The sequence below is a fragment of the Coregonus lavaretus genome (assembly GCF_964263955.1).
Source record: "Coregonus lavaretus genome assembly, chromosome: 7".
NCBI lineage: Eukaryota > Metazoa > Chordata > Actinopteri > Salmoniformes > Salmonidae > Coregonus > Coregonus lavaretus.
Genome location: NC_139994.1, coordinates 34,791,030 through 34,846,997, shown reverse-complemented (window position 1 = coordinate 34,846,997; position 55,968 = coordinate 34,791,030). Strand labels below are relative to the sequence as shown.

Sequence of the window (55,968 nt, the reverse complement as noted above, 5' to 3'; positions counted from 1 at the left end):
TGGCTTAAGAACAACAAAGTCAAGGTAATGGAGTGGCCATCACAAAGCCCTGACCTCAATTCTATAGAACATTTGTTGGCAGAACTGAAAAAGCGTGTGTGAGCAAGGAGGCCTACAAACCTGACTCAGTTACACCAGCTCTGTCAGGAGGAATGGGCCAAAATTCACCCAACTTATTGTGGGAAGCTTGTGGAAGGCTACCCGAAATGTTTGACCCAAGTTAAACAATTTAAAGGCAATGCTACCAAATACTAATTGAGTGTATGTAAACTTCTGACCCATTGGGAATGTGATGAAAGAAATAAAAGCAGAAATAAATCATTCTCTCTACTATTATTCTGACATTTCACATTCTTAAAATAAAGTGGTGATCCTAACTGACCTAAGACAGGGAATTTATACTAGGATTAAATGTTAGTAATGGTGAAAAACTGAGTTTAAATGTATTTGCTAATGTGTATGTTAACTTCCGACTTCAGCTGTATATGGATCATTTATAAAGCCAGGCACATTTAACAGTTAAGCTATTGATTATTGACCTAATTAAGTCGGGGTTTCCTCTCCTCACTTTTCTTAGACAATAAGGCAAGGGCTGTTTTCTCATCTCTTCATTCTGCTGCTGCCTCCGCCACATTGTTCTCAACAACAATACGCGGATTAAATGTGCTATTATGCACATAGCAACATGGTCTAGGAAAAGGCACCAATTCAACAGAGCACTGATGTGTTTCAGAACTGCAGACAGTGACCACTATCCAACGCGGGAGAAAGTGCATTTGTTATAAAATGATATTATTTTTATTCTTGCACCATTGTTCTTATGTAATATAACCATATGCAATTTCAGTAACACGTCTTAGAGTGATGGACTGTGCCATCCCCACGGCCTCCACAATGGATTAGTCCACTCAGACTGGCGCGAATCAGACAGGTGTTTTGTACACCATGATATTTGTACATTAATTTTTTGCTACTGCTCCGCTAAAGAAATATTGGTCGACCAACAGCCTATCGACCAAACAATCGACCAGTCGAATAAATGGGGTCAACCCTACTAGCTATATAATCTTCCAGAACGATGAGTAGGTGTGTCCAAACTTTTGACTGTTACTGTACATACAGTATATCTATATTGCATAGTTATAACCCTTAACTAATACTGTTTACATGTGTGCATATCTTTGTCTTATAGAACCACAACAATAAGATTCCAAGTTATTCGGATTACCACAATCATATAAACATCCTCAAATACAAACAGCTGTGTCTGCATGTGTGCGTGTGGTGGTGACCAAGTGTTTAGTATGGGCCTCAACATCAATGTTCTAACCGGACAGCACTATAGTGCGCAGAACCAAACCAATCAGTTATAAGTATATAGCGGGTGAGGGCATTCACAGCCAACCGCTCAGACGGGTGAGGGCATACTAGCCAGCTGTTTTACGTGGTCTTTCTAGCTGGATTTAGTGACTAACAGTATTTTACATGGTCTGTCATTTCTTTAGCGACCAATAGTTTTTACAGTCATTGTGATAACTATAAACTTTTATACTAACATCACCAATCTGAGGTAAAATGGATGTGTAATTCCACTACATTTTATGGGGTGAAAATGCAGGCTTGTAGTAACACAAACTGTCCACAGTCCACATTCGGGAAATTAGCGGAATATACAATAATTTACTATGCCAAAATAATTCAACATGTCAACTTAAGATGATAGTATACAGTATGTTGCCCACTCACAAACTATTGCAACAATGACATCTATTTCTCACTAATTTAACCATTTGGAGAGTAAAATAATGCTCTCAAACACAATTTAACTGGTCGCTGTAGACTACTAGAGCCTCCATAGTCTGTGCAGCAGCCTGAACGTTTGACGTCCCTACCTTTTTAGGTTTCTTTTCATGTCTAGTCCATTGTACTGGCCTGTGTGAGGTGTAGTAGTTTGATGCATCTTCTTGCTTTGCTTATTTTTTGTCACCTGAAAATTCAGTCTCAGCCAACAATTGTTGATATCCTTCATTCCTTACCTGACCCTTACAGACACAGATACCGGACCCAAAGACATTCAAGCAGCACTTTGACAGCAAGCATCCCAAGTCCCCAATACCTCCAGAGCTGGTTGCTGTTGAGGCTTAAAAGACCACACACACACACAATGGACCTACAGCTGGGATAAGATGCTCTCATCATTCAGACTCACAGTATACATGTTAGCAGCAAATTCTTGCCCTATGCTTCAACTGTATTTCATATGGCTCAATATGTGGAAATGTTGTCACTCATCGCCTTTCATGTTGTGATTCACAGACACACGATGACCACGATTTGAGCGCTGCAACTGGGACTGAATGGCGTCAAGGGACAAAACACTGAGACCCCTGGACATGGGTGGGGGAATATTTGTGTTACAATGACCTAAAAGGGGGGGGGGGCAGAAGCACACCAGCACCCCATCTTATATGTCCAACCACCCCTCAACTTCAGACTCTATTGAAGCACCCATCTTACTTCTATGAGCCCACTCTACCTACATCCCTTTTCCCTATGCCGCTTCCTTCATTCATTCCTGATTCAATACCATCTAGACTGTTACACGTCTAAAAGTTTCATGGTGTTACTTTTATCTCATCTGTGTACCGCTGTCCTACTTTTGCCCCCAACTATTTTCTATACCTCCTCCCATACACTCTTGTGCAAATCATTTCTGCTTTCTTTGACAATGGTGTCATAGTGGAAAGGATTTGTTAGTTGCCCAAGACTGAGCCTTGTTCTGCCTGTAAAAGGCCCTGGTCGAAACAATGCCAAAATCACTTTTGATAGTCTCCGGGTCCATGTTGTAACAATTGTTTTTTGCATTTGACCATTTACAATAAATGTAGCAATATATATGAAAGCATTCCTCTGCCTGTTTGATCCATTCTGAAGGAAAGCAGTGACTACGTTTTGTGTGTGTGAGAGAATATGTATGCCTTCTAATGCTAGCAGAAAATCGTTACTTCCGAATGCAAGTTAAACGCCATTCCGTCTATACTGATACCAGACAAATGTATTTCCAATATACTGCAATGCTATGTAGCTGAAGAGGGGTGACACTGTCTAGGATAGGAGTGTCGATCAGTTTCTGGAGGTCTGTGTTCACTGGCATTTACTCTCACATCTGCATCAAATCAACCTCTACAAGAAATATTCTAGTTTATTTTATTACAAATATAGCAGTACACAATCCTCCAGAAATCTGTTGACAATGACACATTCCTGTGTATTGGATCCTCTGTATATAGAAAAACGGCAAAAAAAAGATAATTTGGTATTTTCCATTGCTACTAACGTACAGTGGGGAAAAAAAGTATTTAGTCAGCCACCAATTGTGCATGTTCTCCCACTTAAAAAGATGAGAGAGGCCTGTAATTTTCATCATAGGTACACGTCAACTATGACAGACAAAATGAGGAAAAAAAATCCAGAAAATCACATTGTAGGATTTTTTCAGAATTTATTTGCAAATTATGGTGGAAAATAAGTATTTGGTCAATAACAAACGTTTCTCAATACTTTGTTATATACCCTTTGTTGGCAATGACACAGGTCAAACGTTTTCACACACTGTTGCTGGTATTTTGGCCCATTCCTCCATGCAGATCTCCTCTAGAGCAGTGACGTTTTGGGGCTGTCGCTGGGCAACACGGACTTTCAACTCCCTCCAAAGATTTTCTATGGGGTTGAGATCTGGAGACTGGCTAGGCCACTCCAGGACCTTGAAATGCTTCTTACGAAGCCACTCCTTCGTTGCCAGGGCGGTGTGTTTGGGATCATTGTCATTGTCATGCTGAAAGACCCAGCCACGTTTCATCTTCAATGCCCTTGCTGATGGAAGGAGGTTTTCACTCAAAATCTCACAATACCTTGCCCCATTCATTCTTTCCTTTACACGGATCAGTCGTCCTGGTCCCTTTGCAGAAAAACAGCCCCAAAGCATGATGTTTCCACCCCCATGCTTCACAGTAGGTATGGTGTTCTTTGGATGCAACTCAGCATTCTTTGTCCTCCAAACACGACGAGTTGAGTTTTTACCCAAAAGTTCTATTTTGGTTTCATCTGACCATATGACATTCTCCCAATCCTCTTCTGGATCATCCAAATGCACTCTAGCAAACTTCAGAGGGGCCTGGACATGTACTGGCTTAAGCAGGGGGACACGTCTGGCACTGCAGGATTTGAGTCCCTGGCGGCGTAGTGTGTTACTGATGGTAGGCTTTGTTACTTTGGTCCCAGCTCTCTGCAGGTCATTCACTAGGTCCCCCCGTGTGGTTCTGGGATTTTTGCTCACCGTTCTTGTGATCATTTTGACCCCACTGGGTGAGATCTTGCGTGGAGCCCCAGATCGAGGGAGATTATCAGTGGTCTTGTATGTCTTCCATTTCCTAATAATTGCTCCCACAGTTGATTTCTTCAAACCAAGCTGCTTACCTATTGCAGATTCAGTCTTCCCAGCCTGGTGCAGGTCTACAATTTTGTTTCTGGTGTCCTTTGACAGCTCTTTGGTCTTGGCCATAGTGGAGTTTGGAGTGTGACTGTTTGAGGTTGTGGACAGGTGTCTTTTATACTGATAACAAGTTCAAAAAGGTGCCATTAATACAGGTAACGAGTGGAGGACAGAGGAGCCTCTTAAAGAAGAAGTTACAGGTCTGTGAGAGCCAGAAATCTTGCTTGTTTGTAGGTGACCAAATACACTACATAAGCAAAAGTATGTGGACACCTGCTCGTCGAACATCTTATTCCAAAATCATGGGCATTAATATGGAGTTGGTCCCCCCTTTGCTGCTATAACAGCCTTCAATCTTCTGGGAAGGCTTTCCACTAGATGTTGGAACATTGCTGTGGGGTCTTGCTTCCATTCAGCCACAAGAGCATTAGTGAGGTTGGGCACCGATGTTGGGCGATTAGGCCTGGCTCGCAGTCGGCGTTCCAATTCTTTCCAAAGGTGTTCGATTGGGTGGAGGTCAGAGCTCTGCGCAGGCCAGTCAATTTCTTCCACACCGATCTCGACAAACCATTTGTGTGTATGTACCTCGCTTTGTGCACAGGGGCATTGTCATGCGGACACAGGAAAGGGCTTTCCCCAAACTGTTGCCACAAAGTTGGAAGCACAGAATCGTCTAGAATGTCATTGTATGCTGTAGTGTTAAGATTTCCCTTCACTGGCCTAGCCCGAACCATGGAAAACAGCCCCAGACCATTATTCCTCCTCCACCAAACTTTACAGTTGGCACTATGCATTGGTGCAGGTAGCGTTCTCCTGGTATCTGCCAAACCTAGATTAGTCCGTCGGACTGCCAGATGGTGAAGCGTGATTCATCACTCCAGAGAACGCGTTTCCACTGCTCCAGAGTCCAATGGCGGCGAGCTTTACACCACTCCAGCAGTCTCTTGGCATTGCGCATGGTGATCTTAGGCTTGTGTGCGGCTGCCCGGCCATGGAAATCCATTTCATGAAGCTCCCAACAATTAGTTATTGTGCTGACGTTGCTTCCAGAGGCAGTTTGGAACTCGGTAGTGAATGTTGCAACTGAGGACAGACGATTTTTACACGCTACGACCTTCAGCGGTCCCGTTCTGTGAGCTTTTGTGGCCTTCCACGCCGCGGCTGAGCCGTTTCCACTTCACATTAACAGCACTTACAGTTGACCGGGGCAGCTCTAACAGGGCAGAAATTTGATGAACTGACTTGTTGGAAAGGTGGCATCCTATGACGGTGCCACGTTGAAAGTCACGGAGCTCTTCAGTACTGGCCATTCTACTGCCAATGTTTGTCTATGGAGATTGCATGGCTGTGTGCTCAATTTTATACACCTGTCAGCAACGGGTGTGGCTGAATCCACTAATTTGAGGGGGTGTCCACATACTTTTGCCTATGTCGTGTATTTTTGTTCAGTGAACTATGACTACTCTATGGAAAGGAGAGACTCACGAACACGAGGGTGTTCTCCGTTTTGCTCTACGACCCCCACAATTGTCACGGGACTCGTCTGAAGGTAACCGGTACCCCCCCAAAAATGGTTTATGATTTATTGGAGGATGAACTACACAACCTCAACACCACATCAGCCTGGGACCTGGCCCAGAATAGGACGGCGTGGAGATCCATGTCGAGGTGCTATGCTCCAAGGAGCGAGTGAGTGACTAACTTTGTACTGGGACTTTTTCTAATCTTTCGAGTTTGGATTTTAATTGAGTATATTTTTACATCCTGACCTTGGTTTTTCCTTTTTATGGTTTGTGTGTGTACCTGCTGAACTCCATAATTAAATTAGCTCTTACGCACCGGCAGCCACCTATCTAAACCTGGGAGCAGACCCTCATACTACTTTTCTACATCCCTGCTTAGACGGCTGAAGTTCAACTTCAACTTTATATTAAGGAAATCCAGAGCACAATTTAACTATTCCTTTAAACATTATCAAAAAGGCAAGGCAAAATAAACATTTCTATTCACAATAATGTAGTGCTTTTTATTAAAAAACAAACAAAACAAATTGAATATAAAACCAACAAATTTTCATAACTTTATAATCATAATTACAAACTTTTAACGAGAGTGGAAGAAGTTGACAAACTGTACACATCACAAAATGTCTGCCAGTCTGTCCATTTACAATGCTTGCATCTTATTTTGTGATTGTCTAAAAATAACTAAACAAATCACACAAAACACAAATACAAGTACAAGTACAAGCATCATATTTATGACCGCTATCACAAAAACGGAACAATTTCTCATTTGAAAAAAAATGTTACATATTGGAGCTGACATCTTTCAAAATATCATAATATTAAGTTGGTTTGTTTTTTTAGTGTTCAACACTTTGCAGCAAAAACAAGGAGCATATTTTCTCCTCATAAGTAATATTACAGCGACAGATGTAATTTCAGAGTCACTGTTATGTCCCAATGCCTTCTATGAAGTTTGTTTGACATTCTTCTCGCACATGCAGTACATAGATGAATTTACACTGAACAAAAATATAAACGCAACATGTAAAGTGTTGGTCCCATGTTTCATGAGCTGAACTAAAAGATCCCAGAGATGTTCCATACACCTAAAAAGCTTAGTTCTCTCAAATTGTGCACAAATTTGTTTACATCCCTGTTAGTGAGCATTTCTCCTTGACCAAGATAATCCATCCACTTGACAGTTGTGGCATATCAAGAAGCTGATTAAATAGCATGATCATTACACAGGTGCACCTTGTGCTGGGGACAATAAAAGGCCACTAAAAATGAGCCGTTTTGTCACAACACAATGCCACAGATGTGTCAAGTTTTGAGGGAGTGTGCAATTGCCATAGTGACTGCAGGAATGTCCACCAGAGCTGTTGCCAGATAATTTAATGTTCATTTCTCTACCATAAGCCGCCTCAAACGTCATTTTAGAGAATTTAGCAGTACATCCAACCGGCCTTACAACCGCAGACCACATGTATGGCGTCATGTGGGCGAGCGGTTTGCTGATGTCAATGAACACAATTGCATTTTATCGATGGTAATTTGAACAGACAGAGATACCGTGACAAGATCCTGAGGCCCATTTTTTTAAAGGTATATTTTCCCAACAGATGCTTATCGGTGAAATACATAGATTGGGGCCTAATGAATTTATTTCAATTGACTGATTTCCTTATATGAACTGTAACTCAGTAAAATCTTTGAAATTGTTGCATGTTGCATTTATATTTTTGTTCAGTATAATTTCTAGGCAACTAAAATTCAGTTTAAGTTCATGTCATTCATTTAGGACAGTTGTGGTACGTTTTACTGGACAAAAACACCTCTTCCTTCTCCCTCAAGCTTAAGTGTCTCGATTATAGTAATACAAAAATGGCAGAAATAATAATTATAATACATATGGGGCTGAGTCCTGTACAATACAATAATAGACAAAATCCGTTATCAAGATATTGCTTTTGGAGACACTTCTCACATAATCCCAGTCTGTATATACATAACTTGGCACTGTACAACTTTCTGTCCTCTTTCTGTCCCGTTTTCTTACTCTCTCCATCTCTATGCCAGTCCATCTTAAATGGGACATCTCGATCAAAGTCTCATTTTAAACAGAAGCATTTGGAAAAAATAAATCTCATCAAATCTCACAAATGATTTAAAATATTCTCCATGGCAACCAGAAACACATTTGAAAACATGTACAGCTAGAGTCCCCTCCCTCCCAACAGACACCCCTTTTCACAGAATATATGAAAATATGACCATCACAATACATTTTACGTTACCTATGGTTTCCATAATTTCCCATAAAATGTTAATTGCCATCAAGCCCTTAATTTTTTTTCATTTTTTTTTTTTTCAAGAATTCTGGCAGATTATAGACACACAAATGTGCATACACTCACGCAAGGCAGTCATAGACCACGGCGTTCTAAGGCGTTACAGTAAGAGTCAGTGTTCCGCCGCCTGACTTAGTTAAGCTGGTGAATCAGGTACTTCAGAAGAGGGGGGCGAAGCGGACTGCCTCACAAACCCAACAAGACACTTGACTGACCAAAAGCGCACAGCTATTCTTTACAAACACAATCCCCTGTCGTTCCTTCTCTGTTCCTAAATGAATTACTACAGTATGACAGAAAAAAAAGATATATTTATTATTAACTTGCTTTGCAGACTGCATCATCCAATACCGTGTGAGAGTGTTAGTGTGTCTCGTTGATACATTAGAGAGCCAACGATATCCATGGTACCAAAGTGCAGTTGACCAACCTCGTTCCCTGCAGCTTCTCTCCTAGTTCATCGTCAGCAGTGTATGCTTACAAGTTGCTCATACAGTCCACTGCATAGCCTCCTATGTCACTCCTATGCCTCTTTTTTATCATAGTCCTGGTACATTTAGGTCTCTTGTGGCCAACGTTTAGTTTGTCATCACCACTTAGTCCCACTAGGGGACGCCAGTCTCCAGCCTCCTCATTCCCATTTGATGTCGTTAAAAAAAGAAGTATATTTGAGTCTATGGCTGTATGCCACAGCCATGTTCAGTACCACATGTTGTTCCTTTCTTTTGCTCACTAAAAATAATTGACTCAAGTTTGCACTGATGAGCCGTGTGTATGGATAATGTGACACCTGTGTAATAGTCTCTACGTCCCGAGTAACCAGGGCTGTCTGATTCATATTTGTTCAATGCGCATTTTTAAGTGCATGGGGTACATTTTCCTATGTAAAAAAAAAAAGCATTTGCATCGTACTTCAATAAGTCTGGGTCCACCCTCCTGAGAAGAAGTCCTTGTGTCCCCTACAAAACCGTTACCAATGATTACGACTGCTGAGTGCACTGCATCAAACCGTTTATTCATTGGGTTGTCTCATCACTTGAGATGACAGGTTGGGGAAGAGGGAACACCACCTGAAGGGGGGCCCGGGAAGGGGACCAACCCTTGCCCTTTGTGGTCACTTTCTCTTTGCAAATGTCATCTTCCCTTACTCAGCTTTCCATTTCCCCCCACCTCTCCCAAGTGAATGTAAGGGGAATGTGCTTGCCAGGTAAGTGGCAACATCATTTTCTACCCACAAAGTCTCCAAATCCAAGCGTCCGTCTACGTAATCTCCGCCCTGACCCCTCCTCTAGAAGATAAGTGACATCTATGGCTGTTGGAAGAAGAGAGAGAGGTTACTAAACACCAATGACACATTAAGTTAACTGTCCGATATTTCCCCTTCATCAAGTCAACAGTTTCCCTCTTCATCAAACCACCCAGTGTCTCTATACCCGTTTCCTCATTGCCTGCTCACCGTTCTTATTGGGTGTTCTGTGTAGCAGATCCAGCAGAATCTTGTTTAGCCGATCCCTTTGCGCCTCCCTCCTGCCCAGTCCGGAGTGATGGAGGGGTGAGGAAGACATGGAGGAGGATGGGAGGAGCTCCAGCATGTCAACTCCTCTCTCTGCTGCACCTTCCTCTAGCTCCCTATGCTCCTCTACCGCTTGCCCCCCTTCCTCTTCCTCCTCTTCTCCCTCCACGGGCCCATTTGGTCGCGGGGGTTGGGCAGCGGTAGGGAGTGTGGTTTCTTCATGGGGAGCATCCATGTCCCCCTCCACCCCTCTTCCGTTTTCACTCTCCAAACGGAAGTCGTCACCCTGGTCGCATGGGGAGGCATCGTCCTCACAGGCTCCTCCAACTCCTTTGGGCCGTTCGCTCTTCCAGGCCGAACGGCCCCCGTTCCTCTTGTAGTTGTCGGGAACGTAGTGCGGCTAAGGCGAGGTTGGGAAGGAACAGACTTTCAGTTGACTTACTCACAAGTTATTAATACATTACTTAGATTTTGGGATTATTAACAATTCGTTTTATGAACAAGCAATAAGAATTGGAGCAGAATTAACTGTATCAAGCTGGACCCCCCCATCTTCTCTCTTAGGATAATTAACGGTTTGCAAAAACAGCACATGGTAAAAGAATGGTAGGCACATATCAGTCATCAATAGTGCCCGATCCATCTTCTTTGATAAATCCACTCAGATCCACTTCTCTGATTCCACTCAATTCAATCCCATAACTGAACCGTATATTAATACTACCTCAAACTAGCCTCACTAAAACTCCATACAAACACTTCAATACAACCCCTACCCATCCTCTTGGACCCTCTTACCGAGAAGTCTCTCTTGGGGGCCAGCCTCTTGGGGAAGTGGTTGAAGGCGTAGGGCTTAGTGCACACAGGGAAGCGGTTTCGGTGGATCTTGTAGAAGAGGTGCGCTGACTTGTCCAGGCGGTAGTCACAGATGTACACGTCCTGCTCCTTCACTCCCTTCGGCCGTCCTGAAAGAAAATAAAACGCACCACAGGTCAGTTTAGGTAATTATATGTGTTAGCTCAGTGTGTGTTAGCTCAGTGTGTGTTAGCTCAGTGTGTTTATGCATCTCCCTTACAATGTGTGTGTGCGTGAGTGTCTCACCCTTGCAGTAAGTGTAGAGGTCGAGGACGCAGCAGGTCCCAACCACGGCCTCGAGAGGGATGATCTCGTAGAGTGGCACGCGGAACAGCTCGTTGTGGTAGAAGCGGCGCGAGGGCGAGTGGTGTGTCTCGTGGGGCCTGAAGTAATGGTGGCCAAAGGCAAACCTCTCACCCCTACAGGGCACACACACACAATGAGACGAGAGAGTCAGAGGCAAAAATACAGCAATGAAATCGCTGATGTTGCTCGATGTGGCGTTCCATTTCCCCCCATCCCTTACTTTTCACTCTTCCAGAGTTTCTCGATGCGGAAGATGTCCAGCTTGTCCCTGTTGACATGGGACAGGAGGCGGTAGGACTGCCTGACTGGCTGGCCCTCTGGGGTGCGTCTGCTGTCCCTCATCAGGTACACACAGTCACCTGGACAGACAGGTTACATAACATTATCATTATTTTTTTATTTATAAAGCACATTTAAACACACCCCAAGGTGCTATACAACTATTATTCAATGTGGCAACCTGTGCAACTGGCACACAAACATACTAAAACATTGACGTGGCCTTATACAGTACATGGGGTTGCGTATGAAATCATGGGGTTGCGTACGAAGTCATCCTATTCCCTATATAGTGCCCTACTTTTGACCAGAGCCCTATACTTCTGAGCAGGGCCCTAGTCAAAAGTAGTGCACTATATAGGGAATAGGGTGCCATTTCGCATACAACCATGGTTATAGTCCCCCTCCATACCTTGGTGCAGCAGCAGTTCGTCTCGCAGCAGACAGATGTAGTAGATAGAGCCAGACTGGGCGTAGCTGGGCTGGGGCAGCATTGGCACCTCCTGGAGCACCAATGGGATAGGATACGACATCAGATCAAACAGGAAGATATAACAGAGGAAGCACTCCTTGGACATAACCAGGGCTGTGGCGGTCATGACATTTTGTCAGCCGGAGATTGTCAAGCAAATAACTGCCAGTCTCACGTTAATCGACCGTTTTTAAAATTATTGTTTTGATAATATGTTTATTATTTTCCAATAAAAAATTAAGAAGAAAAGACAAATAAAACATTGACATTCATTGTACTGTTGAATGGGATGGCAATTTAGAGGACAAAACAAAACTTAACTCTCACATACAAAAATGTAATATACAAAAATCCTATTAGGCGGCGGGCCTCCTGTAGCTCAGTTGGTAGAGCATGGCGCTTGCAATGCCAGGGTTGTGGGTTCGATTCCCACGGGGGGGCCAGTATGAAAAATGTATGCACTCACTAACTGTAAGTCGCTCTGGATAAGAGCATCTGCTAAATGACTAAAATGTCAAATGTACATATTATAAAAAGAAAGCATACAGTCATTACAAGCAGTGTAGTTAAGCCAAAAATAAATATTGAGTGTAGTACAGCACAGAGTAGCAGCAGAGCATCAACCCAGTTATGAAGCGGGACTAGACCATTTATCCAGTATTGGCTGCCATATTTTGTATAACTTCTTGTATTGGACTTCTATTGGAGGTATTGTATCGAATCCTTTCCATATGCATTACATTCCCTAAATCCCGTAACCACATTTCAAAGGTACAGTGAGGGAAAAAAGTATTTGATCCCCTGCTGATTTTGTACGTTTGCTCACTGACAAAGAAATGATCAGTCTATAATTTTAATGGTAGGTTTATTTGAACAGTGAGAGACAGAATAACAACAACAAAATCCAAAACAACGCATGTAAAAAAAATTATAAATTGATTTGCATTTTAATGAGGGAAATAAGTATTTGACCCCCTCTCAATCAGAAAGATTTCTGGCTCCCAGGTGTCTTTTATACAGGTAACGAGCTGAGATTAGGAGCACACTCTTAAAGGGAGTGCTCCTAATCTCAGCGTGTTACCTGTATAAAAGACACCTGTCCACAGAATAAATCAATCAATCAGATTACAAACTCTCCACATGGCCAAGACCAAAGAGCTCTCCAAGGATGTCAGGGACAAGATTGTAGACCTACACAAGGCTGGAATGGGCTACAAGACCATCGCCAAGCAGCTTGGTGAGAAGGTGACAACAGTTGGTGCGATTATTCGCAAATGGAAGAAACACAAAATAACTGTCAATCTCCCTCGGCCTGGGGCTCCATGCAAGATCTCACCTCGTGGAGTTGCAATGATCATGAGAACGGTGAGGAATCAGCCCAGAACTACACAGGAGGATCTTGTCAATGATCTCAAGGCAGCTGGGACCATAGTCACCAAGAAAACAATTGGTAACACACTACGCCAGGGTTCTTCAATTCTGGTCCTGGAGGGCCGAAACACCTCTGTTTTTCATCCTCTCCTTCTAATCAGGGGCTAATTCAGACCTGTGACACCAGGTGAGTGCAATTAAGGTAGAAATAAAAAAGGTAGAAATAAAAAACAGAAGTGTTTCGGCCCTCCAGGACCGGAATTGAAGAACCCTGCACTACGCCGTGAAGGACTGAAATCCTGCAGCGCCCGCAAGGTCCCCCTGCTCAAGAAAGCACATATACAGGGCCGTCTGAAGTTTGCCAATGAACATCTGAATGATTCAGAGGAGAACTGGGTGAAAGTGTTGTGGTCAGATGAGACCAAAATGGAGCTCTTTGGCATCAACTCAACTCGCCGTGTTTGGAGGAGGAGGAATGCTGCCTATGACCCCAAGAACACCATCCCCACCGTCAAACATGGAGGTGGAAACATTATGCTTTGGGGGTGTTTTTCTGCTAAGGGGACAGGACAACTTCACCACATCAAAGGGACGATGGACGGGGCCATGTACCGTCAAATCGTGGGTGAGAACCTCCTTCCCTCAGCCAGGGCATTGAAAATGGGTCGTGGATGGGTATTCCAGCATGACAATGACCCAAAACACACAGCCAAGGCAACAAAGGAGTGGCTCAAGAAGAAGCACATTAAGGTCCTGGAGTGGCCTAGCCAGTCTCCAGACCTTAATCCCATAGAAAATCTGTGGAGGGGGCTGAAGGTTTGAGTTGCCAAATGTCAGCCTCGAAACCTTAATGACTTGGAGAAGATCTGCAAAGAGGAGTGGAACAAAATCCCTCCTGAGATGTGTGCAAACCTGGTGGCCAACTACAAGAAACGTCTGACCTCTGTGATTGCCAACAAGGGTTTTGCCACCAAGTACTAAGTCATGTTTTGCAGAGGGGTCAAATACTTATTTCTCTAATTAAAATGCAAATCAATTTATAACATTTTTGACATGCATCTTTCTGGATTTTTTTGTTGTTATTCTGTCTCTCACTGTTCAAATAAACCCACCATTAAAATTATAGACTGATCATGTCTTTGTCAGTGGGCAAACGTACAAAATCAGCAGGGGATCAAATACTTTTTCCCCCTCACTGTAGGTACAGTCTTCAATTTCCAAAATTGCAATGAGCTAATAAGAGTACAAAGAGAGACAGCCTTCCCTTCCTGGTTATTCCCATCAACTGTACCAAACAGAGCGATCAATTGGTCTGGGGCTATAACTATCAAACGCTTTAGATAAGTAATCAAAAATGAGAGCCCAGTAAACATGTAACTTAGGACATGTCCCCTCATCCTGTTTCCACCTCTCACACAGTGGTGAGGTGTCTGGGAATATTTTATGCAGTTTCACTTTTGAGTAATGTAACGTGTGTATCACCTTAAACTGAACAAGGTTGTGTCTGGCATTCACTGAACTGTGGTTTTTATTCCTGAGAGATTCTACACAGTCCTCATCTGAGATTTCTGAACCAAGTTCCTGCTCCCAAGCCCTTTTAATAGTGTCTGTGGATTCCTCTATGTGGGCCTGTAGCACATCATAAAGTCTAGAGACTGACCCTTTTGAATGAGGTTTGACAAGGAAAGGCTATCTAATGTAGGATTATTTGGCTTAGTGCCCAAAATATGTGTCCTTAAGAAATTCCTGATTCGGAGGTATCTGAAAAAAATGTGTTGCTGGCATGTTAAACTTACCCTGTAATTGTTTAAATGAAGCTAAATGACATCAATGTATAAATTACCGATTGTTGTGAGCCCCTTCTCCCTCCACTGTGAAAACACCATAACGTCCAATGCAGGGTGGAAAGCATGATTCAGACAAATTGGGCTGTCAATGTATATAGTGGGTATGTTAAGAAAATACCTAATCTGTTTCCAGATCCTAAGAGTGTGACAAATGACTGGGTTAGAGTCATAAGTGGCTTTTTTCACATATGCTGGGCTATTAACAAGTGCAGGAGTGAGGAACGTTGACAGGAGGCCTGCTCCATCAAAAGACATGAAGGCATATTATTCTGTGGGATCCCAGGTAAACTTTCCCTCCAGAAAGACATGATGTTCAGATTAGCAGCCCAATAATACAGTTTAAAGTGAGGAAGGCCAAAACCCCCCTCTATCTTGTACTTGCATAAATGCTTCTTTGAAATTCTGGCTGCCTTGTTATCCCATAAGAATGGAATTACTATTGAATCCAGTTTCTTAAAATAGCTTTGTGCTATGAAATTGGGTAGACATTGGAAGAGGTAAAGAAACCTGGGTAGGACAACCATTTTAATAGCGTTTATACGACCAGCCACGGAGATAGGCAGAGTTTTCCAAAAATCTATATTTTGTTTAAGTTGATACATTTTCATGTCTCAATTAGTTTTCAATAGCTGATCAGGTTTTTGTCACTACAATGCCAAGGCTTGTGAACTTGTCCATCACTGTTCTAAAATGGGGTAGATTGCAGAAATTGCATATCCACAGGCCATGATATTGGCATCAATTCGCTTTTTTGCCAGTTTATCTTGTAGCCAGAGAAGGAGCCAAATGTAAACGCAAAAAAAGAAACGTCCCTTTTTCAGGACCCTGTCTTTCAAAGATACGGTAATTAGTAAAAATCCAAATAACTTCACAGATCTTCATTGTAAAGGGTTTAAACACTGTTTCCCATGCTTGTTCAGTGAACCATAAACAATTAATGAACATTCACCTGTTGAACGGTCGTTAAGACACTAACAGCTTACAGACGGTAGGCAATTAAGGTCACAGTTATGAAAACTTAGGACACTAAAGAGGCCTTTCTACTGACTCTGAAAAACACCAAAAGAAAGATGCCCAGGGTCCTGCCCATCTGCGTGAACGTGCCTTAGGCATGCTGCAAGAAGGCATGAGGACTGCAGATGTGGCCAGGGCAATAAATTGCAATGTCTGTACTGTGAAAAGCCTAAGACAGCGCTACAGGGAGACAGGACGGACAGCTGATCATCATCGCAGTGGCAGACCACGTGTAACAACAACTGCACAGGATCGGTACATCTGAACATCACACCTGCGGGACAGGTACAGGATGGCAACAACAACTGCCAGAGTTCCACCAGGAACGCACAATCCCTCCATCAGTGCTCAGACTGTCCGCAATAGGCTGAGAGAGGCTGGACTGAGGGCTTGTAGGCCTGTTGTAAGGCAGGTCCTCACCAGACATCACCGGCAACAACGTTGCCTATGGGCACAAACCCACCGTCGCTGGACCAGACAGGGCTTGGAAAACTGTGCTCTTCACTGACGAGTCGCGGTTTTGTCTCACCAGGGGTGATGGTCGGATTCGCGTTTATCGTTGAAGGAATGAGCGTTACACCGAGGCCTGTACTCTGGAGCGGGATCGATTTGGAGGTGGAGGGTCCGTCATGGTCTGGAGCGGTGTGTCACAGCATCACTGGAGTGAGCTTGTTGTCATTGCAGGCAATCTCAACGCTGTGCGTTACAGGGAAGACATCCTCCTCCCTCATGTGGTACCCTTCCTGCAGGCTCATCCTGACATGAACCTCCAGCATGACAATGCCCCCAGCCATTCTGCTCGTTCTGTGCGTGATTTCCTGCAAGACAGGAATGTCAGTGTTCTGCCATGGCCAATCAAGAGCCCGGATCTCAATCCCATTGAGCACGTCTGGGACCTGTTGGATCGGAGGGCGAGGGCTAGGGCCATTCCCCCCAGAAATGTCCAGGAACTTGCAGGTGCCTTGGTGGAAGAGTACGGTAACTTCTCACAGCAAGAACTGGCAAATCTGGTGCAGTCCATGAGGAGGAGATGCACTGCAGTACTTAATGCAGCTGGTGGCCACACCAGATACTGACTGTTACTTCTGATTTTGACCCCCCCTTTGTTCAGGGACACATTATACAATTTCTGTTAGTCACATGTCTGTGGAACTTCTTCAGTTTATGTCTCAGTTGTTGAATCTTGTTATGTTCATACAAATATTTACACATGTTAAGTTTGCTGAAAATAAACGCAGTTGACAGTGAGAGGACGTTTCTTTTTTTGCTGAGTTTATTTATCAAGTTAAGGGGGGAATAGACGTTTTAGGCTTGGACAAAAACAAAAGAACATCTTCTGCATAGAGGGAAATGTTGTGCTGCGTGTCTTTTATTTTAAATGGGAGCTATATCGGCATGTACACGAATGAGAGTAGCAAGGGGTTCCATGGCTATAGCGAAGAGAGCAGGCGAAATAGGGCACCCCTGTCAGCAGCCTTTGAACAGGCGGAATGACTGCGACATCTACTGATTGGTTACCACGGATGCCATTAGGTGTGCATAAATAATTATTATCCAATTAATAAATTCCTTTCCAAATCCGAAATATTCCAGAACCGACATCATATAATTCTACTCAATCTGATCAAAGCCTTCTCTGCGTCAAGAGCAATTACCACTGCCTCAACTTTATGATCATGATACATTACGTTGAAAAGGCATCTCAAATTGTAGTATATATGTCGGCCTGGGATAAAACTTGTCTGGTCAGGGTGTATGTCAACACCTTATTTTCTATGGGGAGCAACGACACGGGCGATAAGATGACATTTCCATGGAATCTCTATCTTTTTTCAAGATCAGTGCTCTAGTAGCCTCAAACAGTGTTTGCGGGAGTTTGCCATTTTCTTTGGAATATTTAAACATTCGCAACATAAGTGGAGCTAGACTGGCACAGTACTTATTATAGAATTATATTACATATCCATCGGGCCCAGGGGCCTTGCTGTTTGGAAATTGTGCTATCGCTGTGTTAATCTCTCCTAAAGTTATCCCGGCATCGAGTGCAGCAGCTGCCCCCCTGTCTAGTTTAGGAAGTTCACATTCAGTGAGAAAGCGTTCCATAGTTTGTGGATCAGTAGCATGGCATTTCGATTGATATAGCTCTGAGTAAAACTGCGCAAAGCATTTATTAATATCCTGCGGATCAGTTACTATTTTACCATTCTTGTCTTTTATTTTAGATGCCTGTACATGCCTTAGCTGTCTTGCTAATAATTTATGCGGATTGTCACCCAGTGCAAAATAACTGTTGCGTTCTAGCCAGTAAAGAGCCCACCCATTTGGAAAGGATGGTATTGTATTCATATTTCAACTTTGTTTGTTTGATCTTCTCAAGGACTGCATTCGAGGAATTAGTTCTAAAAACGTTCTCCTAACTTTCAATTTCTTTCAGCCTAGTATTGGCGCGTTTCTTCCTCTCCGATGTATATGAAATAATGTAACCTCTAATCACAGCCTTGAGAGATTCCCAAAGGGTAGAGTCGTCAACATCCCTCGTGTCGGCAGGAAATTCAAACACATTCCTAGCCTGTATTTGGCCACTTAGCCGGTTGACACAGCAGTTCTGTATCCTCAGCCAGGCAGCTTGCTTGACAAGAACAGGTCAGCCTCATTTGGGTTGTCAAACGTACGTGTTGATCCCTCGACTGTCACATTAAACCGGGCTGGGAAGAGGAATCCATATCGGATGTTGGCCGCACTGCATTTCTTGCGCAACTCTTCATACTCTTTCGGTTGGTTCCTCACCTCCAAAGTAAGATCTGGGTAGAAAGACACCCTGGCTCCATTGTAGTTAAGGGGGAACTTTTGACTAGCCAGCTTGAGGATGAGATCCCTGGTCTGGGGATAGTGCAGCCGTGTGATGAATGGCCTTGGGGGCGCGCCCTTGGCCGGGTTAGTTGCCTGTGATCTGTGTGAGCGGTTGATCAGGATGGGCGTTTTGAAGTGTTCACTCCCCAGCAATGCCGGTATCAGCTCCGAAACAAATTCAGTGGGTTTCCCTTTCTCAGGGTCCTCCTGGATCCCAAATATTCGGATGTTCGGGCGTCTTGAATGTGACTCAAGCATTTCCAGTCGGGCTTTCAGGGTTTTGTTGTCATTTTTGAGCATTGTGCATTGTTTCTCTATGTCCTGTAGCCTGGCCTCGTGATCAACTGTCGTCTGCTCGACCTCATGCACCCTGCCCTTGGTTGCCTTCACAGTTTCAGTCAAAGTCCCAATACTCATTGAGATATCAGCCAACCTTGTGTCCACCTTCTTGCTTAGTGAGTTTATAGCGGCCAGTAGGTCACTTGGAGTAGGTTCTGTGGGGAGCTCTTGGGAGCTAGCATCTTCAGCTAACTCCTCGTGGGTCGGCGATGTTGAAATCGGTTCGTTGTCTGTCTCATCCAAATTATCTTGTTTAGCTCCCCCTTTTTTGGTGCCTTTTCCCTTTGTCATATTCCCAGACAATGTTTGAAGTTATAGGTGGTGAGAGATTAAGATAAATATGAATTTGTTTCAAAATTGAGCAGAGCTCTAACAAAACACGCCTATTCCATAGCACACTCTCTAGCGTCCGGTAATTGACCGTTAATTAACATAAACACATTTCGCATCTCCTGGCTTCCACACATAGCATACACAAATAGCCTACAAGCCCCTGATGCAGACCTTTGGAACATCTACATTAAGAAGTCTAATAAACCAATTTAATATAACCTACACCATCACAATAAATCCATGTTTTATTTTAGACAGGTCTAAAGAAACATGATGAAGAAAATGTATATTTCAGAAGAACAGAATAGCATACTCTGAGTTGTCCTTACTTTAAGAGTTATTTATGCAACTTTAGTTGTGATACAAACGTTGGGCTATATGTTTTGATTTTTAATATAGTGGAAGGCTCCATGATGCGACTAATGAAAAATTGCATGAAAGACATGAGCTCTGATTTGTTTCTTGTGCAGGCTGCACACACTTCATCAGCCTCTCATTCACAATTTGACAAGCACTTGATAATGTTCTCACCAGGCCTCGAATTTCCCGGTGGCATCCCTCTTGTGTGGCCGTAATGCCCACTAAAAAAAATCCATGCCTTTTGCGATCAAAGTGGCTGTTGTGCCCTTGGGCTGAATATAATAATTATAATTCCCTTCTCCCGGCTGCCGTGCTCCAAAGCACCACTCACTCACATGGCTCTCTCAGTTATCTCAATTCTTATTAGCTAATGCCCCTCATGTGATTGCGTCCTTCTCACAGGCATCTCAGTTCCGAAGTAGGCTACAAGTGAAGACAGACACATCGGGGACACAACTGCACGTGTAACTCATATCGAATTCCAAGGCGCATATTGAAGATGTTAGAAGAACTGTCCACATTTAGCCTACTTTTCGTCAGCCAACAAGATGAGTAGGCCTAACGAACAGCAAAAGCACTAGCCTATGTCAATCTACTATCCCCCATAGTACAAAAGTTGACCTATTCTATTGGTCAACTTGTCCTTCTGTGCGAGAAATGAATATTCCAAACATACTCTGGGACAGTTGTGGGATGCGATAGATCCCAAATTAATACAACCACTCGCATCAAAAAAACGTTTAAAAAGCAATTAGGCTGATGCAACAGATCAGAACATTTAGCTTAAAACGTTGATAAACTATTAGGCTATTTCGCAGTAGGCTATAAGCGCGAATGTTTCAAAATGCAATCAATTAGTGGAAAAACACTTCTCAAAAATGACCGCAAATGCGATTATGCATGTAATGCTTTATTATAAAAAGGTGCATTTAACTTGAAACTCATGGACCGCCTATGTATGCCAGTTAGGCTCTACACCAGTTGTAAATCAGATTAATGTGCTTAATTTTAAGAAGTTATTTGGCCACTTTAGTTGTGATACAAACCTTATCAAAACATACGGGCCTATGGGCTAGGCTACATGAGGTGTGCGACTATGATTTGAAAAAGTAGCAAAAAAAGGCATGTGCTGTTTCTTGCCTTACTACACACTGGGCATCATTCAAAAGTGATAGGCTAATATTGCCACCCATCAGACTATTCTTAATTTAATACTGTCTTTACATTTAATAAATAATATACAGTACCAGTCAAAAGTTTGAACACACCTACTCATTCCAGGGTTTTTCTTTATTTTTACTATTTTCTACACTGAAGAATAACAGTGAAAACATCAAAACTATGAAATAACACTTATGGAATCATGTAGTAACCAAAAAAGTGTTAAATCAAAATATATTTGAGATTTTTCAAATAGCCACCCCTTGCCTCGATGACAGCTTTGCACACTCTTAGCATTCTCTCAACCAGCTTCATGAGGTAGTCACCTGGAATGCATTTCAATTAACAGGTGTGCCTTCTTAAAAGTAAATTTGTGGAATTTCTTTCCTTCTTAATGCGTTTGAGCCAATCAGTTGTGTTGTGACAAGGTAAGGTTGGTATACAGAAGATAGTACTATTTGGTAAAAGACCAAGTCCATATTATGGCAAGAACAGCTCAAATAAGAAGAGAGAAATGACAGCCCATCAGTCCATCATTACTTTAAGACATGAAGGTCAGTCAATATTCAAGTGCAGTCGCAAAAACCATCAAGCGCTATGATGAAACTGGCTCTCATGAGGACCGCCACAGAAAAGGAAGACCCAGAGTTATGTCTGCTGCAGAGGATAAGTTCATTAGTTACCAGCCTCAGAAATTGCAGCCCAAATAAATACTTCAGAGTTCAAGTAACAGACATCTCAACATCAACTGTTCAGAGGAGACTGCGTGAATCAGGCCTTCATGGTCGAATTGCTGCAAAGAAACCACTACTAAAGGACACCAATAAGAAACACGAGCAATGGACATGAGACCGGTGGAAATCTGTCCTTTGGTCTGATGAGTCCAACCGCCGTGTCTTTGTGAGACGCAGAGTAGGTGAACGGATGAACTCCGCATGTGGTTCCCACCGTGAAGCATGGAGGTGGTGGTGTGATGGTGCTTTGCTGGTGACACTGTCAGTGATTCATTTAGAATTCAAGGCACACTTTACCAGCATGGCTACCACAGCATTCTGCAGCGATACCCAACCCCATCTGGTTTGCGCTTAGTGGGACTATCATTTGTTTTTCAATTACCCAAAACACACCTCCAGGCTGTGTAAGGGCTATTTTACCAAGAAGGAGAGTTATGGAGTGCTGCATCAGAATACCTGGCCTCCACAATCACCCAACCTCAACCCAATTGAGACGGTTTGGGATGAGTTGGACCGCAGTGATGGAAAAGCAGCCAACAAGTGCTCAGCATATGTGGGAACTCCTTCAAGACTGTTGGAAAAGCATTTCAGGTGACTACCTCATGAAGCTGGTTGAGAGGATGCAAAGCTGTCATCAAGGCAAAGGGTGGCTACTTCGAAAAATCTCAAATATAAAACATTTTTTATTTGTTTAACACTTTTTTGGTTACTACATGATTCCATATGTGTTATTTCATAGTTTTGATGTCTTCACTATTATTCTACAATGTAGAAAATAGTAAAAAATAAAGAAAAGCCCTTGAATGAGTAGGTGTGTCCAAACTTTTGACTGGTACTGTATGTGTGAAATTAGTTTTGATTTATAATGGACCATTGTCATGTACCTGTAAAAATACGTAATCTATGCACTTAAATAGCTTTTTGAGGTTCATTTTCATGGCAGCCAGGCAGGCTATACTCCTGTTGTAAAGCGAAGCAATTTGCTTAATATTAGGAAAGTTGAGAAATAAATATAGTAGGCCTAGCCTATAGAAAGCTGATGGGATCCTCTTGTTTTTTCTCACGCAATTGCATAGCCAATAAAAATGTTTATTTATGATTACATTTGCATTGATGTCAGAGTGATTAGAGGGACAATAGAAGCAAGACAAACATAGGCACAGACATGCATACACACAATACATACGCACTATACACAAACGTACACATGGATTTTGTGTTGTAGATATGTAGTACTAGATTAGGGGCCTGAGGGCACACACTTAATGGGTTGTGAAATATGTTGTGAATGTATTGTAATGTTTTTTTTTTGTATTATACAGTACATTCGGGAAGTATTCAGACCCCTTGACTTTTACATTTTTTTTTTTTGTTGAGACTTTTACCACATTTTGTTATGTTACAGCCTTATTCTAAAATTGATTAAATAGTTTTTTAACCCCTCATCAATCTACACACAATAGCCCATAATGACAAAGCAAAAACAGTTACAAATACAATAGAGTGCGGAGTACCAGTCAGTTAGCACGTTTGGTAGGCTACTAATGACCATCAGCAGCATCAGAGCTTGGAGAAGACTTGCGACCGCCGGTGTGGCGGTAATACGATCACCATAACAGCCCTAGACATAACCACCTGTAATAAGTGGAGTGCCTGGAACAACAATGACTATGTCCCAAATGGCATCCTATTCCCTGATAAATTTACAAGCGGCAATCTGTGATTGGTACATACAGTACATTTTTGGACTTGTAAATTACTGATTATATATCCATTGATTCTTCAAGAATATAACTTAGAAATGCCTTATGAGCTGAATTCAACTGCCGTTCCCCATCAGAACCCAAAATATAAGCTTGCCCTACTTCTAAGCTATATGGAATTGTTTTAAGAAGGTCATACCAAGGATCATTAAGCTATTTGATTTTGAATTTTAAAACCCCTTGAAGTATTTACATGTATTTCACCCCTATTTGTTGGCACTAAACAGTGTCCATTTATACTTCCATTAATTCTTTCAACTGGTACCGGGGGACCGGCAAAAATGTCTAAAAACATGTCATTATAGGGTATTGTGTGTAGATGGGTGAGAAATAAAATAATTAAATCAATTTTGAATTCAGGCTGTAACAACCAAAATGTGGAATTAAGGGGTATGAATACTTTGAGGGCATTTGATATCATGGATGGTCAGTCCTTGAATCCATAGCTCTGTCTATACATTTGAGAGTGGTTCTCCAGCCCCATCCCTCAGCTGTTTTCCAAATCAGTGGTGGGGTGTCACTTTGTTATTATTTCAACTGCATATTGCCCCTTTATTAACACTTTCTGTGTGTTGTGACTGTTAAATGCCCTTTAAATAAACTGATTTGATTATCTTAGGTTTGGGATGTGCATAACACCTTTGACTGAACACATCTCAAGGGGTGTTTCTCAATATGCCTACTACCTTGCTCAAAGCATGCAAATTGAACCATGGGACGCAAGCTTTAACGGAAAGCATGCAGAGAAATATGACGCAACTGCAAAAAATGATGCAACATTTCTTTCAATCAATAGCGCCCATTATTTGAGCTCAAGCGAGAGAAAATAAACTCAGACTTTGGAATGAAATGTTGCCCATTTACATCTCATATGTTGCCTGACTACAATATTTTATATTGATACATTAATACATTTATCCATGTTTACCTGCCTATAATACCTATCTACAGTCTGCGCGTAGATCACAAGCCCATAGTAAGTCAATAAGGCGAACTGGCTAGCTAGCTAGCCACAAATAACTCGGAGCATGAGAGTGTGGAGCATGAGTGTGCGGAGCATGAGAGTGTGGAGCACGGTAGTATGAGCATATTGAGAAACACCCATGGTCTGATAACCCACCTGTGACCATTCAGTGGGTTTCTAGACAGTGGGGTGGGTTGAGGTTGGGTTAAGGAGGACAAAACTCACCCTGTCCACAGGTCGGGGGTCACACTGCTCACACAGGTAGTGTTCCACCTCTGCCTCAAGCCGCATGCAGTCAAAATGCTGCCACACCTGAGACAGACAGACATCACCGTTTACACTGACTCTCACACCAGGATCACAGCCAAAACGAACACTAACAATTTATATTAGAGTACCACACTTCGGACAATCTCGGACACACAATCGCCTCCTGCTTTCAAAACATTGCTTCCACAGACAGGAACAAACACTCACCATTCACTCGGAATCATCAAGCAGGTACCACTACATTCAACTAGTCTGGAATCCAAACGGAATATCGCGTTGTTTTACTATAGTTCCACTTCACGGATTCAGTGAGGAACTGATATTCAGTTTTATCCATATTCAGTTTGGATTCTAGGCCAACATTCAATAACACAACTCTGAGCCTGCATTGTTGGGCTGTGTATCAAATGGCACCCTATTCCCTATAAAGTGCATTACTTTTGACCAGGACCAATAGGGCTCTAAGAGACAAAACTGGGCCATAGGACTTTGGTAAAAAGTAGTGCACTATGTATGGAATAGGTAGCCATTTCGGACTCATCCCCAGTCTTTTCTCCAGACGCTCTCTCACCATGCACTTCTCACACTGGATCATCAGGCCCTCGTCTTTGTACATGCCGCAGATGCAGCGGATGATGTCATCGTCCTTGTCGTGGGAGCCCGGCCAGCCCCCTCCGTGGTGGAGATGGTGATGATGGGCGTGGTCTCGCTCCAGCGAATCCGAGCTGTCCGCTTCGCTGGCTGTCTCCCCAACGATCTCGTCGATCTGGACAGCGGCCTCGTGGCGAGCGCCATAGTAGGCCTTCCTCAGCCGGCACACGTCCCTCCCCACCGACGACTTCCGCCCGTAGTATTTCTGCCAGAATGGAAGGTGCACAGGGCAACAACGTTGAGAATTTGGGAAATACAGTTTGTGTTGTAAAGTGGAGTCAAAGACCAGCTCCCATGAAAATAATAACAAAGCAACCTAAAACAGGATTTACCAGGCTTCCAGTATCCCACTGGGAATCCTAAGCCCTTGCACAAGGATACATTTTCCCCGGGGTTCATTGCAGACACTTTGGACAGCGGGGTCAAATTACTTTCAAGGTCCACTTCAAACTTCCGCTTCATAGACGGGTTAGCTGACAACGTCATGAAAACAATGCACGCGCGTCGATGGGGCAGAAGTCTGTGTGTTGTTATGATTCTAGACGGTCAGATAGCTAGCAACAATGACAAGAAGCTGCCATGTGGGGAATTGTAGGTGGCTCGTTTCATCTCGTATCTTGTTCTTGATGCCATGTCTTGTTTTGAGGTGTTTTGACTCGTCGCGTCTATGCTAATATGGCAAATATTAGCTAGCTAAGCAACAACTTTAACGATGTATTTGAGCGGCAACAAGCACTCATTGTGCAAATGTATGTTTTCATTAAAGATTTGGAGAGGAAATATAGTTGACATGTTGCCAACAATCCTTTGACTTTAAGCCAAACCCGCCTGTTTTGCTCTACGGTTGCGAACACATCAGTTTTGCTGCTAAACAACCCACCTGTCTAGCATTGAGTGGCACTCACTCACAGCCTGCACACAATACAAATGTAAATCAAAAGATACCTCTGTGCTGTGTGTGTAAATGATCCGTGGTCGTGTATATCCCATAGGGAGGAGGATTGTGGGAGACCCACCTCTGCATTGCGGAACACTTTGAGCATGTCCGTGTCGAAGGCCTCCACGGTCTTGTAGTGCCCAGTGGTGATCTGCTTCTCAATGGTGCTCAGGTCCAGCGGGTCCGACACCTTCTCATAGTACTGCGTGTTCCTGGGGTCACACATACACACCACAATGAGTCATGGGTGAGAGCCAAAACTGGGCCACTCGTCTCATGAATCCAAACATGATTGTAATGGTCGCAGGAAGCGATAAGAACATTGAGGGCGTTCTGACCTGGATAAGACACAAAGCGTTGCACAATACACTTACATACAGTAAACATGGGTGAAAGCGCTAGCATGCATAATGAAAACAAACACGCAAACACTTACCGCTTTCTTGAAGGTAGGTTGACCAGTGGCGCAGCAAGGGTCTGACCAGCTGAGTCTACGGACAGAGAGAGACCTTTTATTATCTTCAGCAGAGTACTTCCTTTTACTGTTATAGTGCATAAATATACTCAGGGAAAAATTAGTGTTTGCAGATTTGAATCAGATGTACATCAGTAGATGTTTGTAGAGGCAAAAGCCGCACAGGTAAGCCAGTTGTAGTGGTCAGTACAAGCATGTGGACTGAGTCCTGTTGAGATTGGGTTGCATTACACAGAAGTGTTGACTTTGTCATGTCTTTCCCATTTGCTTGAATTAAAAGCAGGTGACCAGCAGTCTCTCTGAATACACCAGGGATGGCAATGAACGTTTGTCTAGACTAGGGAGTTTATGTTAAGGAGTTCAGTGTGTGTGAGTGATCGAGTGTGTGTGTGTGTACGAGTGAGTGAGTGTGTGTGTGCAAGTGCATGTGTGTGTTTGTGTGTGTTGCATGTGTGTGTCACTGACCCTTGTAGCTGGTGATCATATCACAGATCTCTTTGAAGATGTGCGCCAGGCGGGCGGTGCGGGTGACCTCCGTGTTCTCCTCGGCTGCCGCCAACCTCCGCGTGCGCACCGACCGGGACGTCTGCAGCGCCGAGAACTGTGTCAGGAACACGTCTGCGACAACAACGTGACACACACACACAGCGATTGAGTCAACAAGCCATCACAAACACTCCCTGTGACACCACATACAAAACATACCCTTTATATGTAAGCAATAAGGCACAAGAGGCAGTGCTGTATCATGAATAGTCACAGGTAAATGGCGTTGTTCGGCCCAACGTGATAGCAGAGGGCCAGTCAACCCATTTACCTTTGACTGTATTCATGATACAGCACTGTCTCGTATGCCTTATTGCTTAAATATATAGGGTATGTTTTGCTTTTAGAAAACTGTTTAGAAAACTTACCAACTATTAAAATGACAACGAATTACATATTTTCATTAAAACCTTATTTTGATAAGTAAATACATGCAATTGAATTATTCCACCAGAAGATGTAGTGCGGACAAAAATCTGGTTGTTAGTTATTTTGGCCATGTTGCTACAGACGCCACCCCAGTCATTAATACTTTTTGCATAGTTGTATTGTCTAGGCACCGTTCACTGTCTATGGGACAGAGATCGAAATTCCAAAGTAAAACATTGTTTCCGAGGTCGGACAGCTTATATTAACACCCACTGTACCAAACTAAATGCTAGGCTGGAAGCAAGGGGAAATAATGTGCGAGTTGAGATAAATACAAGAGATGATTCGGACAGCAAAATAATATTCTTATGGCGGCGCAGTGATAATTTTCAGATGGAACTGTTAGCAGGCATAGTGTGCCTGTGACGGCTAATACAGCACGGCTTGGAACGCTGCTTGGCCAATCAGCATCCAGGATCTAAACAACCTGTTTTATAATCAAGACTAAACTGGGGAGAGTTTCCCCAAAAGCTTTGTAGCACTAACATCATCATAAGTCTATTGTAGGCAAAGGAGGAAAGATCATCTTAGTGTTCCAAAGCTTTTGGGAAAACTTACCCCTGGTACATTCCACCATATAGAAATAGAATGATTATTCTATTCATTCTAGTTATGTGTTCCTGCACACGTGGGTATGGTCCTCTGACTCCTCTCACACACACACACTGACCTGACTTGATGTTTCCATCGTCGCGGATGACTCCTCCCCAGCGTGTGTAGATGGACAGGCCGCCGCTGGCCTCCCTTTCGCCCTCCCTCTTCAGCAGCTCCTGCTTCTCCCTCATCTTTTCCCAGTTCCTCAGCAGGAACACCCGGTGTTTCAGCACAAAGTTCCTGAGCCACGGAGAGAGCGAGAGAGTGGTGAGTGTGTGTTGTGTTTGCGTGTGTATGTGTGCGTGGAGGGGGGATGGGGAGAGTGGTTGAGTGTGTTTGGCACGTGTGCGCAGTGTGTACCTCTCTCTGTTGGACATGGGTTTCATGAGAAGGTGGGGGTAAAACTTGCTGCTGTCACTTGACTCCTCCTCCTTGGGAAAAGAGAAGAGGGGGAGAGTTAGAGTTAAGAGTACTGATCATATGCCTCTGTTCAGTTCACCCCACATTGTGTCATCTTTTTTTTATTTTTTATAGAACCTTCCACCCCACAAAAAGCTCCTTTGAGACAAAGAACCACACTGTTCTACATACACACTGCCCCTTAAAATAAACGTACCCGTGTAGGAGACCGCTCTCTAGGTTACAGAGCTAAGAAATAGCACAAATTTGACTAATTTAGCATCAGAATACAATGTCTTTGCGCATTAGGCTCCATATGCTGTGTAAAAACGGCAGACGACGGTAAATATCAAAAGACCCATTTACGGCGGCAGTAACAAGACACCTGATATAACCTTTTTTTCTCTGACATTTCCTCCAGTCTCACTCCCCCTTTCCCTTACACGCACTCGTTTTTTCAGCTGGTGCTTGGACTTGCGTTTCTCCTTGAGTCGACCCAGCCGCCGTGCCCCGCCTGTCTTCCCAGGCATCCCGTTGATTCGCTGACTCTTCCCTCCAATGATGCCACGGCAGCCCTCTGAGCCACACTTACACACTTGCTGTAGAGAGAGAGGGGGGGGGGGGAGAAGGAAAGAGAGAGAGAGAGAGAGCGATAAGTAAGCAACAGTAGGAGGGAGAAGGTAAGGAGAGAGAAGGTCAAGGTAAGAGGTGACACAGGTAAAGGAATGTGAAGTATGTGCCAAAAACAAGAAAAGGGAACAGTGGGGAGAATTCAGATCTAAGATCGAAACCCAAACCCAGTGGAGGGCTCTTGGATGGTAAAATAACCAATAGAGAGTTGGGGGTAGCCTGGTCCCAGACCTGATTGTGCTGGCTTGCCGTGGCAAACACAGATCTGGAACAAGGCTAAGTTGGGGCTGTAACTGGGAGGGGTTGGGAGAAGATGATTGATGTGCCGCCACACCCACCTGCTCTTCGGTGTTGAAGGAGTGGAAGTTGTAGTCGTAGGTGAGCTCCGTGCCGCTGCTCATGTCCTTGAGGGCGAAGAGGCCGATCCTGTACACCCCATTCACCGACCTACAGGAGCAACAGACAGGAGGAAAGAAGAGTGAGCGGGAGAGAGAGCGAGAGATCAGATTTGCCCAGGCAGGCTTTGAACTTGAGCATAGGGCACAGCCTGAGTATGGAGCTCCGGTCAAAAGTAGTGCACTATATAGGGAATAGGGTGCCAATTCGGCAGCACACTTCCTTCATCTCCCTGCACAGTACAACCGTGTAGGCTGCACTTTCCCTTTGCTGTCTAATTTTTCTTTCTGTGAGGACAAAAAGCAGTTTGGGCACATTGTCTCTGGGCACTAGTACAGCTGTGTCCAAGGCCCCAGCTATAATCGCTCTTCTGTGACAAGATGGATGATTGGCCAGGCTTCACACTGGAAATTCTCTATCCCTGTAGAATCTCTTATTCGAGGCCCACTTCACACCACCCCACAGCAGAGAGACAGTTAGATCGGTGTGTCCTAGTTTACTGACTGGACGTTCACGAAGGGCAAGGAGGAAAACAGGTGACCGTCTTTTCTCAACGGTTGTTAACAGTTTTACAGTCCGCGTTCAGGCCCTTTTGGGGTTAAACAGTGGGTTTTTAACAATACTTTCAACAATAAAGAAGCTATTTTATCAACTTTAACTGTCCTCCAAGAGTTGCTGAAATTCCTCTTCACTTAAACGGTGGGTTGAACATGTTGAGGTCCAATTTGCGCTTTCATTCAACACAACCAGACAAACAAACGCTAGTAGTTATGATTCTTAGGGAAGGAGCCTATGATTCAGAAGCTTGCTTAACTAGGTCTACAACTGCATGCTTGATCCTGACTGTGAGGTGTGCAATCCTGGAATTGTCTGGAGGTTGGTCAATTGGTTTCTCTCAGTGAAAGGGTTTTAAACCATTTAGCGTGGTAAACTCGGGCATAATCCTGACGAAGTGATCTTATCAGGTTATCGTGACAGAAGCAGACCATTAAGTGGAGGGGGTGAGGGGATTTAGGTGCAGATTTACCAAGCGTCTGCACCAGTATTAAGTTACCCACTGCTAAGCGACAAGTGTCTGTTTCTGTTTCACTTCCTGCTTCTGTTTTACTTCCTTTCAATTCCATCTCGTAACCTTGGTTTTACCTTGTGTTCTACCTTTCAAGTATTATTAAATCGTACCAATGTGTGTTAACAGAATGATTGTCTTCTGTACTAGAGCATTAGTTCCTGGACATTAGCCTAAGAGGCAGTTTCCTGGAAACAGATTAAGTCTCGTCTGGGACTAAGAAGCATTTTTAATGGAGAATATCCATTGAACATGCTTTTCATTAAGTAAGTACCAAGTGCGCAAGTAAGTCGGTAGGCTTAGACTGTGTCCGGTAAACAGTCCCTAGGTGAACCCCAAGCACTACTAGAGTTGTCCTGTGTGGCTCAGTTGGTAGAGCATGGCACTTTCAACGCCAAGGATCGTGGGTTCTATTCTCGCTCGGGCCACCCATACCAAAATCGATGCACGCTAAATGGCATATTATTATTGTCCTACTAACTCACCACTTCTGCATCTCACAGTTGGGTTCACAGCTGTGGTTGATGAAGCGGGCCTCGTTGCCCATCCGGTAGCTGTCGATCACCATGCCGCTGTCCAGGTTCAGACAGTATTGGCCGCTGTGGGCGAAGTACTGCTCCATCATGCGACTTCTACAGGACACACAGTGGGTAGGGAAGAGGGACATTAAAATATATAAGGATATGAGAATACAATGCAGAGCTTAGGAACACAGACGGACACTACAGAACCATTCAAAAGCACACAAAAATAGAAACATGAAAGAATATAATACATTTGGCCGCGAATCCTTCCTAACTTCCACTTAAGTCAAATTTTCACTTACTCATAAATTGATGTCAATGGGAGACTAAGGGCTCTATTTTCGGCTGGCGCTAAGGAGGAGCAAGTGTCAAACGCACGTTAGTTTGCAATTTCGCACTGGCATTTTCCACCCCTTACGCCAGGTTCAGCAATTTACCTGTCTAACATCAACTCTCTTGCACTGAGGTGGGAGGTGTGCTAATATTTGAGGTCCTTAAAAACAAGTGCAAAAGTGACAATTTCATGCAGCGCTAAAGGGAAGTTAAGACTCACCAAAAGCAGGTCTTATTGGTAACGCAGTTGTTAATGGCATTACTTTTGAGAGTGGAGGCGCAGCCTATCCAGCCGTGACGCACAGTGGCCATGAAACGAGACGTGCCGGTGAATCTCATAATAAGAAACATAAAACGTTTATTTAAATAGATTAAAAACCAAGCGTAGCCTACCCTCCACTTAATCAAGGCTGGTTTAGCAGCTTCGCATAGGTGAGTCTTTTTAACCTGGCCATGCATTAGCCAAGTAGACTATGAATAAAGGGGTTTAAAGTGCCTTGAAATATGAGGTTTTTGCCCTCATGCTATTTCATGATTCACAACTCACACACCTGCATAGTTCATTTCACTTCTTGAAGTAGGCTATCCATCCCCATTTTCAAAGAGTGCCCCTCGTCCGATTACCTAAGACGCCAGTCTAGCGGTCTATACACTGAGTGTACAAAACATTAGGAACACCTTCCCAATACTGACTTGCCCTCAGAACAGCCTCAATTTGTCAGGGCATGGACTCTACAAGGTGTTGAAAACATTCCACAGGGATGCTGGCCCAATGCTTCCCACAGTTGTGTCAAGTTGGCTGGATGTTCTTTGGGTGGTGGACCATTCATGATACACACGGGAAACTGTTGAGTGTGAAAAACCCAGCAGCGTTGCAGTTCTTGACAAACTCAACCGGTGTGCCTGACACCTACTACTAGGGGTGGCCAAGTAGTCGGACAAAACGAGTATTGTAACATATGGGCAATGTTCTGGATACGATTATGATCAGAATAATTTGTGTAATTATCCGCTATCAGAACAAATTCAAATTTCACACATCTTTCTCATGTCAGTCATTCATGTGCGAGGTTCTACGTGGTCTAAATAACTCAACTGCCTGTCTGTAAAGAGAAGGGCGGGCTGTACGTTGATCCTGCTGCTCTGATTGGATAGCGTGAAGATGTATTTCTTTATCCACTCGCTTCATAATTTCACCCGATCAGTTTCTCGCATGTTCTCAGTCAGATCTACTATGATAAATCACATGGCGAGGACGTTTGCTTTCAAGCTATGAATGCGCATAATATCTAACAAGCGGGGCAAGGGTACGGAAAAATATGAAACACTGATGAGCATTCTGACAGTGACAGCAAACTTGGCTGCCCACTGCCACATTGAGGACACACCACGCGCTGTTCCAAATCTGCAGATTTTTTTGCCGTGAGAATGTGCAGGGAGGTATTTTGCCAACATCTATTTAGGCATATTAAAAGACTTTCGTTTTTTCTGATCACTAGTATCATCCGATCTGACTATCAATTATCAATTTACAGATACGATTACGAAAAATTAAGAGTATCGCCATGTCAGCACACCCCTACCTACTACCATACCTTGTTCAAGGGCACAAATATTTTGTCGTGCCCATTCACCCCCTGAATGGCACACATAGACAATCCATGTCTCAATTGTCTCAAGGCTTAAAAATCCTTCTTTAACCAGTCTCTCCCCTTCAACTACACTGATTAAAGTGGATTTAACAAGTGACATCAATAAGATATCACCGCTTTCACCTGGTCAGTTTGTGTCATGGAAAGAGTTTTGTTTTGTACATTCAGTGTACACACACACACACACCACGCATAGCCTCCCCTCAATGAAGGCTGTTTTTATTTTTCCTGCAATGCATTCACCAAATAGCAGCCTATCAATAAAGGGTTTAGCAAGTGAGACTGCTTTGAAATAAATATGAAATCACCAAAGCTTATTGAAACAAGTTTGGGAGCAGCAAAACTATGAGCCAACAACCCCTTTTTATCATAATTTTAGCTAGCTCCCATGATTATTTTGGAAGTGCGTAAGTGCCTACATAGTCTACCTTAATATGCCCACGGGGAGCAATTATGGTACCTGTAACTGTATTTAGACATAGCCTATTTAAAACAAGACATTTTGATTAGAATTATTCTCTATTTTTAAGCCTTATCAATAGTGAATTGAATCTTGCTTATTGACAACGTTTGGCATGTCCAAGGCTCAGACATAATGCAATTTACACAGGTTGGCATTTATTGTAATGAATCTTGCCCTGGAGGCAGCTCTGCAGAGTGGTCACTAGCTGGCACAGCCACAAAGTCATAAAATCTGTTTTTAAACCTAACCTTAAAACACACTGCTAACCCTAATCCTAACCTTAAATTAAGACCAAAAAGCTCATTTTTGTTTTCATGAATTTTTACGATATAGCCAGTTTTGACTTTGCCGCTGGCCCATCTAGCGGAAATTGCTCAGTTCTGCCTCCAGGGCAAGATTCATAACAGTAAATGTCAACCTGTACAATTTACAGTAGGCCTAGCCCCTGCAGTGCCTTCATAAAGTATTCATACCCCTTGACTTATTCCACATTTTGTATTACAGACGGAATTCTAAATTGAGATTTCTTTTTCTCTCACCGATCTACACACAATACCCCATAATGACAAAGTAAAAACGTGCTTAGATTTTTTTGCAAATATATTGAAAATAAAAACACAGAAAACCATTTACATAAAGTACTCACACTCGAGTAAATACTTTGTAGAACCACCCTTGGCAGTGATTACAGCTGTGAGTCTTCCTGGGTAAGTCTCTAAGAGCTTTCCATACCTGGATTATGCAACATTTGCCCATTCTTTTCCATTCAGTCCTTAACGATTACAAGCATACCCATAACATGATGCAACCACCACCATGCTTGAAAATATGGAGAACGGTACTCAGTAATGTGTTATTAGATTTGCCCCAAACATAACACTATGTATTCAGGACAAAAAGTTAATTCCTTTGCCACATTTTTTTTGCTGTATTACTTTAGTGCCTTGTTGCAAACAGGATGCATGTTTTGAAATAGTTTTACTCTGTACAGGCTTCCTTTTCACTCTGTCAACTTGGTTAGTATTGTGGAGTAACTACAATGTTGTTGATCCATCCTCAGTTTTCTCCTATCACAGCCATTAAACTCTGTAACTGTTCTAAAGTCACCATTGGCCTCATGGTGAAATCCCTGAGCAGTTTCCTTCCTCTCCAGCAACTGAGTTAGCAAGGTTACCTTTATTTTATTTTAGTGACTGGGTGTAATTGATACGCAATCCAAAGTGTAATGAATAACTTCACCATGCTCAAAGGGATATTCAATGTCTGCTTTTTTTTACCCAACTACCAATAGGTGCCCTTCTTTGCGAGGCATTGGAAAAACCTCAATGGTCTTTGCAGTTGAATCCGTGTTTGAAATTAACTGCTCGACTGAGGGACCTTATATATAATTGTATGTGTGGGGTAGAAAGATGAGGTAGTCATTAAAAACATAATGTTCAACACTTATGTGACTTGTTATTAAGCCTAATCTTATTTAGGCTTGCCATACGAATACTTACTGACTCAAGACATTTCAGCTTCTCATTTTTAGTTAATCTATAAAAAGTTCAGAAAAACATACTTCCAGTTTGACATTATTGGGTATTATGTGAAGTCCAGTGTCCAAAAATATAAATGTAACCCATTTTAAATTCAGGCTATAACACAACAACATTTGGAAAAAGTCAAGGGGTGTGAATACTTTTTGAAGGCACGTATATATCCGAATGCAATGTTTTAAAATATATTTCCATATTGAAGCCACGCAATTAGGCTTTGTAAAATGTGGACTGCAAACATCTTCAACATATTTAGTAAAGATGGAATAGGGATACTGCATTGAATTGCATTCAGAAAGTATTCATACCCCTTGACTTATTCCACATTTTGCTGTTACACAGCCTCAATTGAAAATTGATTCAATATGTTTTTATTCACCCATCTACACATAATACCCCATAATGACAAAGTGAAAATATGTTTTTAGAAATGTTAGTACATTTATTGAAACTGAAATACAGAAATCTCACTTACATAAGTATTCACACCCCTTCGCTATGACACTCCAAATTGAGCTCAGGTGCATCCAATTTCCTTTTTCGATCATCCTTTAGATGTCACTACAACTTGATTGGAGTCAACCTGTGGCCAATTCAATTGTTTGGACATGATTTAGAAAGAAACACACCTGTCTATATAAGGTCCCACAGTTGACAGTTCATGTCAGAGCAGAAACTATAACATGACGTCCAAGGAACTGACCATAGATCTCCGAGATAGAATTGTGATGAGGCATATATCTGGAGAAGGGTATAAAACAATTCCTAGAGTGTTTAAAGTTTCCAAGCGCACAGTGGTCTCCATCATTGGGAAATTGAAAAAATATGAAACTACCCAGACCCTGCCTAGAGCTGGCCATCCGACCAAACTGAGCAAGAAGGACCTTGGTCAGGGAGGTGACCAAGAACCCAATGACCACTCTGACAGAACTACAGAGTTCATTGGCTGAGATGGGTGAACCTGCCAGAAGGACAACAATCTCTACAGCACTTCACCAATCTGGGTTTTATGGGAGTGGCCAGACGGAAGCTACTTCTGAGAAAAAGGCACACCTGGAGTTTGCAAAAAGGCACGTGAAGTTTTAGCACATAAGGCAAAAGATTGTGGTCTGATGAGACAAATTTAACTAATTGGCCTGAATGCAAAGCACTGTGTCTGCAGAAAACCAGACACAGCTCATCACCCATCTTACACCATCCATACCATGAAGCATGGTGGTGGCAGCATCATGCTATGGGGATGCTTTTCAGCGGCAGGAACTGGGAGACTGGTAAAGATGGAGAGAACAATGAATGGAGCCAAATACAGGCAAATCCTTGATCAGAACCAGCTTTAGAGTACAAATGACAGACTGGGGCGAATATTTAAGTTCCAATAGGAAAATGAACCCAGGAATACAGCCAAAGCAATGCTGGATTTGTTTCAGAACAAGAATGTGAAAGTCCTTGAGTGGCCCAGCCAAAGCCCAGACTTGAATCCCATTGAAAATCTTTGGAAAGACTTGAAGATTGCTGTTCACAGCTGCTCCCCATCTTATTTAACAGAGCTTGAGAAAATATGCAAGGAAGAATGGGAGAAAATTCCCAAATCCAGATGTGCAAAGCTGATACAGACATACCCATGACTCAGGGGTGTGAATACTTATGTAAATGATTCTGTATTTCTGTTTTCACTTTGTCATTATGGGGTATTGTGTGTAGATGGGTGAGAAAAACATTCAAAATGTTTTTAATTTAATTCATTTTGAATTCAGGATTTTAACTAGGGCTGTTGCGGTGACGTATTACTGCCACACCGGCAGACAATCTCCTCTTATGCACTCTGGACATGCATCGGTAGTGCCAAACTCGCTAATGACCATCAGGTCCTAATGACCCGGTACTCACGGTTCTATTGTCCCTCTAACCACTGACATCAAAGCAAATGTAATCGAAAATCACATCAAACACTTTTCAAAACAGTATGTGCTTTTAAAAATCACCTCACTATGATTGATTCATTTGAAGAAAGAAGTTCAACAACAGGTTGAAAATGAGTGGTCGATGTGGATGTTGTTTCAAAGCCTAACACAACGAAATGGACAACGCTTTCTAAGGTGATGATTAATTCAAAAACATCCATATGCATATTAGAGCTTACGCATAAGCATAGGCCTAAATATGAGTCCAAGCCCGAAAAAAAAGAAAAACGGATTTAAAATAATGATTGTGCCATTATATGATACATAGCCTACCGCATATTACACATGGCAGAAAAACAAAAAAATACTGACTGAAGATATCTTTGGTACATAATTGGTCTAGCCTAAATTATACAAATTCAGATTTAGCCTACAATTACAGTGCATTTGTATTTTATTTTGAATAGCTTAGTAATAGGGCATTTTTTATATTTTCATAATTAATAGGCTGAGAGGGGCTGTCAGTTTATTTAATGAAATATGTGTCATTGTTAAAACATGTTACTATCGATGTTGCCAAAAAGATTTCACTTGGTTTCCCAAATTAAGCACTGGGTAGCTGCAGAAACAGGGTTGGAGAGCCCATGGCATACAGAGTTTGGGCGGAATATCACCTGTCACGCAGAGAAATTACCGGAGTAGCCTACCAGACATGAGTTAAAAACGTACTGGCGGGAAAGTGGCCTCCATTCACTATTCCTTAATTATTTTATGTCTTGCCCCTGTTCTTGCCCATCTGATAAATGGGCCATTCTAAAATCGAAACAAATGTTACATATTAGTAAAGTCAAGAAAAAAAAATGGACAATAGTCTGACGGGTGAAAATATGATCACTTGATGAGAGAACAGCGTGTGCAGCCTGAGGCAAGGAACAGAGTGCAAGCTTTTTTTTTGCGACTTTCTCAAATCATCAATAGCCTATAGTCGCATCATGCAGCCCATACATCTTTTGATTTCTAAGGCATTCTATGGTTTGTGTCATTCACAACTAAAGTTGCCAAAAAACTCTAAATCTAGCATATAGGACCTGTTTCAAAAGATCACTTTTACGCTCAACATAGCCACTTCATTTGCACGCTCTCTCGCTCCAGAATGGGAAAAATATCCTATCTATTTTATTCAGCTAAGTTCAATTATATCCTATAAAATAATGGCACGGGACTTATTAGCATTTCTTGTCTGCTAAATGAACAAGCCTACCGCCTATGGCATGGCGCATAGTCAGATAACATTCAGTAGGCCAACTCATTCTGTTCTTCTGAAATACATTTTCTTCATATCTTGCGTCCATAGAGACACATACCAGCTCTACTGGTAGTACTGCTACTACCAGCAGTACTACACCTGCAGACGACAAGTTGTTCTGCTTCCACGAGCACATCCAATGCTAGCATCAGTAATTCTACATTTGTTGCTAGCCCAGCTAGCATGGACACTGACAGCTGTGAATCTGATGCAGTCGAAAAGCTACTGCCCCCTTACCCGGGAAAGCACCGAACAACAGACAGGAACGTTGGACCATCGAAGAGGCGCAAATATGTGAGAACTACATTGATTTGGGGTTAACTTATATATTGGGAGTAGTGCCTTTCCTCAGGAGAGGATATTTTTAAAGTACTAGACAGCTTTGTGACATCAAATGGACTTAGGTGGTCAAGATGTGTTGGTATCTGTACCGATGGCGCAAAAGCCATGACAGGGAGACATAGTGGAGTGGTATCACGCTTGCAAGCATTCCAAGGGAATGCCTGACAGTTTGAAAGACGTTTTGGACAGTACAGTGAAAATGGTTAACTTTGTTAAAGCAAGGCCCCTGAACTCCCGTGTATTTTCTGCATTATGCCATGATTTGGGCAGCGACCATGTAACGCTTTTACAACATACAGAAGTGCGCTGGTTATCAAGGGGCAAAGTATTGACAAGTTTTTTTTAAATTGAGAGACAAGCTTAAAGTTTTCTTTACTGACCGCTTGCATGATGACGAGTTTCTCCCACGACTGGCCTATCTGGGTGATGTTTCTTCTCGCCTGAATGATCTGAATCTAGGATTACAGGGACTCTCCGAAACTATATTCAATGTGCGGGACAAAATTGAGGCTAAGATTAAGAAGTTGGAGCTCTTCTCTGTCTGCATTAACAAGGACAACACACAGGTCTTTCCATCATTGGATGATTTTTTGTGTGCAAATGAACTCAAGCTTACGGACAATGTCAAATCTGATATAGCGAAGCACCTGAGTGAGCTGGGTGCGCAATTACGCAGGTACTTTCCCGAAACGGACGACACAAACAACTGGATTCGTTATCCCTTTCATGCCCTGCCTCCAATCCAATTAACGATATCTGAACAAGAGAGCCTCATTGAAATTGCAACAAGCGGTTCTGTGAAAATTTAATTTAAATCAGAAGCCACTGCCAGATTTCAGGGCTGCCAAGGCAAATCGCGCTGTTAAGACACTGATGCCCTTGCAACCACGTACAGTTGAAGTCGGAAGTTTACATCCATTTAGGTTGGAGACATTAAAACCCGTTTTTCAACCACTACAAACATTTCTTGTTAACAAACTATAGTTTTGGCAAGTCGGTTAGGACATCTACTTTGTGCATGACACAAGTAATTTTTCCAACAATTGTTTACAGACAGATTATTTCATTTATAATTCACTGTATCACAATTCCAGTGGGTCAGAAGTTCACATACACCGAGTTGACTGTGCCTTTAAAAAGCTTGGAAAATTCCAGAAAATTATGTAATGGCTTTAGAAGCTTCTGATAGGCTAATTGACATCATTTGAGTCAATTGGAGGTGTACCTGTGGATGTATTTCAAGGCCTACCTTCAAACTCAGTGCCTCTTTGCTTGACATCATGTGAAAATCAAAAGAAATCAGCCAAGACCTCAGAAAAGAAATTGTAGACCTCCACAAGTCTGGTTCAACCTTGGAAGCAATTTCCAAACGCCTGAAGGTACCACGTTCATCTGTACAAACAATAGTACACAAGTATAAACACCATGGGACCACGCAGCCGTCATACCGCTCCGTCATACCGCTCAGGAAGGAGATGCGTTCTGTCTCCTAGAGATTAACGTACTTTGGTGCAAAAAGTGCAAATCAATCCCAGAACAGCAGCAAAGGACCTTGTGAAGATGCTGGAGGAAACAGGTACAAAAGTATCTATATCCACAGTAAAACGAGTCCTATATCGACATAACCTGAAAGGCCGCTCAGCAAGGAAGAAGCCACTGCTCCAAAACCGCCATAAAAAAGCCAGACTACGGTTTGCAACTGCACATGGGGACAAAGATCATACTTTTTGGAGAAATGTCCTTGGTCTGATGAAACAAAAATAGAACTGTTTGGCCATAATGATCATCGTTACTTTTGGAGGAAACTGGGGGAAGCTTGCAAGCCGAAGAACACCATCCCAACCGTGAAGCACGGGGGTGGCAGCATCATGCTGTGGGGGTGCTTTGCTGCAGGAGGGACTGGTGCACTTCACAAAATAAATGGCATCATGAGGAAGGAAAATGATGTGAATATATTGAAGCAACATCTCAAGACATCAGTCAGGAAGTTAAAGCTTGGTCGCAAATGGTCTTCCAAATGGACAATGACCCCAAGCACACTTCCAAAGTTGTGGCAAAATAGCTTAAGGACAACAAAGTCAAGGTATTGGCGTGGCCATCACAAAGCCCTGACCTCAATCCTATAGAACATTTGTGGGCAGAACTGAAAAAGCGTGTGCGAGCAAGGAGGCCTACAAACCTGACTCAGTTACACCAGCTCTGTCAGGAGGAATGGGCCAAAATTCACCCAACTTATTGTGGGAAGCTTGTGGAAGGCTACCCGAAACGCTTGACCCAAGTTAAACAATTTAAAGGCAATTCTACCAAATACTAATTGAGTGTATGTAAACTTCTGACCCACTGGGAATGTGATGAAATAAATAAAAGCTGAAATAAATAATTCTCTACTATTATTCTGACATTTCACATTCTTAAAATAAAGTGGTGATCCTAACTGACCTAATACAAGGAAGTTTTACTAGGATTAAATGTCAGGAATTGTGAAAAACTGAGTTTAAATGTATTTTGGCTAAGGTGTATGTAAACATCCGACTTCAACTGTACCTATGTGAGAGTGGATTCTCGGCCCTCACTAGCATGAAAACTAAATACAGGCACAGACTGTGTGGAAAATGATTTAAAACTGAGACTCTCTCCAATACAACCCAACATTGCAGAGTTATGATCATCCTTTCAAGCACACCCTTCTCATTAACCTGTGGTGCAGACGACAAGACAGTAGTAGGCTTGATTACCAACAATGACAAGACCGCCTACAGGGAGGAGGTGAGGGCTCTGGGAGTGTGGTGCCAGGAAAATAACATTTACATTTAAGTAATTTAGCAGACGCTATAACCTCTCACTCAACATCAACAAAACAAAGGAGATGATCGTGGACTTCAGGAAACAGCAGAGGGTGCACCCCCCTATCCACATTGACGGGACCGCAGTGGAGAAGGTGGAAAGCTTCAAGTTCCTTGGCGTACACATCACCAACAAACTGAAATGGTCCACCCACGCAGACAGTGTGGTGAAGAAGGCGCAACAGAGCCTCTTCAACCTCAGGAGGCTGAAGAAATTCGGCCTAGCACCTAAAACCCTCACAAACTTTTACAGATGCACAACTGAGAGCATCCTGTCGGGCTATATCACCGCCTGGTACAGCAACTGCACCACCCACAACCGCAGGGCTCTCCAGAGGGTGGTGCGGTCTGCCGAATGCATTACCGGGGGCAAACTACCCGCCCTCCAAGACACATACAACATCCGATGTCACAGGAAGGCCAAAAAGATAATCAAGGACATCAACCACCCAACCCACTGCCTGTTCACCCCGCTATCATCCAGAAGGCGAGGTCAGTACAGGTGCATCAAAGCTGGGACCGAGAGAATGAAAAACAGCTTCTATCTCAAGGCCATCAGACTGTTAAATAGCCATCACTAGCACATTAGAGGCTGCTGCTGCCTATTCAAATCACTGGCCACTATAAGAAATGGAACACTAGTCACTTTAATAATGTTTACATATCTTGCACTACTCATCTCATACAGTGGGGAGAACAAGTATTTGATACACTGCCGATTTTGCAGGTTTTCCTACTTACAAAGCATGTAGAGGTCTGTAATTTTTATCATAGGTACACTTCAACTGTGAGAGACAAAACCTAAAACAAAAATCCAGAAAATCACATTGTATGATTTTTAAGTAATTAATTTGCATTTTATTGCATGACATAAGTATTTGATCACCTACCAACCAGTAAGAATTCCGGCTCTCACAGACCTTTTAGTTTTTCTTTAAGAAGCCCTCCTGTTCTCCACTCATTACCTGTATTAACTGCACCTGTTTGAACTCGTTACCTGTATAAAAGACACCTGTCCACACACTCAATCAAACAGACTCCAACCTCTCCACAATGGCCAAGACCAGAGAGCTGTGTAAGGACATCAGGGATAAAATTGTAGACCTGTACAAGGCTGGGATGGGCTACAGGACAATAGGCAAGCAGCTTGGTGAGAAGGCAACAACTGTTGGCGCAATTATTAGAAAATGGAAGAAGTTCAAGATGACGGTCAATCACCCTCGGTCTGGAGCTCCATGCAATATGTCACCTCGTGGGGCATCAATGATCATGAGGAAGGTGATAGATCAGCCCAGAACTACACGGCAGGACCTGGTCAATGACCTGAAGAGAGCTGGGACCACAGTCTCAAAGAAAACCATTAGTAACACACTACGCCGTCATGGATTAAAATCCTGCAGCGCACGCAAGGTCCCTGCTCAAGCCAGCGCATGTCCAGGCCCGTCTGAAGTTTGCCAATGACCATCTGGATGATCCAGAGGAGGAATGGGAGAAGTTCATGTGGTCTGATGAGACAAAAATCGAGCTTTTTGGTCTAAACTCCACTCGCCGTGTTTGGAGGAAGAAGAAGGATGAGTACAACCCCAAGAACACCATCCCAACCGTGAAGCATGGAGGTGGAAACATCATTCTTTGGGGATGCTTATCTGCAAAGGGGACAGGACACTGCACCGTATTGAGGATAGGATGGATGGGGCCATGTATCGCGAGATCTTGGCCAACAACCTCCTTCCCTCAGTAAGAGCAATGAAGATGGGTCGTGGCTGGGTCTTCCAGCATGACAACGACCCGAAACCCACAGCCAGGGCAACTAAGGAGTGGCTCCATAAGAAGCATCTCAAGGTCCTGGAGTGGCCTAGCCAGTCTCCAGACCTGAACCCAATAGAAAATCTTTGGAGGGAGCTGAAAGTCCGTATTGCCCAGCGACAGCCCCGAAACCTGAAGGATCTGGAGAAGGTCTGTATGGAGGAGTGGGCCAAAATCGCTGCTGCAGTGTGTGCAAACCTGGTCAAGACCTACAGGAAACGTATGATCTCTGTAATTGCAAACAAAGGTTTCTGTACCAAATATTAAGTTCTGCTTTTCTGATGTATCAAATACTTATGTCATGCAATAAAATGCAAATTAATTACCTACAAATCATACAATGTGATTTTCTGGATTTTTGTTTTAAATTCCATCTCTCACAGTTGAACTGTACCTATGATAAAAATTACAGACCTCTACATGCTTTGTAAGTAGGAAAACCTGCAAAATCGGCAGTGTATCAAATACTTGTTCTCCCCACTGTATGTATATACTGCATTCTATTCTATAATATTCTACTGTATCTTAGTCCATGCCGCTCTGTCATTGCTTGTCCATATAAGTATATATTCTTAAATCCCATTCCTGACTAGTTGTGTGTATATGTTGTGAAATTGTTAGATATTACTGCACTGTCGGAGCTAGAAGCACAAGCATTTCGCTACACCCGCTATAACATCTGCTAAACACATGTATGTGACAAATACAATTTGATTTGGTGAGTTATTCACTATTTATTTGATGAACAAATAAGGTTTTATATGTAAGATGGCTAAATAAAGAGCAAATGTGTTGATTTTTATTATATTATTATTATTATATCTATGTGCTCGATTTTATTCACCTGTCAGCAACGGGTGTGGCTGAAATAGCCGAATCCACTAATTTGAAGGGGTGTCCACATAGATTTGAATGCATGTATATATACAAAAGTATCTCACCTGAACTCGTGCTCGCTGACGACCTCTCCCAGGTACTCGATGATGAACTGGCCTGAGCGGAGGGGCTCCTTGGTGCGGATGCCCCAACCCTTGCCCTCAGCACGGAAGCGCTCCAGGCACTGCACCCACTCATGCCTCTGGATGTGCTGGTTGTCACACTGCTCCCCGAAGGGACAGGTGCCGGGGGAGCACTCGGCAAAGCTCATCCTGAGGGAGTGGGAGAAAATACTTATATTGCAGCCCAGTGGGAGACACCAAGATACTTTAATCATATTGAATTCCATTCACATCTTGACATGCTATTCCAAGGCAGATTTCTGAACATTGATGTAAATTGAAGACTCAAGCAGGTTTGAAATCGTTTTCCTTGTAGATAAAGATAACACTTCTGGGAGAATATACCAGTGTGCGGGTCTATTTTAGTCTCCAACGCCAGTGTTTATACCTGTTGAGGCATTCGTCAAGGCAGCCTCTGTCAACGGCTTCCCCAGAAGGCCTGCAGTTACAGGTGGTGACTTCATAACCCGAGACAGGCTTCACATCCACATAGACATCTACAGTGGACACAGGTAACACAAGTCAAGGTCAGATACACAATAGCTTGACCAGATCATGGCTGCCTTAATGCTCAGCATTAAATAGTGTTTGGTTTCATTATTATTGAGGCGACTGGACCTTAGAAAGTGTGTACTCACTTGATCTGATCTTTTTATAAAGGGGGACGTCAGGCTTCTCATAGAGCTACAACGATCAAGAAATGGAGGTTATTACATCATAAGTAAGTAGCCTTGTCCGAGCCAGAACTGCCCATAGCCCAGTACACCTGCTGGACAGGACGCTAGTCTATAGCAGGCCTTACGCCATAAAAAGAGAAACTCTTATATAGATTGAACAAATTCCTATTATATTTTGTTGACTCTGAGGGAACAACACTTAGCAGTGAACATGAGTGATCACCTGGTCATGTTTCCACAGCCACAAGATGTCATAAGGCAACTGGAAATCAATGCGCTTCTGTCTTAGGTACTTTCCTGAAAGAGGGTGGGGGGAGACAGAAAATAACTGTGAGAATGCGTGAGAGGGGAAGGAGGGAGTTGATTTTAAGACACAGTAACATGTCATGACAAAATGTGTGTGTGTTTGCGTGCAAGAACACTCACCGACATGGATGGGGGCAGGAAAAAGCCCGTACTCGTGTTCCCCAGGTGTGTACTCCAGTTTCTCTTTCTTCAGTTGCAGGAGCTGACTACGAGGACTGAAAGAGAAACAGAGACAAAAAAAATAAGAGCGAGTGAGATGTCCATATATGCCCTAAATATTACTGGTTTGACCTTTGGTAAGCAAACAGGTATATCCAGATTTTACATCTGTCACAATTATGGGACTCACTCTGCAGTCTTGTACACATCAGAGTAGAGCCCCGCCTTTTGGTACTTTTTCTTTGGAGGCCTGGCTGCTCTCTTCTCCCGTTGGCTGGTTATAGGCATGGGTGGAGCTTGTTCCATGGAGACGGTGCCCGGACGTTCCGGGGAGGAGGGGCCATCTGGTTTCCCCTCCAGAGCACTGAAATAGAACCAAGACTCACTTTAAAGTAATGACTGGCTTGATAGATTCTCCTATATATACACACAGCTGCTAAGACCTAAGATTAGCACTGCCTATAAAAGTAAGCTGCATCATGATCACAGTGCTCCACACTCACTGTTGAGGCTACAACAACGTTGGCCTGTAGTGGTGATGGTTTTACCTGCGAAAGCGGTGCAGCTCCTCTTGGGTGAGCCAGCCTCTTCCTCCCCCGGCTCTGGACCTCATCCCCAGGCCTCCCAGGTTCACCTCCCTGTCCAGCGCACGTTCCTCCACCTCCTCACCCTCCCCCACCTCCTCCCCCTCCCCTCCCTCCTCCTCCTCCTCGTCCCCATCTCTCTCCCAGTGCTTCCTCTTCTGGCCTTTCCTGCGCTGGCCCTGGACCACTGACTCAATCGCGTCTGTCACCGTGTCCTCTTTCCACGCTCCTTCCCCTGACCCTGCTCGGTCCCGGTGCCTGTTCTGGGTCACTTCGGCCGGAGGGGTTGGCGATGGGGGCGGGGAGGGTAGGGGATGCTTCCTGGGGCGCCCGGGGCCCCTCTTCTTGACCACGTTGTTGCCTGTTCTCGCCTGTCTCTGGAGCTTCTTGGCGCGGAGGATCTTGTTGACGTGGTGCAGGCTGTGTTTGGAGGGCTGGGCCCGGTGGGAGTGGTGCGGCGGGGAGGCATCATTGTCCAGGCAGCAGCCCTGGGAGGGCGAGTCGTGGCCGCAGAGGGAGAGGCAGGCAGAGGAGGAAGAATGGGAGTGGAACAGAGGGTGGTGGTGATGGTGCTGCATGAGGTGGTCCTCAGGGGCAGAGTGGTCGCCTCGGGTCTGGACACCTGATGTATTCCCTTCACATAAACAGACAAGGACAGAGAAGAGGGGGGGGGGAATTAGATGATAAACACAGGGATAAGCTGCAACGTGACACTTGTATTGAACTTTGATTTATGATCCATTCCAAGCCCTAGCTTACTTCCACTGTTAGGCCTATGAGTAGCCTCTTTCTTTTAATGCTGCTTATAATTATCAAGTCTTAAATTGAAAGGAAAATCAATTTGACATCCACTGCCAATTCCCTCGGCCTCCTCACACAAATGCAGTTGATTACAGATAGACATACAGGCTAGGCCCACCTCACCAAACACATGCCATGTCACGTAATGAACAATGACGTCATACTTTTTCCAGCTTATCCTCTCAAGCCATAAAGTATTGCATTTAGTCCACTCACATTAGTGAACGGTGCTACTATAAGTAAAGGGGGACTGTGTCAGTGCCCAATCAACACCTAGCCACTCCACCGCTCCCATCCCCTCTGCTGCTTCCTTCCCTCGTTTCTCTCCTCTGGTTCACACTCCTGTGCAAGGTACTTCCCACCCTCCACCCTTTGCCTCCCTGCCTACTAGGCTACCTCCATGGTGGTGGTGGTGGTGCAGTCTGACCGCTGGACGACCCGGTGTCCTGAGCTCTAATCTTGGATTACCCTGGCTGGGTTCAAACTACACCATGCTGCCTTCCTACCTCACCGGGAGCCTTCCACCCAGCGTGCCTGGCCTCCTCACACATTCACAGTACACACACACACTCAAAAGCCCATCTATCTCAGTCAAAGGCAGCTTGATGAAGCAGAATCATTACCCAAAGCACTCTGACTTACCTGTCCAGCTATATTAGCTGTGTACACAGGAATCTAAGACAAACACAGCCTTTCAGTTTGACAGCTTTGAAAGGAAAGGAAGCCTACCAAATATAACCTGTAACAAAAGTCCAGCTCAACTATTCTTATGGATAGAACATCTCGCTGGACATCCTACAAGGCTACAATGACAACCACACACAAAGTAGGGCCAGTTTAAGTAATTATGGGTTTTTTGCTGCCAAGCCCTTAATCACTAGTTAGGGCTATCTAATGTCAGGGCCGGTAGAGGGTAGATGTACGTACAAGGGATGGCATTGTGTCCCTCCAAGGGATTTCTAAAGGGTATATTGAGTCATTGAACACTGCGATTCAGCAGAGATAATGGTCGCGTCCCAAATGGCACCATTGTAGTGGTCAGAAGAAGTGCACTGTAAAGGGAATAGGGTGCCATTTGGGACACGGCCAGTGTTCAGCGCTCACTATGCCATATGGTGGTTTGTAAAGGGGTCACTGCATGGATACATAACCCTGGAATCAATACTGCCACTAATGGCTATGCATACCAGGCCAAATTCACTACTTATTGCCAAGAAATGAAGCTAAGCGACATTATCCAATCAAAACAGAAACCGCTGAATTCTTGAGGCACTAGCAGCAGAACTATTTTTGAAAGTGAACTTGGTGCACAATTCAATAACCTTCATAATGTCAGATTCAATTTGGGTCCAAAGTAGTACAAAGAAATGTTGGTGCAGAAATCAGATTCGGAGCTATAAATAGCACAGGGATTTTGCATGCTCTCAAAAAATGAATTTCCATCCATGCAAATAGCCTAAACACTGCAGAGGACTCCCTCACATTGATAATGTACACACTAGTACTGTACTAGGCTAGATTTCAGCAAGACACTGATCCTGTAGGCTAACATCTCTCTCTGTTACAGCCCTGTTACAGTGACTCACCCATCTCTCTCCTCTCTGCTGACGTGGAGTGGTCCTTTCTCAGCATCAGCTCCATCCGGGAGAAGTTAGCACTCTCCACCGGCCCTCCCTTCCTGCCACCGCCACCCCTCAGCGAGGTGCGGGTCAGGGCGGTGGCGAACAGGTTGGTGTGGTGCGGGGGGTCCTGGGAGTTGGGGTCCATCTCGCCTGTGGGCGTGAGGGGCTCCTCCTCCTCACTGTCTGAACAGCCCACTGGGTCCTCTCCCTGGCCGTCTGCGAACGGGCCCTGGTCGGCCCCCGCGGGGTTCCGGGAGAGCTTAGCGTAGTCTGCCTCGGAGCTGCCCATCCTGAACCAGGACTCTACGGGGTGGTGGCCCCGGGGCCCGGCACTGCCCTGGGCCAGACGAGAGGGCCCCAGGCAGGACAGGGATGTCTCCTTGCGCTTGTACCTCTCGGCTGAGGAAGAGGAGGACGAGGAAGGGGAGTTGGCCGTGGCCTGTTTGTTGGCAATGGTGGTAGTAGGGGTAGAGTCTCTTCCGAAGCGGCAACGCTGCAGAGATTCGGCCATTCCAGCGCCGCTGGCTCCGCGTTCTCCTCTTCCCGACCCCGGGCTCTCGGTCATTCCCACTCCGACTCGGCTCCCTCCTCCTCCCTCTTCCCCGTCCTCCTCGGCGCAGCGCTCTCTGTGTTTGTGTCTGTGTTTGTGTTTGTGATGCCAGCCGAACGACAGCTCTGATGACATAGCCGGGTAGAGCACGGGAGACCGGCCCCCACCCAGGAACTCCTGCCTCAGCAGCTTGTGTTTCTTTTTGTGAAATTTGGAGGGGTTGAGCAGGAGGTGTGACGGGTGGTGGTGGTGCACGTAGGAGGGGGGAGGCGGCGGGTGGAAGGAGGGGGAGTGATGGGAGAGGTGGGACGGGGCAGAATGGGGGTTCTGGTGATGGGGGTATAGGGCGCTGGCTGGGGGGTATCCTCTATAGTAGCCCAGACCAAGGGGACCAGAGGAGTAGGGAACACTGTAGGACGGGTGGTAGAACCCACCGCTAGATAGCGGGAACCCCAGCCCGTGAACAAAGGGTACGTCTGACATGGACTCTCGCAGCTTGGGAGGGCGCCCACGTTTCTTCTTCAGGTCTGGCTTGCGGACGTAGTGCAGAGAGTCACAGGGGTACGATGGGTGGGGGGAGTAGTAGCCACTGAAGTTGATCCTGAAGATGGTGGGGAGCAGGTCTCTGTGCAGGTAGTGATGAGGAGGGGGGCCACCAGCACCTCCCATGGTCCCAGCGGCCCTGCCACCCGGCCCTGGTACTCTGATCGCCCCCGCAGCTCCCGGGGGCATCCCCAGCCCACTGCCCAGTCTGAGCACGGGGGTGCGGTGCGCTATCCGGATCTCACTCAGCCTCACCACAATCTCATCCAGCTCGGCCAAGAAGTCGGGGTCCTGCCGCCGGGAGCGCAGCTGCAGGTACTTCTTCTTGCGTTTGCGCTTCTGCCTCTTTAGCTTGTCGTAGCCTGGACAGCCGTGGCTCCGGCGCTTGCATTTGTGCTTGTGTTTCTCTTTGTGGCCCACTAGTGTGGTGGGAGGGGCTGCCGGGTGGGGCCTGCGGGGGTCGGGTGAGGTCCTCACCCCCAGCGGTGACAGAGAGGGTGAGGGGTGTTCCAGCAGCACTGAGGACGAGTGTCTTAGTCCACCGTGAGGGTTCAGCCCAACTCCAACCCCCACAGCTGAGCCCATCACTCCCGGCATTAGCAGCCCACTGGCCATCCCAGGTTGCATCCCCGCACCGCAGGCCTTCTCCCCCCGGTCAGAAGTGCTGTTGTTGTCTGTTCCTATGCCACTGTCGCTGGGTACAGTCTCCTCACTGTGAGACTCACTGACGGGTGAGGGGGTGGCTTCCTTCAGTTCACTCAGAGGTGCAGGGGATGTGGGGTGGAGAGGCCTGGGAGGGGATAGCTTACGGTAGTGGTAGTGCTGCCTGTAATGGTGGTGGTGGTGATGGTAGCCACGGCACGACTTCTTCTGGGAGGCCACGGCAGCCGAGGAGCCCAGAGTGCCCAGAGTGCGAGGGGAGGGGGCTGAGAACGTCGGGGGAGGGAAGGGGAACGAGTGGTGGCCGTGGTGGGGGTGGAAGTGCGGGTGCGTCAGGAAGTGCACTGCCCCCGGCTCCACAAAGCAGGCATCACTGTTGGGGCTCTGGCCTCCACTGGACTGGGAGAGCGAGGGGGAGGGGAACACCTCGGCAGAGGGGAGCTGGTGCTGCTGCTGAGACTGATGGTGGTGGAGGGGCGATGCGGTGTTTGGGGACAGGAAAGGCCCCTCCGGGGGTGGCGTTGGAGCTGCCAACGAGGGGTTTGTTGACACCTTAGGTTTGCGCCCCCTCCTTTTCCCCATGTATATTGTCCCCTTTTTGCTTACGTTGATCTGGGGTCCCAGTTTGCCACCGAAAGAAGCAGCCAAGGAGGATAGAGACTGGGTTGCAGCTGCTACCTGGCCCACCACCACACTGGCAGTTCCTCTGGGGGGCTCCTGCTCTGATCCAGACCCTGGTCCCAATAGGATCTGGCTAAGGAACCGTTTGCGTTTGACACTCTTCATCTTATTGATCTTGCCTATGATGGTCTTCATGATGAGCTGCCCGTTGCCCTTGGTCCGGAACTGTTTCCCATCCCCCGCTTCAGGTGCCAGAGTGGGGGGCTGACCCTCCTGCGGCAAGGTGGGGGGCAGGCGTTTGGGTCGCCCCCGCTTCCTGGGCATTGGTTTGGGAGGATTCAGGTCCACCTCTGGGTGGAGAACAGGGGGGTCCTGCTCCTCTTTCGACTTGTGTAAAGAAAATACTTTGGAGGGGGCCAGTTTGTGAGGGGGACGTCCCCGAGTGGGGGCATCCAGCCTGGGCATTTTAGACTTGGGCCGTCCCCTTTTCCTGGCTGGCTGTGGAAAGAGTTGAGACATTGCGGGAGGCTTGACCTTATTGGGGTTAGGAGGCCGTCCTACAGGCCTGCGTATAGGTGGGGGAGTATCAAGGCCTGAGGATAAAGGCACGATGGTTTCGTGCTGGTCAACTGGGCTGCCCTGGCCCGCCCTCTGTGTCCGGTTCACTACTCTGGTCCAGCGGGGCTTTCTGCCTCGCCGCTTCTTCAGGGGTTTGTTGTCCTGCTCTGGAGGCGAGCCCGGTGACTCATCTCCAGGGGACTCGTCTCTGAGAGGAGGGGGTAAACAGTCGCCGGTGGGCTCTGGCGGCGAGGCAGTCCGTCTCATAGACTCCGGAGGACTGGAGATCCCGCTGGTGCGACCGTCCCTTTCCCCGTTGGGACTGCGTTTACCGGGGCTCGAGCTCTTGCTTCTCTCCACGCTGAGTGACTGATTAGCCCCCTTGTCCTTGGCCTCCTGCTTGCCGGATGCTGAAGGAGGGGGGCATTTGGATAAGTCTCTGGTGCCGTGCCGGTCACGCTCCCTCTCACTGCTCTCCCTCTCCTCTGCCTGGGAGGGACTGTCTCGGTCTTTGGAGTGGTGTCCTTGAGAGGCTGGGGAGCCCTGGCGACATGACAGGCTGCCCGTCCTCTTCTCTGATGAGGAGCAGGATGACAAATAAGGTGGTGAGGAGGAAGAGGAGGCGGCGGAGTGGGGCGGTGGGCAGTGAGTGAGACGTGACTGTAGTGGCTTCGCGCCTTTACTGTTGCTGTCGTTGTTGTCCTTTGAAGTTGTTGCCAGGCGGGTGTTGCCGCCGCCGTATGTTAGCACGGGGCTGCTGCTGCGACTGCTGTTGTTACTGCTGCCAGACTTGCCGGCCCCATCCGCCTCCTCTTTCCCAGGCGGGGTGGGTGACTTCTCCGAAACACTGTCTTTATTGTTCCGGGAGCCATAGGGGCGGCCAGGAGGGCGCGAGACAGGAGGGGGTGGAGCTAGGTGGACCGCTCTAGAATAGGTTGCCCTGTTGACCATAGCGCGGTCTCGCTGCTTTGGGGTGGGGGCCATAAAGTTAGAAGTGGTGTGGGTGGTGGGAGAGGGAGTTGTTTTGGGGGGTTTCACCTTGGTGGACTTTGAAGGAGGGCAGGTGGCGATGAGTTGCGCTAGTTTCTCAGTGACAGTTGGAGCGCCCCAACTAGGAACACCCTGGTCCTTCTCCTCCAGACCCTCACTGCTGTAGGTGTGCGCAGGAGGATTGGTAGCGCCTTCCACGCTGGGTTCCTGTGATGGGGGCGCAGGAGAGGAGGGCGAGGAGGTCGGAGACTTGGTTTGGGGCATGGGCATCTTCTTCCCAGAGGCATGGTGCGTTTTGCTGTCTGCAGAAAGGCGGTGAAGATTCAGGGGTCTCTCCGTCGAGGTGGCGGATTTCCCATCCGACTTTGCCTCCGACTTGTCTGACTTGCTGGCCAGTTTTGAAGGACCCTGTGAAAAGAGGATACAAATATTAAAATCATTGATTGCAGAATGATAAGGCCTACCCATTTCACAGAAGGTAGCTCCCATAAAGGTATGGTTGTGTTACACAAAAAGTATATTTTCTTTTATAACTATTTTGGCATTTGTAATCTTCTGATATGTATCCAAACCCAGGCAATGCCTTCTGGTAATTATCTAGAGTAGAAAACCTATTAGAAAAAAATGAAGCTCTGAAAGAAGCATTTGACAACCACATAAAGCAGGCTTAAAGCACAACCCCGTCAATAAGGCAACCAAGACGGTCTACATGGAATCCAATCAGGTTTCGTTTATTCCTATGTAAATTGCAGTTCATTGATGGGATTTTCTGTCCACTACTGCTTCCCAGTTCTGCCTAGAAGGAAAGATCCTCTAGACTCAATAACACTTATTAGGGTCAGACTGGGACAGAGCAGAGGAGAGAGAGGAAGGAGTAGAGAAGCAGGGAATGATTGGAAGGGGAGACAAGCAAGAGTGGGACACAGAATACAGACAAATAAACAGATGATTGTTCAAAATATAAAGCAAAATTAGCTTTACAAGTAACAAATATAATTTGTGAATTCAAACCAGTGAAACAGTGTTGGAAGAGAATAGGAAATGCTATCATGTGTGAACTGGCTGACAGTATTGCTTTGCCTCTTTTTGGCACAGTCAAAAGCCAGACAGGTCTTGTGCAATTCATAACAGCCTCTTTAGTTGGGATACCTTGTTTGTCATGGATATGGTTTTTCAATCAAAGTCCTAGCCTAATACGTGCTTGCCTTGCTTACCCGTTTAGCTGAAGCACTCCCATTCACTGGACTGGGTGATTTGGTGGAAGGAGAAGGAACAGGTGGAGGAGGAGTGTGGGCAGCAACAGCAGAGAGAGATGAAGACGGTGGGGTGGGTCGTTTCATGCCAGGACACTGCTCTCTCTCCCTGCCGTGTGTTGGGCTCTGGGTCTGGTTGCCCCCGTCGCCTGCCCCTACTCCTCCGCGGCTCCCCCGGCCACCTCCGCGCCCGCTGGGTCTCACGGTGGCCCTGAAGGCCGGCCGACACACGTAGTTCTCCAGGATCTTGGGCGGCTTCTTCATGCGTTTGGCCTGCAGGCCAATCTTGAGTTTGACGTTGCCCTCATGGAGGCTAGTCTCTTTGACAGAGAACTGGGGGGACTGCTGCTGGTCACTGGAGCCCTCTCCTCCACCTGCAGCAGAAGAGGAGTCTTTCTGCGACCCCTCTCTCTCCTCCTCGTCGTCTTTCTTCCCACCCCCTCCTTCCTTCTCTCGCTCCCCTGGGGGAGCAGTGATGGGGAGGGCGGGTGGAGTAGCAGGCCCCCCTTGAGTCCTCTGATCCATCAGAGATTTAGGGGGTGAGGGGTGACTAGGGAGGGATGTTTTGGACGCCAGGTACAGTTTCTAGGGAAAGGCCGTGGTCCAGGAAGAGACAGGATAGGGGTGAAGGGGGATGGGGATATTGGGGAAGATAAAAAGCAATCCTTGCTCTGTGTCTTTTCTCCCTTCCTGAATGCCCAGCCCTCTTTCTCCGTCCTTCAAGCTGTAGAGAGAAAGACAGGTAGAGATGGGAGAGGGTAGGACAGGGTGGGGAATAGTAAAGCGAAAAGACAAGAGTTTGATATTAGTCAACAGTCAACTGAACAAGAGATTTGATCAAAAACACAGACTTTTCTAAGCACTGCGAGGCATCCTTTACCATAGTAAACGAGGGAGGAGACGAGAGATGAAATATTTTTAACATCAATTTGCTTAGTGGCTTTCCTTCTTCCCTAGTGACTTTTTATGATGTGTTCGTCCTTACAGCTTCCCTCAATCTGTGACCTCTTTACACAGCTGTGCGTGTATTTGACAAGAGAGGTGTAGTTCTGCTGCTCAAGGACTCAATAACAGCCATCCACCTGAGAACTACAACTCCCAATAGCCCTCCAGGTCCAAGGTCTATAATATCACTATCAAGTGTCTCAGGGTAAGAGCGCTGGTTTAGGATCAGTTTTGCCTTGTAGATCACAACGAATAAGAATACGTTGACAGTTGGGACCAGATCCTAGATCAGCACTCTGACCCTCAGATATGGTTACAGCGCATTATGGGTACTGTAGTGCATCATGCTACAGACCCCACCACCACTACCCAGGTGATTTGTGATAAGCTGCTAAATGAACCATCCCCCATGGAGCTCTCATTAGTTTTAGTGAAAATGTGTCTCAGATTGCTCCGAGCGTAGTGCTGCGGCAAGGTTCCTAATTGTGTTCTCGGAGGACGGTCTTCTCCGGCTCCCCACGGCCATCGAATGATTTAATGCGGGCTCGCCCAAAGCAGGTGCTTTCTCCGGGTGAAGTCATTTGGAGGCAATTCAGAACTGTGACCTCAGCACATTGGGCCCTCTGGGGGACAGAGGATCCGGCCGCTGTTCCCAGCCACTCCGGAGCGGCCAATGAGAGAGAGCAGCATGCTGACGGTTTCTGTGTGCCTGCCCTACTGTGGCAGAAAGCACTAACAGATTCATTTAGTGGAGCCAGAGCGTGCCTAAGGAAAGTCATCCAAGTCATCCGATAAAGCAGTCAGAGAGAGAGTGCTAAAATCAATGTTTAGAAGCTTGTGAGACTACTTGTTCTGGATTGTTTTACTAGTAGCTTCTAGGGCTTGGGGGAGGCAAGCGTTTTCTGCAGAATCACAATAACTGTGGTCCAGAACTTGGAGTCTTGCCTGCGTTTCCCCACACCCACTTCTCCATGTTTACTTCAATTATTCACTCCATTTCGTCTCTAACTTCCACCATGCCCCCCCCCCCCCCGTTACACATACCACACTCAAATCACACCTCCCTCCTTTCTGCCTCACTCTCTCTT

The 55,968-nt window shown here is 45.1% G+C and overlaps 1 protein-coding gene across 1 annotated transcript; it reads right to left on the bottom strand.

The window, feature by feature from the left end:
• Positions 1–8,371: 8,371 nt before the first annotated feature.
• On the bottom strand, positions 8,372–54,552 carry LOC311133060 (histone-lysine N-methyltransferase ASH1L-like). Its single transcript, XM_084166490.1, has 25 exons — positions 53,897–54,552; positions 48,725–53,090; positions 46,302–46,971; positions 45,944–46,117; positions 45,715–45,809; positions 45,512–45,585; positions 45,250–45,295; positions 45,000–45,108; positions 44,555–44,761; positions 31,391–31,537; positions 29,782–29,890; positions 29,257–29,412; positions 28,775–28,845; positions 28,491–28,654; positions 27,311–27,463; positions 26,807–26,861; positions 26,450–26,582; positions 25,354–25,638; positions 24,738–24,824; positions 11,717–11,807; positions 11,246–11,384; positions 10,966–11,138; positions 10,663–10,829; positions 9,808–10,264; positions 8,372–9,663 (listed from the first exon to the last, which is right to left on the bottom strand). The coding sequence occupies exons 1-25, from the start codon at positions 54,458–54,460 to the stop codon at positions 9,572–9,574; spliced, it is 8,784 nt and encodes a 2,927-aa protein (XP_084022616.1). The 5' UTR covers positions 54,461–54,552; the 3' UTR covers positions 8,372–9,571.
• Positions 54,553–55,968: the final 1,416 nt, after the last annotated feature.

Coding starts and splice junctions, on each gene's coding strand:
- LOC311133060 (XM_084166490.1), bottom strand. CDS start 54,460: ATGGATCAGAGGACTCAAGGGGGGCCTGCTACTCCACCCGCCCTCCCC. Junction 11,385..11,716: donor CGAACTGCTGCTGCACCAAG/GTATGGAGGGGG, acceptor CTGTCTGTCCAG/GTGACTGTGTGTACCTGATG. Junction 10,830..10,965: donor CCTCTACACTTACTGCAAGG/GTGAGACACTCA, acceptor ATTTTCTTTCAG/GACGGCCGAAGGGAGTGAAG.